The sequence below is a fragment of the Pinus tabuliformis genome, chromosome 5_1 (assembly GCF_031772625.1).
Source record: "Pinus tabuliformis cultivar Carrire ecotype Pingquan chromosome 5_1, CPIR1, whole genome shotgun sequence".
Taxonomy (NCBI): Eukaryota; Viridiplantae; Streptophyta; class Pinopsida; order Pinales; family Pinaceae; genus Pinus; species Pinus tabuliformis.
The window spans coordinates 628,835,479-628,903,181 of record NC_142305.1 but is presented as its reverse complement, the minus strand read 5'-3'; the positions used below and the strand labels follow the sequence as shown (position 1 = coordinate 628,903,181).

At 37.2% G+C, this 67,703-nt stretch overlaps 3 long non-coding RNA genes across 5 annotated transcripts; all 3 read right to left on the bottom strand.

Moving 5' to 3' along the window:
• Positions 1-24,405: 24,405 nt before the first annotated feature.
• On the bottom strand, positions 24,406-44,955 carry LOC149166518 (uncharacterized). Of its 2 annotated transcripts, XR_016260440.1 has the most exons (5): positions 44,812-44,955; positions 29,434-29,502; positions 25,260-25,366; positions 24,892-24,974; positions 24,406-24,571 (listed from the first exon to the last, which is right to left on the bottom strand). It is a non-coding gene; the product is annotated as an uncharacterized LOC149166518 (long non-coding RNA). The 2 variants fall into 2 exon arrangements; XR_016260441.1 differs by lacking the exon at positions 29,434-29,502 and having other exon boundaries at positions 24,410-24,571; positions 24,797-24,974.
• On the bottom strand, positions 26,038-27,724 carry LOC149166519 (uncharacterized). The gene is made up of 3 exons (XR_016260439.1): positions 27,652-27,724; positions 26,545-26,624; positions 26,038-26,362 (listed from the first exon to the last, which is right to left on the bottom strand). It is a non-coding gene; the product is annotated as an uncharacterized LOC149166519 (long non-coding RNA).
• Positions 44,956-46,951: 1,996 nt separating the features above from the next.
• LOC149166517 (uncharacterized) lies at positions 46,952-48,176 on the bottom strand. Of its 2 annotated transcripts, none has more exons than XR_016260438.1 (4): positions 47,855-48,176; positions 47,411-47,501; positions 47,233-47,326; positions 46,952-47,027 (listed from the first exon to the last, which is right to left on the bottom strand). It is a non-coding gene; the product is annotated as an uncharacterized LOC149166517 (long non-coding RNA). The 2 variants fall into 2 exon arrangements; XR_016260437.1 differs by having other exon boundaries at positions 47,415-47,501.
• Between the last annotated feature and the right edge of the window lie 19,527 nt (positions 48,177-67,703).

Below are 67,703 nucleotides of genomic sequence, written 5' to 3'. Positions count from 1 at the left end.
CCCACATATATTTTTGCAATAGAATGCAGGAAAATAGGACGTGGAAATGACTTAATATGTAATCATAATTTTATAATTGGAACAATTTTTTTGCAATAGAATGCAGTAAATAGGATGTGGAAATGACTTAATATGTAATCATAATTTTATAATTGGAGCAATGTGTTTATGAATTTATGAATTTTTAATTTGAATAATAATGTTGTATATATAACTATTATTGATTTTTTAGTTGGAGCAATGTGTTTATTCATTTTTAATTTGAATATTATTGTATATACAATTATTTTTTATTTTTATCTGAAGTTTTTAAATGGATGTTTTACTAGATTAATTTAGATTTGTGTAATTAAAATGATTTTTTAAGATTGAATGATGAGTTGGTAAACTAATGATTTTTTAATATGGTTGGTAGATAAATTAATTGATGCCACTTGTAAATTGTGATTCTCTTCTTTGGGATATTTAACATATTGTAAATTTTTATGATAAAGTTTATTTTGAAATGGTTTAGTTTTTGCCTTAAATTATCATATAATTGATTTATGCATGACATTATCTTTGGGTGATTGAAATTATTCATGACACTACCTTTGGGTGATTGAAATTTTGGATATTATGAATGAATGCATTTTAGTTCTCTTCTCTTTATGATTTATTATATCACAAATTCCACATGATAAAGTGAGATTTAATATATCACAAATTTTACATGATAAAATGAGATTTAATAAATCAAAAATTTCACATGATAAATTGTATTATGAGGTCAAGTTTTTACCCTAATTTCTGAGAATTGTGATAGAGATTTTGGCTATTATGAATGAATGTCTTTGCTTTGGATTTGAAAGTTCACATGTTAAACTGATTGATTTATGTAAACATTATTTTCTGGTTTTGCAATCTTATATTTTTTTGAGAATTGTGATCAAAATTTTCAATATTATGAATGAATGTTTTTGCTTTGGATTGGAAAGTCTACATGATTAAACTGTGTTTTGAAATGATTTTATTTGTCTCTCTAAAATTTATACAAAGTTGTACCCTGAAGTGCTAAAATCTTACATTTCTCCGACAAGTGCGATTAGAGTATTATGAATGAATATATTTGTTTTGAAGTGGAAAGTTATTGCATATTACAGTTGTATCAAATTGTACAAAAAAAAATTATATACATTATCTTGAATTGTAGATTACAATGTAGTTAAAATTGAAGTTCAAGAAAAAAACCCTTAAAAATATGAATATAAATTGTAGTTAAATCAATCTAGTACAAATTATCTACAAAATTTAAATTACAATGAAATGAATTTTTTTTCCACAATAGAGATCCATTTTTAAATTAGAATGAAATGTTTTTTTTTTTTTTTTAATTCACAATACTGATCAATATTTAAATTATAATGAAATGATTTTTTTTTAGCCATAATACGGATCCATCTTTAGAAATTTAAAGAGATGAAATGGAAGCAAAAGTTTAATATTCTTTTGATGGAAAATAAAACTTATTTTGTGTCATTTTTGTCTCAGCTAGTTTAAGGTTTGTTCTAACCAACAATAAATCCATCTTAAGCTACTCGTTTATTCTACCTAATAATAAATCCATCCTAAGTTGTTCCAATTTAAAGTACAATAAATCCATAATCCATCTTAACCTGACAAAGAGCAAAGTATAAAAAGTAAAAGTTTCAAATTTCAACACTTCATTCTTTAAATGGTTGAACATTTATTAAAATGACAAAAAGTGTAAACAAAGTTGAGATATAATCTACCATAGGGCTGAAACCAATAATGCATTAAAAAACAAGCAAACAAGCTTTCCATTAAAAAAGCATATACATTAATATTTTAAGAATGAAAATTTGTTTTAATTATTTTTGAAAGGATCCTTTCACCCTAAATAGGTGGTCGAACTAATTTTTTAGTCATTTAAAAATATTGATGTGTGCACCTCTTCGAGTTGCCAAGATAATACGATAAACAAACACACACACATTTCTCTTCTCTCATTACTGCATTAAGCCTTACCACTTTTATCTTCTATAAATTCTTGCAACATAAGCTTTAGAAATATACACATTCCCTTAGAAAGGAAAGGTGTGAAGTTGTAGGAAGGAAGCAGGGCAATCGAAATGGATTCACACTAGAGAGTCACAAGCACCATACATGTACTATAAAAAGCGTTGCGCTATGCAATGCTAGGATTAGGACTGGAAAAAATCGCAAGCGCTATGCCCACTAGAGCCCTAGATTGCCCAATCTTATGTCACATGGCAGGCCCAGATGTCCCAAATCTGATAGGTAGAATTGCTTAGATTTGATGGAAAAAATCACCTAGATCGGACGATCAAGATCTACCAAATCTCACAACCACGATTTCTCAGATTGTACGATTAGAAAGATCTAGATCTTACGGCCAAAATTTTCTAGATTGGATGGCCAACATCTCCCAGATTTGATGGTTGTGATCGCTCAAATTGGACAACCAAGATCTACTAGATCCGACGACCACGATTTCCCAGATTGGATGGCCATAATGTCCCGAATCCGATGGTTACAATGTCTCAAGTTGGACGACCAAGATTGCACAGGTCGGACAACCAAGATTTGCTAGATTTAATGGTTGTGATCGCTTAAATTGTACAACCAAGGTCTACTACATCTAATGGCCACGATTGCCCATATCAAATGTCCAAAATGGCCATGATATCACGGCTATAATTTTTCAAATCAAAAGGCCAAGATCTACTAGATCTGATGACTGCGATTACTCAAATTGGACAACCAAGATCTACCAAATCTGATAGCCACGATTGCCCATATCAGACGACCATAATGGCCTAGATCTGACGGCGATAATTTCTCAAATCGGACAACCAAGATCTACTAGATATGATGCTTGTGATTGCTTAAATTGGACGACTAAGATCTACTAGATTTGAAGACCACGATTGCCTAGATCATATGGCCAGAATGGCCTAGATATGACATCTACAATTTCTCAAATCTGACAGCCAAGATCGCCTAGATCTATGGGCACGATCTACTAGATCAGGCAACCAAGATCTACCATACATGATGGCTATGATCGCTCATATTTGACTGCCAAGATCTACTAGATTTTATGGCCATGATTGCGCAAACCAGACAACTAGAATGACCCAAATCTAATGGCTCCAATTCCTCAAATTGGACAGCCAAGATTTAACGACCATGATTTGTCATATTTGATAGTTATGATCGCTCAATTTGGACGGCCAAGATCTACTAGATCTTACGACTAGCATGACCCAGATATGATAGCTGCAATTTCTCAAATCGTACGACCAAGATCACCCAAATCTAACGACCACGCTTTACCATATTGAACGTCCATGATTTTTCAGATTTGGCAGTCCAGATTGCTTTGATCGAACGACCGAGATTGTCCATACCAGACGACCAACATCGCCTAGATATGACGACCACAATTTCTCAGATTTGATGGTCAAGATTTCTTTGATCGAACATCCAAGATTGTCTTGATTAGAGGGACAAGATCGCCCAAATTTAACGATCGTGATTTCTCAGATCTGATGATCAATATTGCTATGATCAAATGGATGAGGTTTTCTAGATTAGAGGGCTAAGATTGTCCAGATCTAAGGGCCACGATTTACTAGATCGGATGGCTTCGATTTCTCAGATTTGACGGTCACGATCGCTTTGATTGAATAGCTGAGATTGCCATTATCGAAGGTTCAAGATCTCAGATTTGACGATCAAGATTGTTTTGATCAAATGACAAATTTTCCATATCGGAGGACCAAGATCAAACTGGATGGCTATGATTTCTCATAATTTATGGGCAAGGTCACTTTAATAGAACAACCGAGATTGTCTAAAGCCAAATTTTCACGGAGCTAGAGACCTTGATTTGGGTAGTGGATCTTGCACCACTTGGGAGCAAGTTGATAGTTGATGTGTATAATTTGGTTGGCACATGGCATTCCTAGAGTTGTTGATCGGTCAGTGACTCGATATGTGATTTGTCGCAACGTGGGAACTTTACCAAATGGAGGTGTTGTCTAGTAATTTTGTAGGAATGGGCATTTGTGAGGTTTACAAAGGCTTGGTGTGATTTAATTTTAATATGTGTGGGAGGAATTCAATGTGGTCATCAGAGCAGAGGCGCAACCTGCAAAACCTCAGCAATGCAGTCTGCCATTTAAATCACCTCACGAGGCATATAACTACAATGTTCTCCATAAAGAGCGGGAATTTAGAGATGGTGGACTTGTCTCGCAACAAATTTAGGGGCTCAATACCTTTGAAAGTGGGCGATCAACACAGTATAGAACAATTGGTTGTGTCACACAATTCACTAAGCAGAGTGATACCCTCTTCAGTGATCATGATCTCAACTTCAATACCTCTTTTGTTGGGGAATTTGATGTGATTGAAGACTCTGGAGCTCAATGAAATTCGCTTTAATGGAGGAATACCCAATACATTCCTAAATCTCACGTCTTCGTTGGAACTAAACATGTCCAATAGATTTCCCGTCATAACAGTTTAGGACTCAACCATCAACAAAATTCACCACAAATATGATCACTCTACCATAAATCAGTTTTGGTTTATTATCTTTTAATTTTCTTAAATTAATAAACTAGCCATTTTTTTGGTAATAAATTAATCTTTCTGTAAAATCATGAGAAAAAGCATAGCTTAATATCACATATGGTATTTAAGCCACTCACCTTAGGGTGCAACAGGTATTGTGTTTAAATTTAAAAATTGAAAATTATATATTAAAATTTTCTTTGAAGTTGAAAGTCTTGAAAACCATATCATAGTCACATCACAATCAATTTATGTTAGTAAAAAGAAACACTACCTTATGGTTATTCCCATGCCTATTCTCAGTGTAGAAATACCATGGTATATATTAATTTTTTTTATCGTTGATGTGATATCTCTCAACCAATGTGGTATTAATTTTTTACATAAAAGCATTTACGTGGTATTAATTTTTCACATAAAAAACATTTACACAGTAGAAACAAAGTCATTGTGTAGGTGTATGTTCTGTGTTCTCATATCGAATAATTGTACCATTTATGTTTACTTTATCGTGTAGGTTTGGTAAGATTATTTGTTGATTTTTTGGTGTAGTTTTGGTAAGATTATATGGTAGTTTGTACCACTAAATTCATCCTCTATTGTGCATGCCATGAATGACAGGCATGTCACCTCCACGGAGTTTGCAGTGCAATACTTGCTAAGGGTTAATGAGGCTTGACTCACTTGACCCCATAAATAACAAGTACAAAATAGATTTGGATTTCCATGGGCTTAAAATGAGGTATTCTAAGTAACTATGGTCTAATAATAGGTTTGCACCCATAATTAGATCCATAAATGTAGGAATTACCCAAGAAAATTTCCAAAATGAGTCAAACTTGGTGAACAAGGGATAAAAAAAATCTAAGAACCCCGCCAAAGTGTTAGACATCCTAGTAAGGCCCCAAATTTATGATAATAATGTGAAGGGTATTACAAGGAAATGTTCATCACATTAAAGTAGTAATTGAGAGGTATTATTTTGTCATTGGGCAAGTTACACATGAATCTAGTATGGGGTTGAAACACATAATGCACTCCCTATTCTAGATAGGCACATATTAGTAATCAAGGATGAAGGAGTTGAATATGATAGGTTAGATGTATAAAGGGCAAGTTAAGGGAGGTGGAAAAACTAGGGTGACCTTATTGAGTGGAGGAAAGAGGTGACTATTCTAGGCTAGATTAGTGAGGACAAAATAGTAGAGAGAGTAATAGGTGTTATTAGTATGATCACGAAAGTGACCATGTAGTTACAATTGACCACTTAACGCTCATGTATTGTAGGAGAAACATGGTTGTTGCATAAGATTCCATCTTCTTAATTTGGCCCTACTCAAGATAATGATCCATGAGGAGACCAACCAAATGAACAAAGTAGAAAAACAACCAAGAGCTTTAAGAGATGGAAGGAAAAGAGACTACCTTGAGTACGCTTGAGTTCTCAAGGAGAGTAACAAATGAAGCATAGGAGAAGTACAATTCCATCAACCCTTAATATAGCCATTAATATTAGATAATAGAGGGTCAAGTTGGTCCTATAAAGGGATTATTCAAGTCTAGTTTTAGTTTGACTTATTATATCCTTATTGAAAATACTTACAGATAAGAAAAATTGTGTTAGAGCACTATTGAAATATGAATGATAGAGGAGAGAGCTACATCAATTGTTTGGATGGTAAGGGAATAAGGGATAGGAGAGGGAGAGTTAGAGCTCCTCTAAGCTAGTTGAGAACAACAGAGACATGACAAAGTGGGAAGCCCATGTGGAGTTCCATTGAGGATGATCATGTATTAAAATAAAAATAAAAGTAAGTTTTGATAAGTCTTACCTAGTCACACAAACTTTTAAGTAATAAGGAGAGGAAGCAAACTTTGAAGAAGATATGATACTAGACTAAAGAGACAAGGGATAAGCCTTGGAAGTGTTATTTGGAAGGTGAGAAAAGGGAACGAGATAATAAAAACAAAATAAGTCATCCCCTCATGAAAAAACAAGAGCTCTTCCTCAAAGGTATATAGAATCATCATCATTGCATCGAAACAAGGGTGGGCATGGAGGATGTTATACTTCAAGTCTCATGAGAGAAATTAAAATTGGAACAAACTTGGTGAACAAGGGATAAAAAGAATCTAAGAACCCCGCCAAAGTGTTAGACATCCTAGTAAGGCCCCAAATTTATGATAATGTGAAGGGTATTACAAGGAAATGTTCATCACATTAAATTAGTAATTGAGAGGTATTATTTTTTCATTGGGCAAGTTACACATGAATGTAGTATGGGGTTGAAACACATAATGCGCTCCCTATTCTAGATAGGCACATATTATTAATCATGGATGAAGGAGTTGAATATGATAGGTTAGATGTATAAAGGGCAAGTTAAGGGAGGTGAAAAAACTAGGGTGACCTTTGAGTGAAGAGGAAAGAGGTGACTATTCTAGGCTAGATTAGTGAGGACAAAATAGTAGAGAGAGTAATAGGTGTTATTAGTATGATCACGAAAGTGACCATGTAGCTACAATTGACCACTTAACACTCATGTCTTGCAGGAGAAACATGGTTGTTGCACAATATTCCATCTTCTTAATTTGGCCCTACTCAAGATAATGATCCATGAGGAGACCAACCAAATGAACAAAGTAGAAAAATGACCAAGAGCTTGAAGAGATGGAAGGAAAAGAGACTACCTTGAGTATGCTTGAGTTATCAAGGAGAGTAAAATGAAGTAGAGGAGAAGTACAATTCCATCAACCCTTAATATAGCCATTAATATTAGATAATAGAGGGCCGAGTTGGCCCTATAAAGGGCTTATTCAAGTCTAGTTTTAATTTGACTTGTTATATCCTTATTGAAAATACTTACAGATAAGAAAAATTGTGTTAGAGCACTACTGAAATATGAATGATAGAGGAGAGACCTACATCAATTGTTTGGATGATAAGGGAATGAGGGATAGGAGAGGGAGAGTTAGAGCTCCTCTAAGCTAGTTGAGAACAACAAAGACATGACAAAGTGGGAAGCCCATTTGGAGTTCCATTGAGGATAATCATGTATTAAAATTAAAATTAAAATAAGTTTTGATAAGTCTTACCTAGTCACACAAACTTTTGAGTAATAAGGAGAGGAAGCAAACTTTGAAGAAGATATGATACTATACTAAAGAGACAAGGGATAGGCCTTGGAAGTGCCATTTGGAAGGTGAGAAAAGGGAACGAGATAATAAAAACAAAATAAGCCATCCCCTCATAAAAAACAAGAGCTCTTCCTAAAAGGTATATAGAATCATCAACATTGCATCCAAACAAGGGTGGCCATGGAGGATGTTATACTTCAAGTCTCATGAGAGAAATGAAAATTGGAAGGGTGGCCATGGAGGGTGTTCTACTTCAAGTCTCATGGGAGAAATGAGAAATGTGTATTCATTATCTCGGTGCCAAGGGATTAGGGAATTTCAATGACTTTGAGAGGTCTTGTCTTATATTTTTAAAACTTTAAATGGTCAAAGGAGTGCTTGAAAAGTGCATAGTGTTGAGGGCATGCCATACATGAGTTGTTATGATGTTACAATCACTCATTTGACCATGAAGTCATTGTAGAAAATCTCAATAAAGAAAAAGTTCATTACATTAACCTTTCATTTACTGAAAAAGGGTATGTTGGGAAGGTTAAAGGAAAGGAATTGGGCATGTTTCCAGGAAATCTTAGGGGAGAACTTAAAGAGGGATTCAATTATGAGGTCATTTTGATTAGGGCTTTCCTTAAGGATATCTATAAATTACCTTTGGGAGGAGTGAGAAGAGAGGACTTAGACAAAGGGAGAAGGAGGGAGTTGAGGAAGCCATGGTGTGAACCATTGTAGAATGAGAGAGGATAGGAGGATCAAATGTTTTTTGTCAACTTTTCATTAGAGAAATTTTGAGGTAAAAAATGGGTCTAAAAAAATGTACAACAAAAAATAACTTTATAAGAACCAGTAGGATTCAATATGATGCTATCAACCATGGGGGATGATTCACCATTTTTGGAGTAAAAAGGTAAAAATATTTTAAAAAATAAATAAATAACTACTTTTTCAACTTATCTCCCTATTATTTTACTCAAATTTCGAGCAGGAGCACTCGTTAGATGCAAAATTTAATTTGCAGTCATGTTTTTCATGTGTTTCACATTTTTCTTGGAGTAGGGTCCATCTAAAGTATTCAACATGGGTACTCCTTGGATGCGAAATTAAATTCCACATCCAACGAGTGCTCTTGCTCGAAATCTGAGTAAAATCATAGGGAAATAAGTTGAAAATACAAGTTGAAAAAATAGTTTTTCTTTTTTCCCTCCAATACTTGAGGTGATCTAATCTTATTTTAATATTTCCATTATTATTTATAATTTTCCTTAGGAGGCCCATTTTAGACCTCAAAATTTCTCTAATGAAAATTTGCTTCAGTCCAATGAGAGGGAAAGGTGCATTCAACATCAATCAAGATAAAAGGGCAATCATGCATGGGTTTGTTTGGAGAGATACTTACCTGATCAATTAGGAGATTGGTGTCAAGGTCAACGAGGTTAGGGAGGAATCCTATGAAGGGAATTCCTTCTTAGGATATGAAACAATCATAAATTTGATGTAATAAGTAGTGGATATTGGTTTTCTTAGGAACTTCTACATCACATGGATTCTTTCTGCGATATTAAGAGGTTAGATAAGAGAGGGATCGACATGAAAAGTCTCCTTTTCCTCAAGGGAAGGAGCTTAAGCCTCTTCTTACTCAGAGGAAAACTATTTTTCATAAAATATTTGGAAGAAAAACCATGGCTTGGGTACCTTGTGTATCTCAAGTATAACATTAAATTTTTCTACAACCATTGTTTTGGGTTTGGCAGCGTGATTGGTCTAGTGATTCTCTTAATTTATTTACTTGAATATTCACCAATATTCAGTATTGTTTGTGTCCCAATTTCCATATTTTCTCCACATACTAGTGGTTGAGGTGGAAAGGTTGGATTTCTCCTCTTTAATGTGGAATATGGTTAGAGAGTCGATTTTAGTTGTTGGTAAGTTTTGTCACTCCATCACATGTTGCATTTTTATTGGAGTTTTGGTTTTTAGTTTATTTGGATTTTATTTCTCCCACAAAAACCTCAATGTAGGTGCTCTTGATGCATTTTAGATGTTCAACTGTATATTTCGTTGATTTGGGGTCTTCAAGAAACAATTTGACTCTATTTACCTGGTCGAGGGTCCATTTAAAAATTCTAGAAATGGTTTCCTTAAGTATCTCTAAAGTGAAATGATTTAGATCCTTATGCCATCAATGTATGAAAGTTGAAGGAGATATAGGCCAACGAGAGTAAACATACCATAGTTATCTGATCTAGGCATGTCAACATGTTGGATGAACTATTCTACTAATAGGTATAGGTTTTGTATCAATGCCTCATAGAGGTGATGGAACCAACAAGGGAGTTAGTTATTATATACTATAGAAAAGCTTTAGTTGAGATGTCGTTATTATTGATGAACTTGGAGCAAGCCATGGTTAAAGTATCCAAGTGATGTCAAGGATTTTCTCCAATGTCCCCCCAAGTTTGGGTAATTTTGTTAGGTATGGAGGAAGCCATATTTGTACAATATATGGCATGAAAGGTTGTTTAGATATCCAAGCAAAAGAATAATGTGTTTTCATACACCTCCTACCACCAAGATTTAGCTTTTAACTGGGGTATTCTCCAAAGGAGGATGTATTATTGTTAGAAAGGGATACCTTATCCAAACTTTATATAATTGATTGAGAGAAGGGCTTGAACTGAAGAATGGAATATTATTTTTGAAACTCATGGTTAGGTTCCACCTCCATTGATATTTGTCAACTAGAATTTATAACATAGTTGGCATGTATACTTATTCAAATAATTATGGAAAAGAGGCTTAACAGGGTGTTTTCATTGAGGTGAACGCTTGGATATTATGAAATTGTTGATATATAATATTTTACCGATAATTGGGTGTGTGTTGGGATGTTAAATTGTCACTGAAAAATTGCTAGAATGTGTATTTGTTATAAAGGATATGTTGGGATGTGCACTCACCTTAGAGGTTATGTGGTAGTTGTCATGGGAGCTTGGCTCATGTTTGAAGGTATTGTTGCATGCACACTTGTACGAGGAAGGGCTATTATTGAATATTATGAAGGAAGTTGGTATTTCATTTTTAAAGTTTAATGAGTGTTGACTTGGTAGTGATATAGTTGTATGTGTACTTGTCTAGTTTCATGTATAGAGTAAGTATGCATGGTTTTTGTAACAATGTTAATGCTTAGGGAAACCAAGGACAAGGAGGTGGCTAGGTGAGGCATCCACCATTGCTTTGGACCCTTGCTACTAGGTGAAGACATCTCTTAGCATAAAGTATTAAATGGGGCTTGCTTGCAAGAGAGAAGGAGGCTCAATTATCATCAAAAGGATTTCTAAAGGGGGGAGCATAACTACAATTGAGGAAAAAAATTCCTTAGATGGAGAGTGAGATATCTCCTCCTTTGAATTTTTGGGGAATCCTTCCCTTCTTGCTCAATAGGAAGGCGATAATGACTTTTGTAAATGGTTCTAGGTAGCCATGCACGATAATCGCAAGAGTAGTTGAGGTATGGAGGAAAATATGATTCAATGTTAGTATTGTCAAATTGTAATGCTAGGAAGGGGGATCATATGCATTAACATAATCAACCATGTTAATGGTGCTTGCCTAAACAAACTTCCATTGTGGAGAGATAGAATCCTCTGGTGCGGGTTGGGGGGTGAGTGGTACTTAGAGAAGTATTCATGCAAAGAACGTGAGGAAGGGAGTATAAGAACATTCCCCCTCAGTGAGATCAAGTAGATCTAACGGTCAATATCTAGCAGATCCAACGGCTAAGATTAGGCCGATTTGACGGTTAAAATTCGACAGATCTGACGGCTGAAATTACCTAGATCTGACGGTTGAGATTACACAAATCTGACGGTCCTGATCACCCAGATCCGACGGCTAATATTAGAAAGATCTGATGGCTAAGATTAAGAAGATCTGACGGTCCCGATCGCACAGATCCGAGGGCTGAGATTCAGTAGATCTGACGGTTGAAATTGGCCAGATCTGACAGTCCAGATACAATAGTTTGCTTTTCTGGGAGAAACGATAAGTGCATAAGTGCAGGACCTTTTCGGATGAGAGCTTATTGGCATATACCTTATGGGCTAAAAACTTATCTACCGATAACTTATTGGCTAATAGGTACTTGGCACAGAACTTATAAGATACTCACGGACACAATAATAACTTATTCGATAAGTTATCCAATGAGTTATTGGAATATAAGCTATTAGAATGTAGTTATCAGAGTATAAATTATCATCCGAAAGATAAGTTCTTAGAGTATATGCTGTCAAAGGATAAGCTATAAGCAGATAACCTATGGGAAATTATAACTTATATGATGATAACTTATTCAATAAGTTATTCGATAAGTTATTGGAAAATAAGCTATCAGAATGTAGTTATCAGAGTATAAATTATCATCGGGAAGATAAGTTATCAGAGGATAAGCTAGAAGCAGATAATCTATCGGAAGATAATCCTTCGGCGAATAAGTGCTCTGAAGATAACCTCTCTGGGAATAAGCTATTGGCAGATAACATATCAGGATATAAGCTATCTATAGATAAGCCGTTATCAGAGAAGTTATCAGATTATAATCTATCAGTGGATAAGCTATAGCAGAGAACCTATCAGATTGTAATCTATCAGTGGATACGCTATTTAAGATTACACCCCTGCCGGAAATGATAAATGCAGGTTCGATTCCTAGGGAGAATTTCTGGAATTTGTACGCTATGTCAATCCTCGGAGGAGCCATGAAATATAAACACGGCGTTTGCTACTTTCAAACCATTCCTGCCTTCCACCATTTCAATGCATTCATCACAGGGATTGTCGGAACTCAGCAAAATTGGAGGATTAGGGGATTGCTTGGGGGTCGGCCTGCTCAGAGGATTTAGGACCAACAATTCTCGTTCCTGCAGTGGTCGCCCATTGTTGTCCCTTTCGGTGGCTGATACCATTTTGGGATTCAAGGGCCAGATTTTGGAGATGGGAAAGGATAATGCTGGCAGGCATTGATTTCATTTAACGTTATTGGGTGTAGAGGAACACACATTCTGCATTTTGGAGTTTTCCTTCTGCGTTTTTGGAGATCTCCTGAGTATATTTTTCAGTTGAATTTGGCGAAGGATTTCACTCAAATCTTACGGAAATGAGCGATTTCCATCCACTGCCCTTTGCCCGCTCCTACCATTTTCGGAATCGCCATCACCAACCCTTTCTGGAGAAAACGATCTCGAAATCAGGAACACCTATCTTAGCAGAGAATGTCCATGTACCATCGGACAACTTAAATTTTAGCAGATCTGACGGTCCACATCGCATGAAACTGACGGCTGAGATTAAGTTGATCTGACGGTCCAGATCACGTACATCCGACGGCTGAGATCAAGTAGATTGCACGGTCAAGATTGCGCAGATCCGACGGCTGAGATCTAGCACATCGGATGGACCAGATCGTGCAGATCTGACGGCTAAGATTATGCAGATCTGACGATCTAGATCGTGCAGATCTAACAGTTGAGATCGAGTAGATCTAACGACCAATACTTCGCAGATCCAACGGCTAAGATTAGGCGGATCTAAAGGCTGAGATTCGAAAAATCTGACGGTCCTTATCATCTAGATCTGACGGCTGATATTACAAAGATCTGACGGTGCCAATCCCAGAAACTGACAGCTGAGATTATGTAGATCTGACTCCTGGCTATGCTCAATTATGATCTCCTATGATAAGCTATGCCTCATGATCGGCTGACAATGGCTGGCTATCAACCTTCTGGAATGATCTTAAAAAAGAAATAGAAAAAGAAAGCTCAATTTTCATTGGGTGTAGGGAGGCTGAGCTCTAGCTAAGAAGCTAGAAAGGGGGATTACTATTTCCTATTCCATTCTTCTTATTGTAAAGAAAGAGAACCTACTTATAGAGCTCAACTAAGTGTGAAGCTTTGTCCCCTGAGCTATTACAAAGATCTGACGGTGCCAATCACACAGATCTGACGGTTAAAATTATGGAGATCTGACAGCTGAGATTATGTAGATCTGACGGCTGAGATTATGAAGATCCGACAGTCGAGATCTTCTAGATCTGACGGCTGAGACTATGCAGATCGGACGGTCTAGATCTAAAATATTTGACAGCTGAGATTAAGAAGATCTGACGGTCTAGAGAGTGCAGATCGGATGGCTAAGATTCAATGGATCGGACGGCTGAGATTCGACAAATCTGACAGTTAATATTACGTAGATCAGACGGTTGAGATTATGCAGATCAGACGGGCTGATCAAGAATATTCGACGGCTAAGATTGTGCAGATCGAACGGTCTAGATCTAATGCTTTTTCTTCACCCTCTAGACTGATAGACAAATATTTACCAAAACTTTGATCACATTACAGCTAAACTTTCCACCAAATTCTACAGTTAAACTCTCCAACTATTTCATTTCTTAGCTTTATTAAGCACTGCATGTGTTAGCAAATGAGATGAAGGTAATGTATTCTATTTGAAAACAAAAATAGCTTTGGGACCGAGTTTAAATTTACATTAATATAATAATATCATGGTAAGGCATTTTTGTTATATTCTTAATGTTACATAAAGAAGTGCGTGCATTCTAAACTTATAACATCCGTGTTTAAATATGATTTGATGGTGGGCTATTTTATATACTAATTAAAATAAATTCTATCATAAATAAAATTTAAAAATAACAAAATACAAAATTTAGAGAGCGTTAATTTATTTTTAATAAAAAGAAAATCCAAAAAAAACATATATTTAGGATCAGGGTAAGGTAAATTTGTTTCACTTTTCTTTTTTTCACGTTTGTTTTGTATGAAATATGAAATAACAGTGAAACATGGTATTGGATAAACTATTCTACTAATAAGCTTGGGTTCTATATTAATGTCTAAAAGAGTTGATAGAACCAACTAAGAGACTTCCCTCGGCATGTCAAAGTGTTGGATGAACTATTCTACTAATAAGCATAGGTTCTATATCAAAGCCTAATAGAGTTGGTGCAACCAACATAGCGAGTTCCCTATTATAGATAATAGAAAAGACTTTAAATGAGATGTTGTTCTTGTTAATGAACTTAGAAGATGGCATGGTGAAAATGTCCCAAGTATTGCTAAGGATTTTCTCAAATGTTCCCTTCAAATTTGGGTAAGTAATTTTGATAGATTTCGATGAAACCATGTTTGTAAGGGGTGAAAATTTGTTTAAATATCTAATCAAAAGAAGTCCTTATTGACATATGCCTCCTTCTACCACCATGGTTTAGGTTTTAACTAGCCTTATTATCCAAAGGAGGAAGTATTGTTCTTAGAAGGGGCTAACTTATCCCGACTTTCTATAGTTGGTTGATATAAGGGCTTGAACTAAAGGAGGAAAGGTTATTTTTGAAACTTAAGGATAGGTTCCACCTCCCTTTATATGTGTCAAATAGTACCTGTAACGTTGTTGGCATCTATTCTTATTAGAAACAATGGGGCAAAGAGGCTTGAGAATGTTCCTCGAAATTTGATTTGGGGGAAGTTGTGTTTGTACAATATGAGGAGTGAAAGGAAGTTTAAATATCTAATCAATGGAAGTATTGTTGTCATACACCTCCTTCTACCACCATGATTTAGGTTTAGGGATATTCTCCAAAGGGGGAAGCATTATTCTTAAGAGGGGCTACCTTATCCCTAGTTTATTTATTGGTTGGGAGAAGGGCTTGAACTAAAGGGCAAGTTGTGTTCCACTTGCCTTGATGTGTGTCAACTAGGATTTGTAACATTGTTGACATGTATACTTATTAAAATCATTGGGGCGAAGAGGCTTAAGAGGGTGTTGTGGTTGAGATAAATATTTGGATATTGTGCAATTGTTGATCTATATGATTGTGCCCATTGTTGGGAGTGTGTTGAGATGTAAAATTTTCACTACAAAATCATTGGAATATAATATGTATTTGTTGCAATGGGTATGTTGAGATGTGTACTCACCTCACATGTTATGTGGCAGTGATGCTAGGAGCTTGGCTTGTGTCTAAAGGTATATCATTTTGAATGGTAGATACATTGTATTTTAGGTATAAGTTTACTTCTTGTATTAAGGTTAAGCATCGATTAGTTAAACATTTGTTAGTAATTTTTCATGTAAGCATTAATTACTGCCTCTTGTACAACATTTTTAGATAATATATTCTTGTCTTGTACTCTAAATTAACTATAATTTAGGTAAAATGTTTCATTACACTCGCTTCTTTTTTATGATTCTATGAAGGAATTACAGTGGAAGAGTCATTAGTCAACTAGAAATAATCTTGAGTGATGTTCAATGCACCTTTCCTTCTCCCTGGACTGAAGCAATTTTTCATTAAAGAAACTTTGAGATCAAAAAAGGGCCTCCTAAAATAATAGTGGAAATATTAAAATAAGATTAGATCACCTCATCAAGTTTTGGAGGTAATAGTGGAAATATTAAAATAAGATTAGATCACCTCATCAAGTTTTGGAGGTTAAAAAAAAAAAAAAAAAACTATTTTTTCAAGTTATGTCCCTATGATTTTACTCAAATTTTGAGCGGGAACACTCGTTGGATGCGAAATTTAATTTTACATCCAAGGAGTACCCATGTTGCATACTTTCAATGGACCCTAAAATGTGAAACACATGAAAAAATGTGATTGCAATCACATTTTTTCATGTGTTTCACATTTTTCGTGAGTAGGATCCATCAAAAGTATGCAACATGGGTACTTCTTGGATGTAAAATTAAATTCCGCATCCAACGAGTACTCCTGCTTGAAATTTGAGTAAAATCATAGGGAGATAGGTTGAAAATATGAGTTGAAAATGTAGTTTATTTTACTCCAAAAATGGTGAATCATCCCCCATGGTTGATAGCATCATATTGAATCCCACTGGTTCTTATAAAGTTAATTTTTGTTGTACAATTTTTTTAGGCCCATTTTTTACCTCAAAATTTCTCTAATGAAAAGATGACAAAAAACATTTGACCCTCCTATCTTCTCTCATCCTACAATGGTTCAAACCATGGCTTCCTCAACTCCCTCATGCTCCCTTTGTCTAAGTCCTCTCTTCTCACTCCTCCTAAAGGTAATTTATGGATATCATTAGGGAAATCCCTAATAAAAATTACCTCATAATTGAATCTCTCTTTGAGTTCTCCCCTAAGATTTCCTAGAAACATGCCCAATTCCTTTCCTTTAACCTTCCCAACATACCCTTTTTCAGTAAATGAAAGGTTAATGTAGTGAATTTGTTCTTTATTGAGATTTGCTACAATGAATTCATGATCAAATGAGTGATTGTAACATCATAACAACTTATGTATGGCATGCCCTCATCACTATGCACTTTTCAACCACTCCTTGGACCATTTAAAGTTTTAAAAATATAAGACAAGACCTCTCAAAGTCATTGAAATTACCTAATCCCTTGGCACCAAGATAATGAATACACATTTCTCATTTCTCCCATGAGACTTGAAGTAAAACGTCCTCCATGGCCACCCTTCCAATTTTCATTTCTCCCATGAGACTTGAAGTATAACATCCTCCATGGCCACCCTTGTTTTGATGCAATGATGATGATTCTATATACCTTTTAGGAAGAGCTCTTGTTTTTTCACAAGGGGATGACTTATTTTGTTTTTACTATCGTGTTCCCTTTTCTCACCTTCCAAATATCACTTCCAAGGCTTATCCCTTGTCTCTTTAGTCTAGTATCCTATCTTCTTCAAAGTTTGCTTCCTCTCCTTATTACTCAAAAGTTTGTGTGACTAGGTAAGACTTAATAGAGTTTAGGCTTCTGTGATCCATATGAAGTTAGAGAAAGATTTCGGCGAAAATCACATTGAATCTCATTTGTCGACGCGTTTCGAACCAACTAGTGTGGTTCATCGTCGACTTATCAAGACTTACTTTTATTTTTATTTTAATACATGACTATCCTAAAGGGAAATCCACATGGGCTTCCCACTTCGTCACATCTTCGTTGTTCTCAACTAGCTTAGAGGAGCTCTAACTCTCCTTCTCTTATCCCTCATTCCCTTATCATCCAAACACTTGATGTAGGTCTCTCCTCTATCATCCATATTTCACCAATGCCCTAATACAATTTTTCTTATTTGTAAGTGTTTTCAACAGTCAAATTAAAACTCTACTTGAATAAGACCTTTATAGGGCCAACTTGGCCCTCTGTTATCTAAAATTAATGGCTATATTAAAGACTTATGGCATTGTACTTCTCCTATGCTTCATTTTTTACTCTCATTGACAACTCAAGCCTACTCAAGGTAGTCTATTTTACTTCCATCTCTCCAAGCTCTTGGTCATTTTTCTACTTTGTTCATTTGATTGGTTTCCTCATGGATCATTATCTTGAGTAGGGCCAAATCAAGACGATGGAATCTTAGTCAACAACCATGCTTCTCCTGCAAGACATTTAGTGTTAAGTGGTCAATTGTAGCTACATGGTCACTTTCGTGATCATACTAATAATACCTAGTACTCTCCCTACTCTTTTGTCCTCACTTTAGCTTAGAATAGTCACCACTCTCCTCTTCACTCAATAAGGTCACCCTAGTATTTCCACCTTACTTCTCTTGCCCTTTATACATCTAACCTAGCATCTTCACCTCCTTCATCCTCGGTTACTAATATGCGCCTATCTAGAATAGGGAGTGCATTATGTGGTTCAAACCTACACTAGATTCATGTGTAACTTGCCCAATGACAAAATAATACCTCTCAATTATTACTTTAATGTGATCAACATTTCCTTGTAACACCCTTCACATTATCATATATTTGGGGCCTTATTAGGATGTCTAACACTTAGGTGGGGTCCTTGGATTCTTTTTATCCCTTGTTCACCAAGTTTGACTCATTTTGGAAATATTCTTGGGTAATTCCTACATTTATGGATCTAATTATGGGTTCAAACCTACTATTAGACCATAGTTACTTAGAATACCTCATTTTGGGCCCATGGAAATCCAAATCTATTTTGTACTTGTTATTTATGGAGTCAAGTGAGTCAAACCTCATTAACCCTTATTGATCTTAAGCAAGTAGTGTACCATAAACTCCTTGGAGGCGACATGCTTGTAATTCATGGCATGCACAATAGAGGATGAATTTAGTGGTACAAACTACCATATAATCTTACCAAAACTACACCATCAAGTCAACAAATAATCTTACCAAACCTATACCATCAAGTCAACATAGATGGTACAATCATTCGATATGAGATCGCCCAACATACACCTACAAAATGACTTTGTTTCTACTATGTAAATGCTTTTTATGTGAGAAATTAATACCACATTGGTTGAGAGATATCACATAAACAATAAAAACTTTAATATATACCATGATATTTCTATATTGAGAATAGGCATGGGAATAACCATAAGGCAATGTTGCGCCCTTCTACTAACATAAATTGATTGTGATGTAACTATGATATGCTTTTCAAGGCTTTAAACTTCAAAGAAAATTTTAATATATAATTTTCAATTTTTAAATTTGAACACAATAATATACCCGTTTCACCCAAAGGCAAGTGGCTTATATACCATATGTGATCTTAGGCTATGCATTTTTCTCATGATTTTACTGCAAGACTAATTTATTACTAAAAACGTGGCTAGTTTATTAGTTTAAGAAGATTATAAGATATAATAAACCAAATCCGATTTATGAGAGATCGATCGTATTTGTGGTGAATTTTGTTGATGGTCGAGTCCAAAATTGTTACAACGGGAAAGCTATGGGACAGGTTTAGTTCCAACGAAGACATGAGATTTAGAAATGTATTGAGTATTCCTCCGTTAAAGTGATTTTCATTGTGAGCTCCAGAGTCTTCAATCATGACAAATTTCCCAAAAAAGATGTATTGAAGCTAAGATCACGATGATTGAAGCGGGTATCAATTTTCTCAATGAATTGTGCGACACAACCAACTATTGCATATTGTGTTGATTGACCGCTTTCAAAGGTATTGAGCCCCTAAATTTGTTGCGGGACAAGTCTACCATTTTTAAATTCCCGCTTTTTAAGGAGAATACTGCAGCTATAGGCCCATGAGCTTATTTAAATGGCAGTCTACATTGTTGAGGTTTTGCAGGTTGCGCGTCTCCTCTGGCGACCGCATTGAATTCCTCCCACACATTAAAATTAAATCATACCAAGCCTTTATAAACCTCACAAATGCCCATTCCTACAAAATTACCAGAGAACACCTCTAGTTGGCAAAGTTCCCACGTTGCGACAAATCACATATTGATTCATCGATCGATCTATGACTCCAGGGATGCCATGTGTTGACCAACTTATACGCATCAATTATCAACCTGCTTTCAAGTGGTGCAAGATCCACTACCCAGATCAAGGGCTCTAGCTCCGGGAAAATTTGGCCATCGGATCTAGACAATCTCGGTCATTCGATTAAAGCAATCTTGACTGTCAAATATGAGAAAACATGGCCATCCAATTTGATCTTGGTCCTCTAATATGGAAAATATCAGTCATTCAATCAAAACGATCTTGATCGTCAAATCTGAGATCTTGGCCCTTCGATATGGACAATCTTAGCCATTCAGTCAAAGCAATCGTGACTGTCAAATCTAAAAAATCAAAGCCATCTGATCTGGTAAATAATGGCAATTTTGGCCCTCTGATCTAGAAAAACTCAACCATTTGATGAGAGCAATATCGATTGTCTGATCTCATAAATCACGATCGTCAAGTTTGGGCAATCTTGGCCGTTTAATCAAGACAATCTTAGTAGTTCAATCAAAGAAATCTCAACCATCAGATCTGAGAAATTGTGGCAATCATATATAGGTGATGTTGGTCATCCGATATGGAAAATCTCAATTGTTCGATCAAAGTAATATGGACCATCAAATATGACAAATCTTGGCCGTCCAATATGGTAAAGCATGGTCGTTACATCTGGGCGATCTTGGGCATATGACTTGAGAAATTGCAACCGTCATATCTAGGCCATTCTAACTGTGATATCTGGTAGATATTGGCAGTCCAATTTGAGTGATCACAACTATCAAGTATGACAAATTGTGGCTATTATATCTAAGAGACCCTGGCTATCCAATTTAAGAAATTGCAGCCATCAAATCTGAGCCATTTTAGCTATCTGATTTGCGCAATCATGGCCGTAAAATCTAGCAGATCTTGGTCGTCAAATATGAGCGATCATAGTCGTCAGATATGTTAGATCTTAGTCGTCTAAACTGGTAAATCATGGTCGTAGATCGAGTCGATCTTGGCCGCCTGAGTTGAGAAATTGTAGTTATCAGATCTAGGCCATTTTGGCAATATAATCTAAGCAATCGTGGCCGTCAGCTCTAGTAAATCTTGGTCGTCCAATTTAAGCAATCACAACCATCATATCTAGTAAATCTTGGCCGTCCGATTTGAGAAATTATAACCGTCAGATCTGGGCCATTATGGTCGTTCGATCTGGGAAATCTTGGCCATTAGATCTAGTAGATTTTGGTCATCCAATTTGAGCAATCACAATCGTCATATCTAGTAGATTTTGGTCGTCTTATTTGAAAAATTATAGCTGTCGGATCATGGCCATCCAATCCAGGCAATCGTGGCCATCAGATCTGATAGACCTTGGTTGTACAATTTAAGCGATCACAACCGTCAAATCTAGCAAATCTTGGTCGTCTAACTTGAGAAATTGTAACCATTAGATCTGGGCCATTTTGGCCATCCTATCTAGGCAATCATGGCCGTCATATCTGATAGATCTTGGTCGTCCAATTTGAGTAATCATAGCCATCAAATATGGTAGATCTTGGTCGTCCAATCTGGAAAATTTTCGCTGTAAGATATGGATCTTTCTAACTGTACAATCTAAGAAATCGTGGCCGTGAGATTTGGTAGATCTTATTCATCCGATCTAAGTGATCTTGGCCATTAGATCTAGGAATTTCTAGCAACTAGATTTGGGACATTTGGGCCTGCCAAGTGGCGTAAGATTGAGGGTGCCCAATCTAAAGCTCCAGTGGACATAACGCTTGCAATTTTTTTCATTCGTAATCCTAACGTAGTGTAACACAATGCTTTTGACAATACAATTATGGTGTTTGCGACTCTATAGTGTGAATCCATTTCGGTTGCCTAGCTTCCTTCCTACAACAACTTCAAACCTTTCCTTTCTTCTAAAGGAATGTGTATATTTACAAAGCTTGCGCTGCAACAAATTTATAGATATAAAAGCGACAAGACTTAACGCGGTAATGAGAGGAGCAGTGTGTGTATTTGTTTATCGTATTATCTCAACAACTCAAAGAGGCACACATAACAATATTTTTAAATGAATAAAAAAAGTGTGACAATCTTTTTGGGATGAAAAGGTCCTTTCAAAATTAATTAAAACAAATTTTTATTCTCAAAATATTAATTTATACACTTATTAATGGAAAGCTTGTTCTCTTGTTTCATCAATGCACTATTGGTTTCAGCCCTATGTCAGATTATAGCTCAACTCTGTTTACATTTTGTCATTTTAATAAATGTTTAACCATTTATAGATAAAGAATGTTGAAATTTGAAACTTTACTTTTTAGACTTTGCTCTTTGTAAGGTTAAGATGGATTATGGGTTTATTGTACATTAAATTGGAACAGCTTAGGATGTATTTATTATTAGGTAGAACAAACAAATAGCTTAAGATAAATTTATTGTTGGTTAGAACAAACCTTAAACTAGCTGAAACAAAAATGATAGAATAACTTTTATTTTCCATCAAAAGATTATTAAATTTTTGCTTCACATTTCATCTCCTTAAATTTCTAAAGATGGATTTGTATTATGGGAAAAAAATTGTTTCATTGTAATTTAAATATGGATCAATATTGTGGAAAAAAGTTTTCATTTCATTAATTTAAAGATGGATCTCTATAATGGGCAAAAAAAAAAAATCATTTCGTCATAATTTAAATTTTGTAGATAATTTGTACTAGATTTGATTTAACTACAATTTATATTCATACTTTTAAGGTTTTTTTATCTTGAACTGAACCTCAATTTTAACTACATTGTAATCTATAATTTAGGATAATGTTTGTAGTTTTTTTTGTACAGTTTGATACAATTGTAACATGCAATCACTTTCCACTTCAAAATAAATATATTCATTCATATTACTCTATTGAAAGTTCTCAGGGAAATGTAAGATTTTAGCACTTGAGGCTACAACTATGTATAAATTTTAGAGAGACATATAAAATCATTTCAAAACACAGTTTATCATGTGGACTTTCCAATCCAAAGAAAAATCGTTCATTGATAATATCTAAAATTTTGATCACAATTCTAAAAAAAAAAATATAAGATTACAAAACCAGAGGATAGTGTTATGTATAAATCAATCAGTTTAACATGTGAACTTTCCAATCCAAAGCAAAGGCATTCATTCATAATAGCCAAAATCTCCATCACAATTCTCAAAAATTAAAATTAAGGTAAAAACTAGACCTCAAAATACAATTTATCATGTGAAATTTGTGATATATTAAATCTCATTTTATCATGTGGAATTTGTGATATATTAAATCATAAAAAGAAGAGAACTACAATGCATTCAATTCATGACACAAAATTTCAATCACCTAAAAGTAGTGCCATAAATAAATCAATTATATGATAATTTAATGCAAAAACTAAACCATTTCAAAATAAAATTTATCATAAACAATTTACAATATGTTTTATCCAAAAAGAAAAAATCACAATTTACAAGTCACATCAATTAATTTATTTACTAACCATGTTAAAAATCATTAATTTACCAATCCATCAATCAATCTTAACATCTTAAAATTGAAAAATCATTTTAATTACACAAATCTGAATTTATCTACTAACTCATCCATTTAAAAAAAAATCGCAAAAACCTTGCATATACTATATACAATAATATTCAAAAAAAAATCGCAAAAACCTTGCATATATTATATACAATAATATTCAAATTAAAAATGCATAAACATGTTGGTCCTACTAAAAAATCAATTCAGTTGTATCTACAATGTTAATATTAAAATTAAAAATACTTAAACACATTGGTCCTACAAAAAAATCAGTTGTATGTACAATGTTAATATTCAAATTAAAAATACTTAAACACGTTGCTCCCATTATGAAATTATGATTACATATTCAGTCATTTCCACGTCCTATTTTCGTGCATCCTATATTAAAAATACTTAAACACGTTGCTCCCATTATGAAATTATGATTACATATTCAGTCATTTCCGCATCCTATTTTCGTGCATCCTATTGCAGGAATGTATATGGGCATAATGTTTTATTGCAAGAATATATGGGCATAGTGTTTTCCATATGTGAAAATATTTTCCTATGCTAGACCAACATATAATCAAAAAAACCACCTTTGTTTGCCAAAATAAAAATTGACATCCCTGTGTGTTTTTCCGTAGGTAATTTTGTTCTTTTTCAACTTAATCACATTCCATACTTATATCTTTTGCACTCCATATTATCCATTGCTTAAGGGGATTCCAGTTCATCCCCAGATCAAAAATTTGACACCCAGAATTTATTGGGAAGCTAATTGTTGATAAAGCTTCCCTCTGTGCCGCTAGTTGATCTTGCAATAATTGGACTCTCTGTGCTGCTAGTCTTTTAGCGGCCGAATTATCTCTGGTCACACATAGGAAATGACATGTGACCTTGCATTTACACATATCATGTGACAACTAAGATGGCTTCTTACGGTTCTACTTCTTCACAAGTAGCCTTTATCCTGCCAACCAATATAATAACTAACTTATTATAAAAAAGAATGTTGGTGCATATTGCAAATAATAAACTATAAGCATTATTCCTTGGTTTACAAGGAATTTCAAGTGGACTTTCAAACTTGTAGTCCCAGTCCGTTGCATTTTCTTCAACATCAATTTACACTTAATTTACAATTTATATTTTTCTTTTATCCTTGACTTCCTCTATAAAGGAAGCATAAACCTACCTGATGGCTTGTGAGAAACGCTGGCACTATTATACACATCAATTAACACTAGTTTGCCGAGATAGCATTAAAATGTCCACAAGGGCAAAACTCACGTTATTACAACCTTCGTTTCCGACCTTCATCGACTGCTGATCAGGTGGTGTCCTGAAAGTTCGCTCAGCATGTCCGTTTGGAGCTGGAAAGTCATAAAAACAAAGCACAAATTATTTGAGATAACTCGAAGAGGTCACTGAGAGCTCTATAGTTGACTCCGATTTCCTTTTCAGAAAGAACCTGTTAGACCACTCTGAATTTTAAGTGTTGAATGTCAAGCCAGGTTACCTTGAGAAAGATCTAAAAATTAATCTATTTGTTGAGAACCAGAAGCTGCTTTCTCATCTAAGCCATTTTAATTTTAAACATATATCTTTAGGAAATCACCAATTTTTTTGAACAAAATCCTTAGAAGAAAGATACTAACCATGGTGTGGGTCTTTCCAGATCCTGTTTGACCATACGCAACAATGCAGACATTGTAACCATCCATTACAGATCGGATCAATGGCTGTGTATCCATGTAAATTTCCTCTGCCATCTCATGGACAAAAACAAGTCAGTGATTTTATGCAAATTTTGCCAGAAGACGTGGTCAAAAGACTCTTTAATCAGTACCTTGTGTAGCAGATGGCCCAAAAACCTTATTAAAATTGGATGTTCTCTGTACATCTTTGCCCATTTTGGGTTACAGATCGGATCAATGGCTGTGTATCCATGTAAATTTCCTCTGCCATTTCATGGACAAAAACAAGTTAGTAATTGTATGCAAATTATGTCATAAGACGAGGTCAACATACTCTTTAATCAGTACCTTGTGTAGCAGATGGCCCAAACACCTTATTAAAATTGGTACATCTTTTCCCATTTTGGATGTATTGACAAGGAGGGATCTATCTTCCCCAATAAATTCCACTGCACTCTGGGCGTCAGATTAACCCCCAAAATGGGGTCTGATTCTGAAGTATACCCTTATGATTCCTGAACCCCAAGAAAACAGTAAATATAATTAGAGATTACTGTAATTGCCATAATATAACGATGGCATCCATTCTGACAATAATTGCAGGGAGATGTCGGTGGCAGTATTTTGACGACACAACATTAAGATTTCGATCCCCTCGTCATATCTGATTATCACAGTCATAATAATCAAGCAGACACCCAGGGAGTGAAGGCCCCCCAATTTGGTGTTTATTCCCCCGCAGGAAGCCATAAGATTTACTTGCTTACAAGATAGGAGATTCTTTTCTGATGCCTTACTTTTCCTTCATCAGAGCCAGGACGGAGGCGGCAGAGTCTATGGTTGTGGTTCCAGATTCAGATTCCTATCCAGTGCCTGTTTATCCTTTTACCCACCTTCCAACTGAGACCTTTATTGCTTCGCTTGAATAAGACGACCTTTTCCACCCTGATAAACACCCTTAAATTGTAGGACAAACACCTTTGAGGTCTTGAAGGCTATTATAAAGAATCTTGTTTTCTTCCAGAACTCTGATATCCCCTAGCAGCATTAGAAATTCCTGTGACCTGGTTATCTCGAAAAATAATGTTTTAGAGAGAAAGAAGTCAGTGTCATTCCTGCTAATAGCTTACTCGGATAGCAATACATAACAACAAAACAAATGTCTAGCTTACAAAGTTCGAACATTAAAGAAAATAATAATCCCCCATTCAACGTCGAGGCGTAGAAGTCTCTGGCTTTAACTTACCGAGCAATTCAAAATCCCTTCGCCACTCTGGCTGTAACACTTTTACATCTTCCCTTGCTCTAAGCAATGTCTCTTATGCCCTGAAAATCATATCCATTGTTTGATAAAATCACATCCATTGTTTAATAAAATGACCATTGTGAAATTTCTAAAAGATGGTAATCAATAATGAGACAGTAATGGATCACAAAATGATTAACATGTTTGCTTTAGTACAGCAAAAGCAGTATTCATTTGATTTAGTTTCATTATTCCAAACAGAATCTGAAAAATTGTGATTTCTGACTGCATTTGCAAAAAAATTGTTGCTCCCTGATTGCATACTCTGTGACTGCACATGTAAGATATAACTCTTTAAAATGTTTCCTACTAGCCTACTCTAGGACAGCAGGGGCATGTTGGGATGAGGCTCACAAAGGATACTAGTAATCAGGCTTGAAGCTACGTTGGTTATCTCATCATCATGGAAATAGAGGCAATGCAAACATGGTAGGATAATCTTCCTAGATTATTAAAAAAATGCTCTACATATCACATATGCAATTCTTCATCAAACAATAGTCCTTCATTATACTGAATCAAATGGCGACTGAAATTATTTCGTGCTGCAGTACATTTTGTTTACATTTCTGATTTGCCTCCACAGCATCAAAATTTTATTATTTTTAGTGGAGTTTAAAATATTGCTCACGTTGACTTCTTTTCTTTGTGCTTCCAAAGGCATTTGATGTTCCTGACTGGTATGCAAAGGTTTTGGATCTTGACTTTGACAGTCACCACTTTTCTCTTAGGAAATAATTGTCTTGATCCTAGCTTTTCTGAATCTTCAAAGCAAATTAGAGTTAACATAGGATGAAAATTGCCATCAAACTGGAGAACAGAACTTCTCACTCTGATCTTAAACACAAACAAAGAGAGGACTGAGTGAAAATCACCACATCCCGATGGAATCTCTGTAGCATATGTATTTATGGTTGATTATTTTTTACTTCAGCCAATGTTTAAAGTCATTTGTTAACAGATATTACTCATGAAACCTACGGTTATTGAGCAATGAGATAATTTGTATTTCATTTTGCATCAAGGACAAGGACAATTGATGCTCACCAGGGAAAATTTGTCTTGTCTATTCTCTGCAAAAATTCCAATGATAAGATTCATAAATGCTTGCATCGAGCCCTGCTGCACAGCAACAAAGAGTTAAAAGCATGAACTCTTGAGGAACTAGTGTTCAATATGCTTACAGAAATATTTAATATCTAATATGTATGACTGAACAAGACTAGGGTTTTGAAGCATATGTTGCATTTGGAATGTTTTGTGCTTAATCGAGTAGGATTAGTGCAAAATAATAGGTATGATATTTGCATACCAGTGCAGCAGTTTGTATGGCTTCAACAAGGTTCTGATCAACATTTTCCTTGTCGTTTGTCATTTTTTCAGCAAACCGCTTTAATAATGCTCGCATTACATCTTTCAACCAAAGCATGTGGTTAAGGATGTGTAAGGCAAAGAATTTTTAATTTTCAAGCATCAATAGTTTCTAGAACTTCGAAGCATGAAATCAACTCAATAACCACACATTAATTGAACCTTTAGATTGAAAGATGTCATCAAGTCGTTTTTCTCCCTTGTCCATGTTTCTAACTGAAGGGTTTGGCTCAGTTTCAGGGTCCCTAACAGGGACACAAGGAGTTGAATGTTGAAGGAAATTTCCTGTGTTTCGCGGAATCATGGGGGACCTCAAAGGGCTTGCATATTTCCAAGAACCATTTCCTCCACGCTGTTTCCATTTATAATAAGCCTTCAGCGCCAATATACAGTCAACAATCTTTGTTGTAGAACCCAACTGCAAGCTTTCCTGAAGAAACAATAAGATTCACAAGACGTTAAAATTAAAGATTCAAATGTAAGCATCCATACGAATAACAACGTGATTGGCATATTCACCTGCTCTTAATACTATCAGTTCACCTGCTTCCTCTGCTTTCAGTGAAGCCAAACGAGCATCACAGATGCTCTTAGCTTGCGATCTACTACCTTCTTCTATGCTAGAAACCTGTAAATCCATGGCAGTCATGAGCATATTGTCTGCAAATGCCAAGTGCCTTCTCTGACTAAATGAATTTCTGGGAGGAGGATATGTAGAAGTGCTTGGAACCAGTGGGGGAGGGACCTGCTTACGCCTCCACTAAATCCATTGAGGGTCAGCTGAAGGTGTGTCTCTTTATCATCTGAAATTTCACGCACTGCCTCAATGGCCTGCTCCCACCTTACTGCTGGAACTTAAGAGATCGATTTTGGTTGATTTCGATAGTCTTGACAGAGAAAATCAATAATGAACTGGAAAGAACCAATCGTGCCAAGTCTGAACTCCAAGCACTAATTTGCAGCAGTAGTGTGCACAATGCTGCAGCTGCTTGTTTGCACATATTGTAAGCGGTAGTGGGCACGACGCTGCACCTGCTTGTGTGCATAAGGCGGCCCTTAATGGAGGCGACCTGTTCTTGGCAGTGATGCCCTCCAACATGGGCTGAAACTCCGCTATTGCAAACCGCCAACTATTATCTGTGCTGGTACAGATGTCAAATTGTCATTGGAAGGAGAGTGACGAAATAGGCATCTCTGATTGGTTGGATCTGCCCAACCAAAGCCCGCAGAGAAATGTGTTCTAGGCAGTGATTGCCTCCAACATGGGCCGAAACTCCACTATGCCCAACCACCAACTTTTATGTGCGCTGGTACAGATGTCAGATTGTCATTGGAAGGAGGGCAACAAAAATAGGCGTCTCTGATTGGCTAGATCTGCCCAGCCAAAGCCCGCATAGAAACACCTATTGGCATAATAGGCACAATAAAAATAAACAAGTAGGATAGCATAGCACAAACCTTGGTATCATGGATAAATATTTGAAATGTACAAAGCTTAGCAACCAAAATAAGAGTCACAAATGCTTGCTGCCACACAAAATTGAAGAAAACATCAATAATTCATTTCTATTTTCAAAAACAATTGCAACAAATGACAATATTCATTTATATTTTTGAAGTCTTTAGAGTTTAGACAACTAGAGAGCACATATATTGTTCCAAAAGCTTAAATGTCGACCTGAATTTCTAATAGTTTTAGAGAAGCTTCAGATCTTTATTCTCATGTTTCTGTAGCCCCACAACTTCCAAAAGTCTAACTTGTGAGCCTTTGAAACCTAATGGAAAAATATATAACATAGTGAATAAAGTCTTTACAGTTCCATAGTTTACCCACCAGTGTGCCTTATTTTCATCCTCATATTTCTCTTCACATGATTTCTTCTCTTCTATGTTCAATGCTTTCCATTTAGTTTTCAAAATGGCTCCCATATCCTTGAAAATGGTATTTGGATTCTCATATTTCACCTATTGGCATAATAACAAAATGAATTGGAGCATATAATTAAAATGAGCATTCGTAAAAGAACATGTAAAGAATTCATATAATAGAACATAATGAATTGGAGCAAATAATTAAAATAAGCTTTTTAAGAAAAACATGTGAAGCATTCATATAATAAAAGTCAAAGTCTTTCTTATATGACAATAATCCCATATGCAAAAGCAAATCAGAAGGGCATCAAATATTTTGTTTGGTTTACAATAGACTAAAGTAGTGTATGACATTGTGGAAATGTGCATTTTTTTCTATGTGCATGTGAAGATAACATGGAGCACTGAAGTTCATAAGGAATCTAGAAAACCTTCAGGGCACCACTCACAAAACTTTTGGGTTAATCCCCTGAATAATAAAAACAATTAGCATTTGGTTTCCTTCAAGATCAACCTTTGTTTGCTCCAAAGAGCCACCCAAGTCAATTGTCCTTGGGGAAAAAACATATGTTGAAGTAGGTTTCTTTGGCCTGTTTGAAGCCTTCTTTATAGGAGTCTATAAAGCATTTATCCTGATGGAAAGGAAATTGTTTCAAGTAAACTTTTGGGTTAATTCCCATTACAATAAAATCAATTAGCATTTGGTTTCCTTCAAGATTGACCTTTGTTTGCTCGTAAGACCCACATGTATCCATTACCCTTAGGGGAACGCAATAAATGTTGAAGGTGGTTTATTTTGCCTGTTTGGAGCCTTCTTTATAGGAGTCTATAAAGCATTTACCCTGATGGAAATGAAATTGTTTCAATAAGATACAACATCAAGCATCATCAATAGCAAGATGGTTCTCCTTATCGCTTCGCCTTAATCTTGTTGAAAAACAAATTATCAAGTGTAAGGGATTGCTATGTGGAAATTATGCTTCAACAACAAAATAGGAAATTAGAGGCAATGAGCGGACTTGAAATTATCAACAAAACAAGGGATTGAATTGCTCACTTCCGGGATTGTTGTGGTAGCATGGGCCTTATTCCTCTCTTCCAGGATTGGTGTGGTAGTAGGATTTCCCTAAATAGTGCACAACATTATAAGAAGTTTACAAGAAGTTGAGGGTGGGGGTGCGAAGAATATTAGAGAAAAGAAAAAAAAAAATTGAGCCAAGGATGTTGGGTGTTGGGGGGAATATTAGTGAAAACAAAAAATTGTGGGCCAAGGATGTTGATGGGCTCTGATGTTTTTTGGATTGGTATGTTAAATGGATCAATGCACTTGTGACAATGGTTTTCCTCTCTATGCATGGTTTCCCTATTTAATTGGAATCATATTATAATTATATCATAGTTTTAAAACTCCGACTCCGACTCCGACTCGGTCGAGGATCGACTCTGACTCCGACTCCGAAACGGTAATGACTCGGCGGCTCGATTTCAATGACTCGGTCGTTGTAAAAAATACATTAAATATTTATTTTTTTTATAAAAAAACATAATTTTAAAGATTTTAAACATAATTTTAAAGATTTTAAACATAATTTTAAAGATTTTCATTCATGTTTCCAAACACACAGCATTATAATATAGATGGAAGACAACATATGATCAAAGTAGGCTCATGAACCAATCCATTATATCAAAATGGTACCCAAAGGCAATACATAGTCAACTGTCATACATGATCAAAGACTCAAAACAAAAAACACATATCCAAGGAGGCTAGAAATGGCCTCTACAACAAAAGTAAACTGTGACCAGACTCCAGTACTAGTACTACAGCTACTGGCTAGTAGCTACTGCCAGAGGAGCCAAGATCATGTCGATCAATCTCTGGATCATCATCAAAGTCAGATAGGGGGCCCCATGGCTCCTCCTCATCATCATCATCTCCAACTGCAGCTGTAGAAGTGGTACCACTAGCAGGTTGTGCAACTGCAGCAGATGCAAGCTGAGATAGAGTAGATATGTGGCTGCGCTTATGTGGTGGCTGAGCAGAGGAAACACCTACAATTGGAGTCCTTGTTGGTTATGAGACTGAGGCTGGTGGATTGGGATCTGCATTCAACTGAACATCATGTTCAAATTCAACTGATGTCTCAATATCTAAATCTAAATCAAGATCCTCATCAGGATCAAACTCTGTTGGACGACTCTCCACTACCCAATCTGATGTTGGATCAATGTCTTCCAACACAATGGGATCTGACTCAGGTCTTTTGTTCAGCAAATGGTTTCGTCTGAGCTGGAGGTTGTATTGGACATAAATTATATCATTTAACCGTTTTTTATCCAAACGGTTTCTCTTCTTTGTGTTACTTGGGAGCAGGAGCGAAAACGGGAGCGGGAGCGACATTTTCAGAAGCTCCTAGTTTGGGAGCAAATCCCAGAGGAGTTCGACAACCAATGTCACTAACATCAAGGTACATAGAGGGATTGGTGCTCTTGATTAAATACGAGTTCCATACCCTAATACATGACAAAATTCAATGGAAACATTGCAACCCTCCAATCCTAAAATCTTGAAAAACTGATAAGTCTGCTGGATTTTGAATGAAATCTAAAATTCTACTTTCTCCATATGAAATCCAATGAGGCCGAAACAACTCTCAAACATCCTGAGTCATTTCATGGTAATGTTAAAAATTTAAGTAAAAGGATGAAAATGAAGATTAAGGAGAATGTCACTTTTACTTTAAGAATTTAACATTACCATGAAATTTGAATAGCATATCAATAGTAGAGAGCATTTGAGTGTGTTAAATAGGGTTTGGGAGGGGGAATGGACCCCAAATAACATTTAACTAATTCATAAAACACATTGGAGTTCAAACCAATCAGCAAACACTTCAAAATGTCATTAAAAAAATGTCAAATCGTTGTTTTTATGGGGTTACAGGCCACTGGTTATGACTCGGCCGAGCCATTGAATGACTCGGCCGAGTCATAGCTGACTCGGCCTGCTGAACCGTTTCCTCCACCGAGTCACATTTTTGGGCAATGAAACGGATCAACTCGGCCGTTTCCGTTTTGAATCGGCCGAATTTTAAAACTATGAATTATATGTGAAGGGATACCAAGTTCAAACATAGTTCAGGTGCTAGCTAGGAAAATAGAAGAATATGCAAGTAGGGTGTGCCTAGCAGTACAACTTGATAACATCATACATGGGAATTGGTAAATCAAGTTCACAAGAACTAGAAGAAAACTTTTCCATAGCTATTTCTCCAAGGGATTAAGACATGAGTTGCAATTTTTTATATCATCCAAAAGATATGAATGTGGTAAAATAAGCACAGGAAGCAAACCTAGCAAAAGGCAAAAGGTATGATGTGGATCCACATCATTACATGTATGACTAGTTGTGGCAAGTAGTATCCATAGCCGCCCTATCCATCTACCAATAGCCTCTAGTCCTCCCCCTTTTTGCCTTTTTGCCTAGGTTACTGATAAATGGATCCATGTCATTACATGCATGACTAGTTGTGGCAAGTAGTATCCATAGTTGCCCTATCCATCTACCAGTAACCTCTAGTCCTCCCCCTTGGATTCCTCTTGTTCTGAAATCTCCTTCCTCTCTTCACATCCTGCCCCTTCCCTCCCTTTTGTCTATCGTTAACATTTGTCTCAGTCTAGGGTTTGGGAATCTCTATTAAGCTAAGTCACAGGACACATCCCTCAGGGTCTCGTGTCTCGTATTTCACGTGTCGGACACAACGTGCCCTAAAACGTGTCAAAAACGATTTTCTTCGTGTCCTCCAAACGAGACGTGTTTGGATGTGGCGAAAACGTGCCCTAACGTTTTTTGCTCTTAGGCCACGTGTCCCATGAAAAATGACATTTAAAAACTGCAACATGGTTTATTTTTGGGTTTTTTTGTCATTGTTCGTCGTTGAAGTCAATTTTGCTCGTTGTTGAAATCAAATTTGTTGTGCAGTGTGAGGAATTCCATCAAATTCGAGCGCAATGCTTACAACTTCACATTGAGAGCACAATTCACAACTTCACATCAACCTGGACTTGGAAATGCAGGAGACGAGCGTTCATGTGCTTCGCTGAGAGTTTGGAGCACTTAAATTTCCTGTAAGTTGTGTTATAGCCTATGGAAATTAACTTAATTATACACTAGTGACCACATTTTATGGCCAATGACCATGTATAGATCGTGTGTTGAAATAAAAATCCTAGCTCCCCGTCATGTGTTCATTGCTCACTACACCTTCGAGGTCTAAAGGGAGGGAAAGCTCGATTAACACTTTGGTCAATAGTGAAGTTTGAACACATAAAAAATTATAATTCATAAACTACCTTATGTGAACTTTGAACATGAACGAACACGTTTGAAGTTAATAACATAAGTTATAACATGAACATTGAACTGTGATAAACTAACTAGTAAATAGTATATACTAAATACTTAATAGATATCATCATGATTCATATCTATATGGATCAAGCACTATATTTCAATATTTATATATATATATATAGATATAATGTGTCCCTCGTGTCGAATACTCGAATTTAAGTGTCCTTGTGTCATGTGACTTAGCTATTAAGTGATATAACTTTTTTGACTCTCTTTCAGGCAATGGCTTTGGTAAACGCAATTGCAGTTGCAAAGAAAAAAGCTTAACTCAATTGTTGCTTCAACAATAACCACCACCTTAAAAATAGCACTCTTGTTTGTTTTTTTCGATTGAATCTTCAATTATGCTTCTTCTCGTAGTAGCTAGATGTTGTTCCCTCACCCTAAGCATGTGTAGTCACCAGAGCTACTGTTGTAGATGTGCATGTCTCAGTGGAAGCTAGAGCATACCTAGGTTGAACCGGATGTTGGGAAATTAGGGAATTGTAATGAATGCTTCCACTAGGATAGTGTTAGCTTTTGGTAGCATCGGAAGTGCTCTAGCCTTGAAAATTGGTGAAGAGGCTAAGGCAGATGAGTTCTAAAGAACCCATAAACCGTTTGGTGAAATTCCACCCGAATTGTATTTTATCAAAATAATTAACATTTTTAATGGGGTTCCTAAGTCTAAACTTAAGAAAATTAAAATATTAATGGGTATATATCAAAATATGGGTGAGAATGATCTAGAAGGCGAATTAAGTCATGTTTTAATCTTAGCCATTGATTAGAGACTTAATATCGGCCATTGAAGTCTCAACGAGAAAAGTATAAAGAGACTTGGGGTTCATTTGGAAATACACACATAGAGATTGAGGAAATCGATTTTCTGAGGTGAGAAGTTCTCAAGAGGGAAATCGATTGGGGAGATCTTGCAGCTGAGGGGCAGAGAGAATCCGGGTGAAGGACTTTCCGGAAAATACAGAACAGAGAGGCAAGGAGAGCTTGCAGAGAGGCAGCGCAGTAGGCGGGAGAGCTGACGCGGAATCGAAAACTGTCGGAACAGCCGAAACTATCAAGAGCTGCCGGGACAGCTGAGAGAGCTGATGCAGAGGCAACGCAGTAGCCGGGAGCGCTGACGCAAAGGCAGCAAAGTAGCCGGGAGAGCTAACGCAGAGGTAGCGGAGTAGCCAAGAGAGATGACACAAAAAAGCTGCCTGTCACGTAGAATCGAGAATTGCCAGAACTACCAGAATTATCGGAATTGTCGAGAACTGCCGGAAGAGCCAGGAGAGCTGACGCAGAGGGCAGAGAAGGTGATGCAGGGCTGATGCAGAGCCAACGCAAAAATAGTTGGGGTTTAGCCAGTCTTGTGCCAAATCAATCGGAATTCTACCAAGTGAAGTGAGGTAAAACTCACTCAAATTTTCCGCCAATATTTTCTCTGTAAAGGATTGCTAGATGAGCATCCTAGAGTTGTATTCAGATATTTCTCCTGCATAATAATAAAACCCTCAGAGCTGTTTCATCGGTTTTCCCGCATTGGGTTTTCCCGGGGACTATTCTGTCCAAAAATAAGTGTGTCCTATCTATCTTGTTCTTTGCTCTGTTTTCTGTTTCATGAGATCAAATATTTAATTAGTGTAGGCTGCAGAAGTAATTTGTTTCAGTATTCAGAAGAATAACTTGATGAATGTAATTTAAAAATCAAGTAGGTGAAGTAGATTCAGATTTGTTGCAGCAAGGGTTCCTTCAGAGTGTAAGAATTTTCACAAATAGTAGGTGGAACGAGAAGGAATGTTAAGTCTAGTGCCTTTTCCTCCGCTAATGGCTTATGATATGCCTTAGACGCCTAGGATGACACTAGAACTTACTCACAGTTCAGTTGATAGTCTATTTGTGAGGTGGTGGAGGAATGTCATCTGAGTGTGCTACCAAGTATAATAAATTGTTAGAGAATTGACACACCTACAATTGTTAGATAATTGTATTGTGGAGTTTCGGTTGTAGCAAACTCTGCAATTTGAACAAGAGTGCAATGTCTCACCTACAACATGGAATACAATGAATTGCAAAGCATTGATTGCAGGGAGCTCTGCAATCTCATAATTATTTAATATAAAAAGCCTACATAGTGACCAATACAAAAAACAAATTTTTAAATGATTAATTATTCTTGACAATTAAGTAAAATAAATCCCAATCTTATAATTATTTAATATAAAAAGCTTACATAGTGACCAATACAAAAATTAGTTTTTTAAATGGTTAATTATTCTTGACAAGTAAAATAAAAATAAAGCCATACTCAAGATTGAAGTCAAATCATGTAAGAATGAAACTCATGAAAAAGGATATTTTAAATTTCAAAAATATAAAAATGAATTCGTTTTTTCTAAATAAATAAAATAAATATTAAAATTTGATAAAACTCATAATAAATCTGATGAAACTGAGCAAACTAATATAAGTTCAAAGGATTTTGACTGCTACGCAAAAACTATAATCCCTGGCTAGAGGGAGGGGCTAAAAATGTCTATAATTAATGTAACACCCCTAGTTCCAACACCAAATGAGTAATGTAATAACCATGCATAAAATGCATTCGTTGGTGAGCCTGAGACTCGTGAGGCTGGTATGCCTCTATGTTTATGTACATGTTAGGTCAATGGACCAAGTTACGAATATGATTAAGGCTGGTGTGCCTATGTAATGGGTCTGAGGACCGTGATTATTACGTTGGTGAGCCGAAAGTTGCTTTTGGGGCGGTACACCCATGTGTATGTGTGTCTATGTGTTGGGACTAGTTTGCCCGCGTGATTACGGTTTTATATGCTATGAGGCTAAGAGGCCTAGTGTGGTAAATATGTTTAATTTATGAATATTAATAAACACATAATGGTTGTAGGCGAACCTAGATAAAGGAGTATTGGGGGCCCATGACTCCACAACATGAAAAAGGTCTAGATGAAAAGGTAATATTTTAGTATCATAATAAAATATTATAATATTTTATAAAGGAGAAATATGTTTATAAAAGGGGGGAAATGGTTACCTAGTCATCCATTCAGGAGGATTATTCAATAATTCAGGGCTATGTACCAGTCGATGAAACTGGTGTGGGTTTTGGAACTGACTAGGGATTTTTTGTTGGTGAATCATGTGCTTGGACTCAAGGACCGACTGGAGTTCGGGTGATCAAGTGTTGATCCTTGGAAAGCGAGCACCACAAAGGGACTAACGGGTTTTGGAGAAGGGTGTGCCACTTGGGTTCTGGAACTAACTGGAAGCCAAATCATTTATGGCCTGGAAGGGTGCCTGGAAGGCCTAGAAGCAAGACGAGCTCTTGGAGCCCTGTGCTGAACAATTCATGACTCGCCATGAGGCGCCCTAGAAGGTAGGCATCATAGAGGGACTAGCAGGTCCCAGAGAAGGGTGTGCCACTTGGGGGCAGATTCGGGGAAGCAAAGCGCAGTGGTTGGAGTCGTGATTGCTGCATTGGTGCCTTGGCCATGGATATGCTATTATTATTGGTATTGTTTCCTATGGAGTTGGAGCCCCAACTCGGGGTGACCTGCAGTTGAGAGTTTATGAACCATAAGGTCTTTGGTTGGGAGGAACATCACAGGTCTGCAACCAGCAGCAACATTCACAGATAAGTATTTGAGAACTGGTTTTATGTTTATTCCGCTGCATTTACATATGGTTCTATAATCTTTTGGTTAATTGTGCTCAATTTGTGTATTGTGGTTAAATTATGCTTATATTTTTTGTTATGCTTGGGAACAATGAAATATGTTAAATGTATTTGGTCAAAATAGATATATATATATATATACATATTTCTGATTTAATTTTTTCCTAGGGTTTTGAGTGAAAAGGTAAAATTTCGAGGTGTGTTTGAGTGGCATCGCCCAAGGGTGGCTGGAGACATTACAATTAAACATCATAAACTAATATTCTCCAAATTGTACAAATAGGAACTTAATTTGTTTTATTTAATATCAAAATTTATTTACAGCCAAGTTCATTATGAACAATTGATTTCCCTGCTTGAAAATTTTGAAAATTTTCACGCGTGCAAGCAGGCAAATAAATGTGGTCACTCTGCCTCAAACCAACACAATCACGTGAGGGGGCATCTTAACGACAATAAATATGGCCACTCTTCCTCAAGCCAACACAATCATGCAAGGGGGAGGACCATGCACCCTCATGATACGTGGGTTATGGATCTTAGCCCCAAAGAGAAGGATCAAAAATAGGTTATTTCCCTCCACCAATATTAATGGCTAGAAGTCACATTACTAAGTGAAGTGGCAAAATAGAAGAATCATAGCAAGTGCATGTGGATAAGGTGTTGAGAATGGAGATAAAGAAATGGATTCAATATTCTTATGTATTTGTTGTTTTTGTTGCATGCTTTTATCTCCCTTTTGTCCGGTAAAAGATCATGTTCCTTTTAGTTGTTGTATTCTTAGGTTATTTTGAGGGTATTGCTTAGATATACCAATGTTAATGCCTAGGGTAATGACAACATTATAAAGCAGCAAAGCTAGGACAAGTGGCCACCAGAAGTGGTCACACCTATCATGAGTATAGGAGAGCAAACATGTGTGGGACCTCCACCTCAAACCAACATGACAAAGTAGGGTGAAGAACCATGCAACTTCATGGTCTGAAAATGATGGATCTTAACCCCAAGAGAAGGCTTAGAAATTGTTTCACCCTATACAAAAGTCACATTATCGTGTGAATTGGCAAGATGGAAGAATCATAGGAAGTGTCAGGTAAATAAGGTGTTGATAATGAAGAGAGAGCCATGGCTTCGATCTTCTAATGCATTTGTTTCTTTTAAGGCTCGCTTTCATCACCCTTTTGTCTAGTTAGAGACCCTATTTGGTTTTAGCTAATCTATGTTCCTAGGTTTTCTAAGGCTTGGTCTCAAGACAAGTTAGTGTGTGGCCTTAAGGCCCAACGAAAGTTGATTTAGGAATGGAAAAAACATATGTAAGATGAAGTAGGTGTAGAAAAACCACGAAAATTCTAATCTACTTGAATGAAAAAATTTAAAACTAACTTGTAACCCAAGACACGGAATTTTCTCTACTTAATTTGCAACGGAATAGGAATAGAAATAACACAGTGACAATATCAAAAACACAATTTTTCTAGAGAATTGAACTGGGAAAACCCTCTACTTGTTTGAGAATTTTATCGATAGAAGAATGAACAATATAACTCTTACAATACAATATTGTCTCCGCAGAAAACACGATCGTTCTCCCTACCTAAATAGGCTTGAAACACCTGCAAGTAGCCTGATCATGCCCCCCTATTTCTATGTGCATAGGCTACTCCTATTATTTAGGGAATTCTCCCTAAATATTCGTGCAAATCCCAAGGGATATTCCTCCTCAAATCTGCGCACAAGCTTCTCTTGCACGCTCTTCCTCTCACAAGCTCACATACACAAACCTATGCTCTATATTTCTTTGTCTCACCAACTTGTGCTCACAAAACAATGATCACAATTGTGCCTTTCTATCTACTTATGAATAATAAGAATTAGTTAATTCTGGCAACTTCTATTTTTGGAACTCAAATTAGTGATTGATGAGTTAACTAACTCATGCAACTCATCCTATCTCAATTTAGAACTAGAGGCTCATTTGTCTTTTCCCAATAATAACTCGCACTAGAAGACAAGTTGAGCCTTCCACTCCTGCATATCAATCAAACTGCTTCATGAATTGTCCTAATTTATAGGAACTCGCCTAATTTTTAGGAACTCATCCTAACTTTTAGGAACTCGTGCATGTTAAGGAGATATGCTTCTTGGTCTCTTTGACTAAGACACAAGTCAAAGAAGGACCTTTCTCGCTACTATTTTCAACACTCCCTCTTGGCGAGGAAGGTGTTTCTGGAAAAACCTCGTCCACCTGGATCTTTGGCCAATTCTTCCACATTCTCCGCTGCTGCAGTTGCTCCCTCTAAACTAGAAAACTTCCCTGCATTCTTCTACGGAACCTGATTTGAAGACATATTCTTTCTCACCAAGTTCTGCAAGTCCATCACTTTAGTCATAAGTGACATGTACCCTGTGTACCTATGTGGTTGCTTCCTCTGGCTAGAAGTGATACTAGAAGATTCAACTTATTTTGATCTCTCTTAGCTAAATCCTCTGTCCACTTGACTCGAACTCTCCCTATATTGGCAGTCTTTGACTGAGTGGTTGCATCCACTTGCCCCAGGTTATGCTTCTCGTCATCCTGCTGGTCAACGCAACAACCAACTGGCTTAGACTCAAACTGAGATATTGATTGAGGCTCAATCTTGAGAGCTTTATCCTTCTCTCACTCAACCACCACTTCTCTACTTTGAGCTCTCTTTGCCTTGTTGCTCAAGGTTGCATCTGTCTCTACCTACAACTTGTTGAGATTCTTCACCCTAAAACCTATTTGTTTCTTACATCCAAAAGCTAAGTGTTGGAGGTACGCCTTATCTCTGTTGAAGATGATATCATTTCCCTTGTTTTCAAGGGTAGCTACCGAAACAAGATTTTGCCTCAATCCTGGAACATAGAGAGCATCTTCGAGATGAAGAGGATTACTTGACTCCTTGTGAAAATTGACAGTACCAACTCCTCTAGTTGCATACTGACCATCATCTCCTAACTCAATTTGAAATTGTATGTCCTTCTCCTTCAAGTGGCTAAAACTCTTCTTATTCCTGGCCATGTGTAAGGAGGCTCCTAAATCAATATACCATATGTTGCTATCCGCTGAGCTTGCCCTGCAAGTAATCAATGAAAAATCCTTCTTGAACTGGGCAGAAAATGCATCTACCTCTGCTAATGTAGCGACATGATCCTTACTGGACTCCTCCTTCCGCTTAGGACACTTAGTGGCATAGTGTCAAAACATGGCAATGGAAGCACTTGACCTTGCTTAGGTCCTTCTTCTTGCCCTTCTGACTAGACTTGACCTCTCCTTGGCCCTTCTTGCCCTTGGCCTTGCCCGTCAAGGCAAGGTTCTCCTCGTCCACTATCATAATCGATCTCTCTTCTATGGTTCCTCTTCAAATCTCTTTTGGTATGCAGTCACTCCAAAACCTTTCCCAATTTGGAAAGTTCTCTCTCCCACTAACAACATCCTGGAACCCTTTCCAAGACTTGTGAAGTCCAAGTAAGGAAAAACTCGCAAGGTTATGATCAGATACAACCACTGCCACACCACCCAATTCATCTTGTACCTTAGTGAACCTTGACAAATATGTGATGATGGGCTCATCCTTGCTCATCCGGATACTCAACTTCTCCTTATGAGCAAGCTTCCTAGTATCACTAGTACTTTGATACAATTTTAGGATGCAATCAAACATCTCATATGTTGTCTTCTTCTCATGGATATGAGGTACTATATGATCTCTGACCCCTTCTAGAATAATCCTCCTTGCCTTGATATCATTCTTATCATGTTGGACCAACTGCTGGGGATCTTGAGGTGGCGCTATTGCCTGCTTGATGAAATCTCCCACCCCATTATCTTCCAGAACTATCACGATCCTCCCTTTCCATGGAATGAAGTTCGATGCTCCCTCTAAACAGTGATCTGCTCACAATCCTTAGTACACCATTTTGCATACTTAGAGATCTCTCCAACACATGCCCACTAACAATCTTGTAGTCCTTCACATGAGGTTGTACTTAGGGCACAAACGACAACTTCTAACAGTCCTCCAATATTGTAGTTAAGTTGTCAACCAACTGTTGCTCAAACAAACTGTAGAACATCCCTACACAACCTAGCAAAGAATCAATCACTAAAGAACACAAAACATACCTCAACTAGCAGACTTCTGCTCTTCTTAGGTCATGGTTCTAGGTGTTCCTTTGAGATTCCTCGGCCTCTAATTAGTGCACCTAAACACAGTGCACCAGTCCTCCACAACTCGGCCTCTAAACCTCCACAAAAACTTGTGTAACCCTCCCTTTACAAGTCTCCTTCATACATTGTCCTAAAGGAATGTTTCAGCCACCTATTAGGCCTTCCAACCCTCCAATACTAAGACTACAAGGGCTCAGCTCTCTTTCCAATGCACATAGAAAATCTCAGCCTCATACAAAGAGAATTACACACAAAAAACACATCACTGCCCTCGAGCTCATCCACAAACTGCCCTCAAACTCAACCTATACCAAATCACAGAAAGGCACAATAAAACTCGACTCCTTCTAACTTGATAAGGCTCCTAGAGGTTGTGACTGCTTCAAAAGTTCTTCTCCTATGATGCTTGCCTCAACTTGTGTTGGTCTTGATTCTGTTCACTACTCTGATACCATGTAGAAAAACCACAAAAATTTTGATCTGCTTGAATGAACAAATCTGAAACTATACTTGTAACCCAAGACACAAAATTTTCTCTACTTAATTTGGAGTGGAATAGGAACAGAAATAACGTAGCCACACAATATCAAAAACACAATTTTTGTAAGGAACCCAACTGGGAAAACACTCTGCTTGTTTGAGAATTTTATTGATAGAAGAATGAGCAATAGATCTCTTACAATATAATATTATCTCAACAGAAAACACAATGGTTCACCCTGCTTGAACTAGGTTTGAAACACTTGCAAGTAGCCTGATCTTGCCTCCCTATATCTATGCGCATAGGCTGCTCTTATTATTTAGGGAATTCTCCCTAAATCCTTCTGCAAATCCCAAGGGAAATTCCTCCTCAAATATGCGCACAAGCTTCTCTTGCACACTCTTCCTCTCACAAGCTCACACACACAAACCTATGCTCTATATTTCTTTGTCTCACTGACTTGTGCTCACAAAACAATGATCACAATTGTGCCTTTCGATCTCCTATAAGCAATTCAAATTAGCTAATTCTGGCAAGTTCTATTTTTGGAACTCAAACTAGTGATTGAAGAGTTAACTAACTCATGCAACTCGTCTTGCCTCAATTTAGAACTTGAGGCTCATTGGTTTGTCCTTTCTTGCACTCCTGCATATCATTCAAATTGCTTCATGAACTGTCCTAACTTATAGGAACTCTCCCTGATTTTTAAGAACTCGTGCATGCTAAGGAGAACTGCTTCTTGGTCTCATTCACTGAGGCACAAGTCAAAGGAGGACCTTTCTCGCTATTATTTTCAACAATATGAGGCTTCGTCCCAAGACAAGTTAGTATGTGAATTAAGGCCCAACTAAAGCTGATTGAAGAATGGTAGAAAAATGTATGTAGGATAAGGGCTACAGGGAATTGTTGGAGTGAGGTCAAAGTTGGATGCAATCTTTTCTAGCCTTCTAGGAAGCCAAATTTTTTATGTTCTTTATATTGACTAACTGTGATAAGTTCTTATCAAAGATGCATTCCTCTATGATAGAATGATGGAAGAAGTCCATGATGCTTTTGGCTCCTTCATAAAAACATGAAGCCACCATATAGAAAGTTGTAGATATTATGGGGCTAAAAGGACAAATGCATCATGCTTTAATGATAATGTTGAGATTGAAATGCACACGTAAGAATCCCACACTCTCCAATGGCACAAAGTGCTTAGTACCCCTCCCAATTGTAGATGAAAACTAGTATGGTCATAACTTGGATTGAAAAAATTGCTTTGTTTCATCCATATCTACAAACACTCTACTCAATTAGAAGCAAGTTTTCATGAAGCAACAATATAGAAAGTTGTAGATATTATGGGGCTAAAAGGACAAATGTCTCATGTTTTAATGAAAATGTTGAGATTAAGAAATCTACAATCTCCACTGTCACAAAGTGCTTAGTACCCCCTCCCAAATGTACTTGAAAACTAGTATGTCATAACTTAGATTGCACAAAGTGCTTAGTACCCCTCCCAAATTTAGATGAAAACTAGTATGCTTAGTACCCATCCCAAATGTAGATGAAAACAAGTATGTCATAACTTGGATTGCACAAAGTGCTTAGTACCCCTCCCAAATGCAAATGAAAACTAGTATGTCATAACTTGGATTGAAAATTTTGTTTTGTTTCATCAATATCTACAAACTCTACTCAATTAGAAGAAAGTTTTGCTTATGCTTGAAGATTCCAATTACCTTCCTTTACCCATATTGCCTATGTCCCATGTTTTAATGAAAATGTTGAGATTGAAATACACACGTAAAAAACCTACACTCAAGTGGCACAAAGTGCTTAGTACCCCTCCCAAATGTAGATGAAAACTAGTATGCTTAGTACCCCTCCCAAGTGTAGATGAAAACTAGTATGTCATAACTTGGATTGCACAAAGTGCTTAGTACCCCTCGCAAATGTAGATAAAAACTAGTATGTCATAACCTGGATTGAAAATTTTGTTTTGTTTCATCCATATCCACAAATTCTACTCAATTAGAAGAAAATTTTGCTTATGCCTGAAGATTCCAATTACATTCCTTTACCCATATTTCCTATGATAAATTTACCCATATTGCCTATAATAAATTTGCATGAGCACACATGATATAACAAGCAACAAAAGAGTTCAATTAAAACAAATGGAACCATTAAATTACGTAGCTCATACATACCTCTTTCATCTTTGACTAGTGAATTCCCTCATACACCTCTTTCATCTTTTCCCATTACATTTGTTGAATTTTCATTAGCCTTAAATCCACAATTTTCATTAGCCTTATTTTCCACACTCATAAAACCCAAAACAAAAACCATGAACAAAGGTATATAGAGAAAAAATAAATAAATAAATAAACAAAAAAACAAAAACAAAAACAAAAAGAAGAACATGAAAAACAAAATACCAAACCACAATTTAGCATGGCCATGCTCACAAGTGTAAAAAAATAACAGTAGTTGTACAAAAACAAAGGAATAGCAAAACTATAGGAACAACAATAGCAAAAATAAAATGAAAATAACAAAAGCAAAACATACAAAGAGAAATAGTAGACAAACTCCTCTTTACAATCCCAAAAAGCGTCTACGGCGAATCAAGGACATCCTGCACATTAAGAAATAGAAGAGTATTAAATAGAGACCATAAAATCTTATGACAATTATTAAATATATACCAAATATCTTTGGAGAAATATAAAACAAAAAGCAACATGAGGATTTCATAACATAGCATGGATTTTGCACCAAAAGAGAACTCACCTTTACTACTAGCTCTTCACTATAATATAGTATTGCTACATAGATATTTCAATAGCTTCATCAATCAAATTCATAACATAATCAAAAAATAACTCACCATCAAAAAATAAATCCAAAAAGAACTCACCATCCACCTTTGCCTCTACACTCTCCTTCATTGCCACCATCTTCTTCTTTATATGCATTGCATTGCATTCGTAAATAAATAAATCACAAATGATATGTGATGCCTCTATATTAAATAAACACACATGGAATCATACATACCTCTACATCTTGAGTAATGTTCTTCATTGAAAGCACAAGTAGAATCTACAACAACCTTCAAACTCGTCTTTATTTTCCCATTGCCTAAAACCAACAAAAACCAAACTAGATGATATCAAATAGAGAGCAAAAACTATTTTGAGATATTAAATAGAAACCAAAACAAAGTATGAGAAATCTTAAACAAACAACAAAACCCTTATGAATAACCATATGCAAAAGTACATCAGATGTAGAGGCCAAAAATCGTAAACCCTAAATTGATAAGTAAGGAGGAGAATCATAAACATACATCGGTCTTGCACCATAACTTAACTCCTCTACCTCTACTTCCGCCTCATCTATAGTGCATCCCATGTCTCACAAAAAGATATTCAATAGTTTCATTAGCGTTCAATCTCACTTCAGATGCATTTCATCATATACATAAATAAATAAATACAAATGATATGTGATGCCTTTAAATTAATCAAACACACGTGGAACCATACATACCTCCTCATCTTGATTGTGTTCTTTATTGAAAGCACAAGTAGAATCTACAATAGCCTTGAGACTTGTCTTTATTTTTCCATCGCCTAAAACCAACAAAAATCAAACTAAAAAATATTGAATAGAGAGTAAAAAATCTTATGAGAGATATTCAATGGAAACTAAAATAGAGTATAAGAAATCTTAAACAAACAACAACACTCTTATGAATAATCATAAGCAAAAGTAAGTACATCTTATGTAAGGCCAAAAATCATAAACCTTAAATTAATAAGTGAGGAGAACCATCTACGCAAAACATACATGGGTCTTGGTCCATAACTCCTTTGCCTCTACTTTTCTCTCATCTATAGCATATCCCACGTATCTTTCACAAAAAGATATTCAATAGTTTCATTAGCATCCAGCCTTACTTTACATGCATTGCCTCTAAATATAAATAAACACACGTGATATAATTTTGAAGCAGCAACTGAGTTAATTTAAAACATCATGGAATTATAAAATTATGTAGACAAAATCAAGCGACACATACCTCTCCCTTACCCTTTTCCTCTACATGTGTGGAATTTGCATCAACTCTAATCCCACAATATGAGCTACTAGATCTTATTAACAACATATATATGTATGAGGAAACAAAATGCCAAACCACAAATTAGCATGGCCATGCTCATCAAATGCAAAAAAACATCAAACATAACAATTGCAAAAAATAATAATTATAAATTATTATATAAATAAATAATAATAAAATAACAAAACAAAAAAATCAATTGATAAAAACAAAAAACCACATATAACAAAAAGAAGCAATAGACACAAACACAACTCCCCAACTCTAAAAAGCTCCAAGCCAACCAAGGACACCCTGCACAACAAAAATTAGATAAGTATTAATAAGAGACCAAAAAATTCCATAAGAGATATCAACCACACAAAACATTTTGTGAGAAATATCAATCAAAACTTGAAATATCAAATACACAAAATATCTTGTGAGAAATGTGAAGCAGTGTGGGAACCATTATATTGAAACGAGAAAATATCCATGTTGGAACTAAAAGAGAACTCACCTTGTACATTTGCACTCTTCAACACTTTTCCAAGTCTCTTTCACACAAAAAGATTCAGTAGTTTCATCAGCGCTCCTCCACCTTCCTTTATTACCTAGATTTGCATTACACTCACCATATAAATAAATCTCAAATAATATAGAATGCATTTAATTTAATCAGACACCTGAAACCATACCCACGTCTTCCTCCTACTTAGTCTTCCCCTTCACCAAATGCACCTATGCAATCTGCACCATTTCTAGGGCCTGCCGCTATATCTCCACTTCCTAAATCCAACAAAAACCAAACCATAAAATATTAAATGAAAACCAAAAAGTTTCAAGACAAACAACAAAAATCTTATAAAAAAATTAAATAAACATTGAAAAATATTATAATAAATATTAATCATAAGCCAAGACAAAAAAATTATCCATAATACTATGCAAAAGTACATTTTATTCAATGACCAAAAATCATAAACCATGAATAAGGAATGAGCGAGAAGAACCATTATATTGAAAATGAAAAGATAAGCATATCAGAACCAAAAGATAATTCACCCTCTACGTTAGCACTCTCCTACACTACTCTCTCTCTTACACAAAATATTTCAGAAGTTTCAACATTGTTGCTCCACCTTTATTCGACCACCTTTATTTTCTTGCATTTGCACTACATCCAATAAATAAGAGAATTCAGCATTGTTGCTCTAGCTTTGCTCGGCCACCTTTCTTTACCTGCATGTGCACTATATCCAATAAATAAGAGAATTCCAAATAATAGAAGATGCATATAATTTAAACAAAAGTACATCTTATGCTAAGAAAAATTTAAAACCCCAAATTGGTAAAAAGGGTGGAGAACCAAAAGGTAACTTACCGTCTACCTTTGCTTCTACTTTTGCTATAATTCTCCATGTCTCTCTCAAACAAAGATATTCATTATTATCATTAGTGCTTATTCAACTTTTTTACTCGGCATTTCATTTAAATTTCAACAAACACATGATATAAAGATGACACAACAAATCAGTGAAATGAAAGTAAATTCCCCTTATACATAGCTTTTTTGCCTTTGCTCCTAAACAAGTAAATTCCACAAATACATACCTCTTCACCTTTGCCCACTACAATTGTGGACTCCACATCAACCCTACACCCACATTATGGGTTGTTAAGGTATTTCTTGATTTCTTCACCCATTGAATTAAAAAAAAAAAAGTAAATCAAAATACACAAGAAAAACAAAATACTAAACCACAAATTAGCATGGCCATGCTCATAAATTCAAGGATATAAGAGCCACAACAATTAAAAAAAACCAACAATAGCAAAAAATATGACCAACAATTAAAACAAAATTAACAAGAAAAAAAACATTAAAAAAAAACAAACAAGAGTATGCCCTACAACCCCAAAAAGTGTCTGTGGCCAACCAAGGAAACCCTGCACATCAAAAAATAGAGCAGTATTAAATAGAGTCAAGAAAATATTATGAAAAAAATACTAAATACACATAAAATATTGTGAGAAATATGAAATAGAAAAAAAAATACCTTATCAAAAATCTTAAATAGAGACCAAATATCTTATGAATAATCTTATGCACCAAAAGGTATATCTTATTCAAACACCAAAAATCATAAACCCTAAATAAGTAAAGAGGGAAAAGAACTATAGTGTTTGTAGTAGGAAGATTTTGTAGCAGATTATGAATGGATTTTGCACCAAAAGAAAACTTACCTCCATGTTTGTATCTGCACTCCACTATAATGTCTCTCTTAATGAAGACATTTCAGTAGAGTTTCATTAGTGATCCTCCGCATTCTTTTACCTATATTGTATTGCACTCATAATTAATCAAATGACCAATAACGTAAAATGCTTCTAATTTAAGCAAACACATGTATGTGACCATAGATACACCACAACATTCACCTTTACCCAATACATCTATGAAATCCTTGACCATTAGGACCTACATTAATCTACCACCCACTAAACTAAACAAAAATCAAACCATAAAATATTAAATAAAGATCAAAATATCTTACAAGAAATCTATAAAAGACACAAAAATAGAGCAAAAATATTATGCAAAATTAATTACATTTTATTCAAAAACAAAAATCACAAACCCTAAATAGCCGAGGGAGGAGAACTTTTTATTTGAAATGAGAACAATTTCATACCATAGCATACATGGGCTTTCCACCAAATAACAACTCACCATCTACCTCCACCTCTGTTGCAGTGGCCCACATCTCTCTCACAAAGATATTTCGTGAGTCTCATCAATAATCTTCCATCTTCCTATACCTACACTACATCACATCTAAACTTAAACAGATTAGTCATGCTCACAATGGTTAGATTAAATAAATAAAAACAATAACAGCAATAGCGAAAGATACAAATAACAAGAGAAAAAACAAAAAGGAACAAATAGAAAGAAACGTTATTGACAAACTCTATTTTGCAACCCCAAAAAGCATCCACGTGCGAACAAAGAACACCCTGCATAGCACAAATTGAAGTAAAAGAGACCAAAAAATCTCATGAGAAATATTAAATACACACAGAGTATCTTAAAATAATAATGAAAAAAAAGACTAGATTATCCTACGAGAAATTTTAAATAGACCAAAAATCCCATAAGTAATATTATGCATAAGTAAATAATCTTATAGAAACATCAAAAACCCTAACTACATAAAAAGGGAGGGGAGCCATTGTATTTGAAATAAGGAGGTTGTCACAATTGATCATAACATGGAATTGGCACAAAAAGAACTCACCTCTTCCTCTACCTCTACACTTTACTAGGATCTCTCTCACACCAACATTTTAGTAGATTCATCCCTAATCCTCCACATTTCCTTGCAGGCTCTAGGACCCAACCTTGATTCCTCCAACCATTGAATCTAACGAAAAAACAAAATAAAAAAATCCTCATGAGAAATCTTTAGAACATGCTAAAATTCTTAAGAGAAATATTAAATAGACTATAATATAGTATAAGAAATGTTTAATGGCAAACAAAATTCTTATGCAAAAGTAAGGAGGGAGTAGCACCATTGTATTTGAAATGGGGAGGATTACATGCGTTGTGCAACAAAAGAGAACTCACCCTTTGGCCCTTTTACACAAAGATATCAAGAGTGCTCCACTTTCCATTACCTACATTGCCTCTAAATTTTAAAAAAACACTACTTTCCATTGCCTAAATTGCTTCTAAATTTAAAAAAAAAACACACATTATGTAATTATGTAGCATAGAATGAGATAAATTAACCATACATGCCTTATCTTTAACCTTCACTTACGAAATTTGCATCGACTAAGTTGTTTGAGTCTGCACTAATTTCCTCACCCACTAAACAAAAACAAAACCAGAAAATCTTATGAGAAATCTTTGAAATACACCAAAAATCTCATGAAAAATATTAACATAGAGTGCATTATATTATTAAAAAAGGGTACTATTTAGAGGAGGGGAAAATGTCTTCTCAAGTCCATCTTCAACACTCGGGATGAACCTTTAGAAAGTTAGAAAGGATATATGGCCTATATCAAGGAGGTAAGAGAATGTGAAGGAGAGATTTAAGACAAATCCAAAACCTTAAAGAAAATATCTTTGAGTATCTTGCAGATGTGTTCATTAATTGCCAATGAAGGGGAGAAAATATATCAAAAGATATCAAATGAGGGAAAACAAATACTTTAAGTCTACAGAAGTATGAGGACAACATATTAGGGCAAACATCAATTCTACTAGGTTTAAGTAATGAAGCTCATTACTAACATTATTACAAGGGGAAAGAGTGTTGAATTTTCCTTAGGCCCTAGATCTGGTCTGAGGCTAATCATGCACACAAACACACTAGAAACCCACAACTTTCTAGCACTTTGCATAGCGAAAATCCTCAACAATGAAATCAATTTAGTACATATAGATTTGAGCCCAAAGCATGATTATTTTATTAATCCATCAATAAAAGAATCATAGGGTTCCAATACCAGGGATCATGGCCCTCGATCACAAGTACCACTAGTATACATAGTATACAAAAACATAGGGCTTGTGATCTATTGCTTCAAATCTTCATTCTTCCCACAAAACATACAAGGATAAACAATCTAACTTGCTAGAGAATCCCTTCTCCTTCAGCCCTTTCAATCCACATTACCCTCTGTCACTAACAGTTTCTCATAGTGGCTTGATCCATTAAATGCACTACATATCATCCCATAATATCTCTACTACTTAGTGGACCTACCCTTCAAATCATTGTATGGTATCCCTCCAACAATCAGCTTATTCACCATAGATATTGTCCATCAACTCATTGCATACTAGCCCTCGAAATGCACTCTATTCACAACTTTGTTTGTGAACAGACTTTAGGACAAGCTTAGCATCCTTCTAAACTTCTACTGGTAGCATTCTTAGACCTGGGCTAAACCCTTTTGTCCATAGATCTCTTGCTACCCATTAATGTCTTCCACAGCTACCATTGATCATACTTTTAAAAGACCTCATAAGCTAGCAATCTCGCATGTCTTTTTTGGCAGGCTCCTCAACAAGACTCTAGAACATAACAGATCTTAACAAACTCTGTCCTTGCCATTGTTCTCATTGTAGTCCACCTTTACCACTCTTGGATTGCACCCACTTTGTTCGGCCTTCAAGTCTAGGCCTCGATCTTTATAGATCTACCATTGTTTAGGCTACCAGTAGACTTTTCTTGGATTGTTCAAGCCTCTGCTTTACTTTTGGGCTCCACTGCATTCTTGAACAAGCCCTTTACTACCCTTCACACCTCAGCCCTATTCTTACCAGTTGCGGCTCCTCAGATTTGTCCTTCAAACCCTTCGTTCCAACCCTTAGCAGACCTCCCACACACTCGGCCTTCTCCCTGTAGTCCATTAGGTCCTCGACTTAACCAACAGACCCCTCTTTCAAGCCCTCAACACCTAATCTAGGTCTCAACCTATAGATATGCATCTCATAGGTCTTGGCCTTTCATTTACTGCTTCAAATCAAGGCTCTTGTCATCTCCAGCTAGGTCCTTTTTGCCCCTTTCTACTACAAGACAGACACTTTGTAGATTGTGACTAGGATCTTGATCTCTGTTGTGGCCTACCTCTGCTTTCAGCGACAGATCCACCTTCCCTTGCACAAAAAATACACGGTCCCTACAACAGAAACCTTAGGCCTCTTTCATGGACAAAGCTCGACGTTGAGTGATAAAAGGTGTCTTTTTAACTCCTAATTATCTTCACATTAATTATCAATCCAGGTATGATTTTCTATTTCAAGAGTGTACTCAGTTTGAGGTGGCTATTTACTCAAGAGTAATGTTTCTAAATTGCAGTACAGTGCTCTCAAATACAAGAATAAATGGATGCAGCTGGTGAACTCAAATTGCAGTTAAAAGAAACTCAATGCTCTGAAACTAAATCATTCACTCAGGAAATTACAACAATTATCAGTCAAGGATGCAGTAGCAATAACTCTTTCCTCTGTCAACTGATGTAAATGAAATCAATCATGAACAAGATCCTCAATCTGAGAACTTAGACAGTGATAGTCAATGTCCTTTACAGTTGTTGATCTTACACTCCACACCAAAACAATTAACTGGAAATGACAATTCAATCAATAATGCTGCTAGTAGAAATGGAACAAACACACTTGCTGCAATAACATTTAAAAGGCGAAACCAAATCCTTACATGAAAGAGATAACAGCAAAGCCTATTTGAATAACAAAGCTAATTTACCGGAAATGAACAGCAACACTAAATTAATGGAAATGAACAGCAAAGCTAAATTAATGGAAATGAACAGCAAAGCTAAATTAATGGAAATGAATAGCAAAACTAAATGAACAGCAATCTGTAATGAACGACAGAGTCCAAAGTGAACAGCGAAGCTTTATAACTAGAATGAACAGCATAACAATTTAAGCTACAAAGGATAATAATCTTGTTATGATGGAAGAAAATGGCAACGCGATTCAATTACAATTTTATGCCATAAAAAGATTTCAGGGAAATGTAAAGAAATAGGAAATTGTAAAGCAATGCAATTCAAAGAAATGAAAAGTAAATCAAACCATCACACGACTGGAATTGTAAAGTAATGGTACAAATAGCAAGTGGATCCACCAGGGCTGGGCCCTTAGCCGCCAATGAACACCGCCGGATTACTTCAGGAGATGTGAAGGAACTGCAACTGTTTTTATATATTCATCATTGCATAATCGTTACAGCAAGTTCGTGCTCTGCTTCAACAGCGAGAGTCAATGATCAAAGTTACAATTTCAACAGTAAGTCTCCCATTCCTCCTATCCTATCCTATCTATCTCTAATCTAATGATCCATCTAATTCTCTCTCTAATCATCCATCATGAATCCCCTTCTTTGATCTCTGTTCTCATTTAAATACACAGAGAGAAAAGAGAAGTTACAACCGTGATGATTACAAAATGATTTCTATTACAAAATTGGATTGTTCACAACAAATTGATAAACAAGATCATATTTGAAATATCTTCTCTTCAATCATTCAAGAGGAACAGGTCGAATTTGACATTGTAACTGGGATAATTTGGAAAACGGCCACAACAACGAATCTGAGAAAAACGTCTTCAGAGAACCGTCTGTTTCTCCTAGTACGGACTGAATTTGGGAAAATTGCTCATTACAAAACTAATTTGGTCCGTTCTGAACAAAACCCATGTTTCGGATTTTCCAGATTCTTCTCCATTTGCCCAAACCATTCAATACAAAATTGTCACTTCTTATTCCAACGAATTTCTGAGTTGGCACATTTAATGATAAGTTGGAGATCAAATGGAAAATATCTTGGAGGTTAAAATGGTGAGTGATGTTACAACCAATTTATTAATAAACCATCATTGGTAAAAACATGCATAATAATCAATTTATTAAAAATAAAGAAGAAGAAATCATATTTATCCATAAGAGCATAAATAATTATAAAATGGAATTATATGATAAATGACATGGTAAAGAAGAGTAGAAATAGATGAAATAGGTGTTAAAAAGTGATAATAATAATAATGACATATTAACGGCCCAACACTCGACTTCTTTTACAGCCCTACTCGACCTCGAGACTTGGCTCTTCTAGGGCTACATCCTTCTCACCATCACGCACAATGAAGTCCTTCTCATTAATATGTCTCATGAGCCTCTCCTTAGGCTCCTTATATACTTTTCTTTAAGGTAATTTAGGAAACCAATAAAACTTAGGGTTTTAACTTCTTCACCCATAGAATAAATAATTACAATTTGGGCCCAAAACCCCACTTTTGGGTAAATTGTCCAACAAACTACTTTTTGGTGGGTTGTCCTCTCTTGGAAATACCTTCCAAGCTAACCAAAATCTAAATCTCCCTCTTAGTGAGGAAGGTATTTCCTTCACGCTTCCAGCTCCATGACTTTCCTTGCATGCTCATGACCATCATCGCATGAGTCATGACTTTCCTTGAGTAGCCATATCCGACTTGTATATGCTACAACTTCTTTGTACTTGGCCCAGATTTATCTTGCATGGTGCATGAATGTTCTCGCATGCAACATGACTTTTCCAATGTGATCCATGCTTCTCCTTGCATGACCTACGACTTTCCTTGCACCACCATGAATGTCATCTCATGATGATTGTCCTTGCATGGGCTAAAAACACCTTTATCTCGATAGAACCTGAAGATTCAAACTTTCATATGACAGCTGACAATCCTTTGCAATCTCCCTCTAAAGCTAGACTCCCTCTGAGTCTACACAACCTTCACTAGAATACTCTGCTTCCTACGCACACTCTGATTCAAGTGCTCTTCAAAGTGGCTTTGATACCATGTTGAATTTTCTTTAGGCCCTAGATCTGGTTTGAGGCTAAGCATACACACAAACAAACTAGGAACCCACAACTTTCGAGCACTTTTCACATGGAAATCTTCAGCAATAAATCAATTTAGTACACAAAGCTTTGAGCACAAAGATCGATTATTTTATTAATCCATCAATAAAAGAATCATAGGGCTCCCATACCAAGGATCATGGCCCTCGATCACTAGTACAACAAGAATACATAGTATACTAAAACATAGGTCTTGTGTTCTATTGCTTCAGATCTACAATCTGCCCACAAAACATATAAGGATAAACAATCTTACTTGTTGGTCAAGCCCTTCTCCTTCAGCCCTTTCACCCCACATTACCCTCTGTCACACACAACTACTCACAGTGGCTTGATCCATCAAATGCACTACATATCAGCACATAATATCTTTGCTACTCATAGTGGATCTGCACTTCAGACCATTGTATATTAGCGCTCCAGCAATCAACTAACTCATAGTAGATGTTGCCCATCAACCCACTGCATATTAGCCCTCAAAATGCACTAAGTTCAGAATTTTGTTTGTGAAGAGACTTTAAGACAAACTCAGCATCCTTCTAAACTTCTCCTAGCAACATTCTTAGACCTAGGCTAAACCCTTCTGCCCATAGATTTCTTGCTACAAATTAATCTCTTCCACAATTGGCACTGATCAGACTTTTGAGAGACCTCACAAGCTAGCAATCTCACAGGCGTTTTTGGCAGGCTCATCAACAAGACTCTAGCACATAACAAATCTCAACAAACTTTGTCCTTGCCCTTGTCCTCACTGTAGTCTGCCTTTACCACTCTTGGATTGCACCCACTTTGTTCAACCTTCAATTCTAGGCCTCGAACTTCGCATAACTACCACTGTTTGGGGTGCGAGTAGACCTTTCTTGGATTGTTCAAGCCTCAGCTTTACTTTTAGGCTCCACTGCATTCCTAAACAAGCCCTTTACTACCCTTTACACCTCGACCTTGTTCTTACAAGTTGCAACTCCTCAGATTTGTCCTCCAAAGCCTACGCTCCAACCCTTAGCAGACCTGCCACACACTCGGTGTTCATTTGTGTAGCTTGGGAGGTACTCCCACAACCCTAAGGCAATAGGTTTGGGAGGAAATGGACCACAAATTTTGTGGGTGAAATACCCAAGCAGTGGGGTTTTGAACCCAGAAAGGGGTCTAAAATCTAAAAAGAAATATTATTATTTCCTAAGGTCTAGAGGACTAAAACCCTAAGTCTAGAGGGTTCCTAAGAGAATAAAGGAGAGACTATTTGAAGAGGCCTAAGGATCAAGGCTAAATAAATCAAGTGCAGAGATCATTTGATCGTGGAGGCTAGTAGAGATGTAGCCCTAAAGAAGGCCAAGCTAGAAGGTCGAGTAGAGCTACAAGGAAAGATCATGAGCTAATAGAATGTGGCATTCTTCTCAAGTGAAGTCTGATCCAAAGAGGTCGCATACCTCAAGAAGCCGAGTTGGACAAAGTGCAAGAAGAAGGGTTTTGTGTTTGTCTTTTTGTCTCATGTTCTGGTCCAGGTTCAAGGAGGATGTTGGCCGAGTTTGATGAGGGTTTCAGTGGGCAAGCCTGTGCATCCAAGTATTGGAAAAGACCTGTGGAAAAGGGTTGGAAGTTTTGGGCTAATTGCAGTGGTACTCCAGTGATCTGGCCGCAGACTCTTGTACCTTATTGGAGGGTTGAAACACCTTAAATGGGATTGTTTTGGTATGCCATGAGGGATGGAGGGATGTTGGAGTAAGGTCACATGCCTCAAAGGGCTAGCGCAGCAAGTATAGGGCTAGAAGGAGGATACTGCAGGTCTGAGGTAGCCCTACATTTGGGGTTGCAGAGATTTGTAGCAGGCCTAGAAAATCAGTCATGAAAATGCCCAGAACCGTGATTGTTTAGAGGCTAAGTGGCAGCGCCCTCAAGGAGTTAGATTGCAAAGGTTGGAGGGTTGTCCATGAGGTCTTGGGCAACGGTTTTGATATGCCATAGTTAGGGTTTCTTCCTATGCAGAGAGGCATCCTATGATCTGTCCAAATCTCAGTGAAAGAATAGCCCATATCTTTGATGAATGAAGAGGGTCGAGACGCTAGAAAAGGAGGCAAACTGACTCTTTGTTGTGGGCAGAAGTTTGAGAAGGAAGGACAGCAAGAAGGGTGACTTAGTAAAGGAAGAGAAGGTTTGTTCAAGTGTTTGAATAGCCAGTTGTAATTAGCTCTAAGAACAGGGATATAGAAAGCATCTTATCACTGTTAGTGGGCTGCTTGGAAGTGCCCTAGATCTGGGCAATTTGAGGAGACAACTTGCAGAAGAAAGAGCGACCTTGGAAGCCCTAGATCAATCATGACGCTGATTATGTATGGGCAGCTATGGTGTCCCCAAGAAGAGTGACAGAAGCCACTGATAAGTCAGTGTGAAGGCAGATCTATTGGGCCCTGGATCAGAAAATGTGTATGGGCAGCTATGGTGGCCCCAAGAAGAGTGACAGAAGCCACTGATAAGTCAGTGTGAAGGCAGATCTATTGGGCCCTAGATCAGAAAATGCAGGAGGCGTTTCAGAGATCTGAAAGGGCAGATTTATAGGCCCTAGGATCAGCATTCTGATGTGACCAGAAGGTTGACAAGTGGGTAGATCTAAAAGGCCTTAGTACAGTGATCTTGGAGCAGCTAAGACACAGTGTGAAGGCAGTTATGTAGTGTTCACAAACGAAGTTGTGAACAATGTTTCTTGTGCGCGAGTATGTAGTGGGTAGAAGGACTTATCTACTATAAGAAGCCAGCCTTAGAAGTCCTCATGTACAGTGATCATTGAAGGACTAAAGAGCTGTTAGGAGGGAGAGTGATGGAGCCCTAGTTCAGGAGTTGCAGATGGGCAAACTTCAGTGATATGTGGGCAGCTCCAGAAGACCCAATGAGCAGACTTCTCAATGGAGCTAGAAATTTGCTAGTGTACAGCAGATTCCTCGGAACAATCAGATTTTTCCCTGTCCACATTCAGGTATCTGCAACTGGACTCGAGACTACAGCATTTCAGTGCCCGCCAATTGGAACACACATGCAAAGACCTGGCTGTGAAGCTTTTAATATTGACAGCAATCAAATCAAAGTAAGTCCGAACAAACATGTATAATGATACAAAAAGGTAATGTGACTATCTTACAAATATTTAAATAGGATGTTAGTTGATATCAATTCAAAAAGTCAGCTCATGAAAATAAATTGCTATAATAAACATCATCCATGGTGTCAACCTATGAATATCACTGATTCCTGTGTAAACGAAGCTACACCAAAACCTTCAGAATTTTTGTGTAAATACTAAATTCAATGGACTAGTTGATATAGAAGTGGCCCCAGAAAGACCTGAAAGACTGATGCTTAGTTATATGAAATTGATGTTTGTTCATCTAATCTGCAAGTTCCAAAATGACTAAAGATAATTTACAAAGATGGCACAGCTAGAATAAATTGGGAGAAAGAAATTTCAAAATCCATGTAAGAGAAACTTCCCCCACTTTGTCTTTGTTTTTCCACTTAACCAGTTTATTTGTAATTTATTTTTACTTTGTTGGGTTTGACTTTTCTTTCAAAGACTTTGATATTTTATACGTAAATAGGTTTCATGCCTACGATTTTATTATTTATTTGCAACATTATTCTCTACTCTTCTACTGTTAACACTGATGATGACTGAGGTGGTTTCAGCTCAAAAATATTTCACGCTGTAAAAAACAGAAATTAAATCACAATCTGTGTAGAAGTTAAGACAACAAATAGAAGTATACAATAGCTTCTAGCTAACGGGTGCAACACAAGAGCTTTGATCAATTGACAGATTTCATTCTTCATGAACTGCTAGTCTACTTTCCTTCGGTAAAAGGTGAATTCTAACCACACCCCCTGGTTTCCACAACTTTCACATATTACAATGACTTTTAATACCTAGGTGTCCACCTCTTGCATATTTGGCTCATAAAAGTCAATGTTCGATGAACAGTTTCCCATAAGCTGCTTAGAGCATATATCTTCAACTTTTGCCTAGCCTTTCCATGTAACATCACTTCTTGTGTTTGATTAGTCACTGAAAGCAGATCAAAAATATTGATCATCATTTTTTGTTCACCTCTAAGTGGAAATTCTTTTTGCATGGGAATCTTTGTTATTTTCCAAAAGCTAGTTCCAAGGCTCATTATCATCAGGAAAACTGATATATATTTATTATTACTTCAAAAACAGCACCCATCACACAAAATAAAATGAGTACCACAAGATGAATATTATTGGGCAACAACTGCTCATAGAAGATTTAAAATCTTTCCAGCAAGTTTAAAATGCAATCTGCAACATTCCACCTGATTTGCAGGGCCATTGCATCCGACATTCAGCCTAGATATAACTCAGGTATCACCACATATTAATAACTGTGTAAATCAAAGCTAAAAGCCATTAACGAAATTACCTCTAAACACTATTTAATGAGGCACCAGTATTCCCATTTGGGAATATAACATCACCTCTAAGACTCCCAATGATGCTCCATCTGTAAAAATTTCTGTTTTCCCACCCCGGTTTTCAGTTTCTCCTTATTTCTCCCATGTAGTTAAATGCCCATTCCCATAACCATACATTTAACAGACTGAAAAAAATAAATATTGCTGAAAACACAAATTCTGGAAATTTTTCAGAATGCTGGAAATTGCAGAATTAAAAATCAGCGATTAAAAACAGCCATTAAAACACATTAAAACACTGATATTTTTGGTCAACTTGACCCTGGAAAAACCCCCTACAACTCTTGGGGAAAACCAGTTTGAGAGCTCTTCTTTATTTCTGAAAATTGTCTTTTTACAATGAGAATTATTCAGCAAAAAATCAGCAAGCAAATTTACAACTTATCTCCTTTCCCATGCCTCACAGCAATCTGGAAATTACAGCAAACAGGACAGCAATAAATGTTGTACGACCTCCGTTTTGTGTGCAGAAAAATCAGCAAACTGCTCCTCGATTTTTGTGCAAAAATCTGCCTTTCACTATGTACTGAATCAGCTGTACAAATCTGCTCAACTGCTGCCTTGGAATGCGTGCCAAGCTGCTGTCTCCTTCTTCTTCCTGCTCAGAAATCTCTCTTGCTCTCTTGCTCTCCTTCTCCCAATCTGCTCATGAAAGAATGAATGACCTTTTCCTCCTTTAATATAACTCCAAGTGACTTTTGGGTGATCCAAGTGACTTTTGAGTGATCTCTAAATCCAATGGCTGAAATAGATTTAGATCAATGGTTGAGATTAAATGCTCATTTAAATCTCACTTTCTATTTTTTAATTCACCCCACTTTAATAAAGACCCACTTAGTCATTTATTTCCAAAGTCACTTTTCCTTTCTAATTTTTCATTGACTTTATAAAAGTCACTTTAAAATTAGACTTAATAACTTTATCACTTAAAGTCACTTTTAAATTAGATTTAACTTTATAAAATTATAAAGTCACTTTAGGAGAAAAATTAAATTCTTTTGGACACTTTTCCCTAGGCCAAAGATCAAAGCCTAAGGGAACCACCTGTCCTCCGGTACCAAATTTCAACACTCCCTCTTACCGAGGAAGGTGTTCCTCACCACACCCATCTTGTCTCTGAAGTAGACATGCTTGCCCCGTGGTAAGGCTTTGGTAAGGATATCTGCAACCTGCTCATCAGTGGAAATATACTCAAGCTTCACAGCTCCCTTCTGAACATAGTCTCTGATGAAATGATATCTGATCCCGATATGCTTTGACCTGTCATGAAATACTGGATTCTCCGTGAGTTTAATGCAACTCTGATTATCACAGTAAATCACTGAAGGTCTCAACGGCTGACCAAATAAGCCAAACAACATCTTGCAAAGCCAGATGGCCTCACAACTAGCTAGACTGGCTGCCATATACTCTGCTTCCGCTGAACTCAGTGCTACTGACTGCTGCTTCCGGCTGAACCATGACACTACTGCTAAACCCAACCCAAAACAACACCCTGAAGTGCTCTTCCTATCAGAAGCACAACCTGCCCAATCAGAATCAGTGTATCCTGCCAATCTCACTCCATCTCCCTGCCTGTAGTCCAGACCATAATCCACTGTCCCCTGCAAGTACCGCAAAATGTGTTTTGCAGCCACCCAGTGAACCTTCCTAGGCTCACACATAAACTGACTCATCGTGTTGACTGCAAAACAGACATCTGGTCTAGTGTTGACCAAATACATCAAGGAACCAATCAGCTGCCTGTACAATGTGGGATCCACCAACTCGGAATCCGAAGCATGAAGCTTCTTCCAGTTGGTGATCATCGGTGTCGACATGGGTCTACAATCCTCCATGTGGAATCTGTTAAGGATGTCCACAATATACTTCCCCTGCCCCAGGAAGAAATGCCCCTCCTCCTGCCACACCTCCAAACCCAAAAAGTAATGCATCAAGCCGATGTCCTTCATCTCAAACTCCGCCGCAAGATCTCTCTTGCAGTGCTCTATGAGTCTCTCTGCACCTGTAATGATCAAGTCATCCACATACAGCACCAGAATGAGAGGCTCCTCACCAATCACAATAAAGTAAAGGTTCGGATCTGCCTCACTCTTTGTGAAACCCATCCCCTACAAGTGTGCATCTATCCTGGAGTACCAAGCTCTGGGAGCTTGCTTCAGGCCATAAAGGGCCTTCTTCAATCTGCACACATGGGACTCTTTCCCATGCACCTCAAAGCCCTGTGGCTGCTCAATGTACACCTCCTCCTGTATAAAGCCATTGAGAAATGCGGTCTTCACATCCATCTGGTGGATCTTCCAACCCATCTCTGCTGCTATCGATATAATGGAGCAGATCGAAGTATATCGAGCCACGGGAGCGAAGGTCTCCTCATAATCAACTCCCTCTACCTGGGAGAACCCTCTAGCCACAAACCTCGCTTTGAATTTCTCAATGCTGCCATCTGCAGCATGCTTTACCTTGTAAAGCCATCTGGAAGTAACCACGGATTTGCCCTCAGGCCTCGGCACCACCTCCCAAACATCATTCTTCATGATAGAAGAATACTCCTCCTGCATGGCCTCTCTCCAGACCTGCTGGCTAGCTGCCTCCTCATAGCTAGAAGGCTCAGAGTCAAGGATGCTGGTAACCATCGCCATATAACTACAAAACCTCTCAGGTGGTCTACTCTCTCTGACCGGCCTCTTCGGCTCAGCAACAGATGTGGCATCTCTCAAGGTGTCCTGAAGCCACTTGGGCTTCCTCTTCCCTGAGCGCACTTCTTCCACCGGAGAATGAAACTCCTCCTCATCATCATCATCAGTAGCCTGAACTCCTGACTGTCTGTCTGCTGTCCTCCTGCCTGCACCTGAACCTGTAGAAGCTGAGGTACCGTGTGAACTGTCCATCAGTGGACTCCCTAGTGAACTACTCTGTGAACTGCTCTGCACGCTGCCCGGAGCACCACCCCTTTGGCTCGATGAGCCACTGCTCACTGACGGACCTGACATCCTCATAGATGTACCTCCGGATCCTCCTGATCCCTGCCCACTGGATCCCTGCGACTGACTCAACTGCTGCTGAGGGTCTGGCTGATCCAGATACTCTAACTCCCGTGACCTCCTAAAGGCCCTGTCCTCCTCGAACTTCACATCCCGTCTGACAACAACTCTCCTCTGTGCAGGAATGTAAATCCGAAAGGCCTTTGAGGTCTCACTGTAGCCCACAAAGATACCCTTCTCTGCGGTGGGCTCTAGTTTGGTCCTCTTCTCCTTGGGTATATAGGAGTATGTAATGCATCCAAAGATATGAAGATGACCAAGATCAGGCTTCTTCCAAGAGAAAGCCTCCTCCGGAGTCATGTGCCCCAAGGCACGATGCGGACTCCTGTTCTGCAAGTAAACAGCTGTGTTGCAGGCCTCTGCCCACAAGAACAATGGCAACCCCTGATCATGTAACATAGCTTTGGCAGCCTCTATGATGGATCTGTTCTTCCTCTCTGCAACCCCGTTCTGCTAGGGGTTGTAAGGAACAGTGAACTCCCTCCTAATGCCTGCCTCCGCACAATAGTCAACAAACTCTCCAAGGGTGTACTCTCCTCCATTGTCCGACCTCAAGGACTTGATCTTTCGGCCTGTCTGAGTCTCCACAAGAGCTCTGAACTCCTGAAACCGCTTGAAGACCTCACTCTTGGTCTTCAAGAAATAAATCCAGGTCCTCCTGGAGTGATCATCAATGAATAAAACATAGTACTCATACCCACTCAAGGAAACATGAGACATCCGACCGCTCACATCGGAATGAATCAAATCAAGTATCCCCGTCGCTCTGCTGTCACTGCTGGGAAAAGGGGATTTGGCAAATTTGCCCATCGCACAACCTCTGCAAGTATCAAAGTGATCAGTGCTGAAATCTGGCACACCTGTAGTGATCTCCCGCAATGTCCTCAAGGCTCCATGATACATATGTCCCATCCTGCGGTGCCAAATCTCACACAGCTCAGAACTGCTAGCTCTGCTGTCGGTACTACTGCTCAATGCCAAAAGGGGCTGAAATGCAAACTTGTACACCTTTGCTTGGCGTACACCTATCACTCTAGTTGAATCAGCTGGAGTGTCCCTGGGATACATCAACACCTGTCCTCCCCTGAACAGTACGTCATATCCTCTGTCCTCCAAAGCTGAGACGGATATGAGGTTCTTCCTCATCCCTGGCACATAAAGAACCTCTGACACCTTCAAGGGAGGTTTGGACTCCCTCTGAAATGTCACTGTCCCCACCCCGACTGCTCTAACAACTCTGTCATCACCGAGTACTACCTCAATATCAGTGCCACTCTCTGAAAGCTCTGAGAAGTACTCCGGACTCCTGTCATGTGACGTGAAGCCCCACTGTCCACATACCAAATACCTGTAGATGCTCCGCTAATCGAGGGAAAAGCATGCTCCCTCTGAACCTGTGTGGCAGGTGATCCTGCACTAGAGGACTCACATGTAGTGAACGCAAACTCCCGGTCAAAACGACCTGCAAAGTCCTCAATCTCAGCTGAAGCTGCCACGTCCTGGTTCTTTCCCTTCTTCTTCTTCTTCTCCGGACACACAACTGCATAGTGTCCCATCTTTTGACAATTCCAACACTTCACCTTGGAATAGTCCTTCTGTGTGTTCCCCAGTTTACCTTTACCTTTGCCTTTGCCCCCACCACTGCTTGTGGAAGCCTGCTTCTTCCCTTTGCCTTTCTTGCCTCCTGCCACCAGTGCTACATCCTCATCCTGCTCAACTGGCTTGGCTGCCCCAAGCTGTCCTTTCCTGATCTCTGTCTGAATGCAATCATCCCAAAACCTCTCCCATGTGGGAAGGGTCTCACGTGCACAAACCCCATCAGCAAAGTTCAACCATGAACGGGGGAGGCCATTCACTGCAATACGCACCAACTCAGTGGATGGAATGGCCTCTCCAATCGCTGCCAACTCATCTCTCACATTGGTAATCTTTGTGAGATATCCAGCTGCACTATCATTACCCATCTTAATGTTCTTCAGCTTCTCCTTCAAGACCATCTTCCGGTTCTCATTGGTACTCTGGTAGAGATTGGACAATGCTGTCCACATCTCATGGGCATTGCTCTTTCCTCTCACATGAGGAATGCAATGGTCTTTGATTCCGTCTAGAATTAGCCTCTTACCCTTATTGTTCTTCTTTTTATACTCAGCCAACTGAGTAACATCAGTGGGCACAACAACAGGGTTCTGTGCGGTATGCGCCATGATATCCCAGACTTCTGCCTCCTCAAAGATACTCTGCATTTTCTCCTTCCAAACGCTGTAATTTATATGCCCATCCAGCCTATCCTCCACCCTCAATCCCAATGACATCCTGCTGTCCTAAAACTGAAAAATAGCACTGCTGTAGTAAAGATAAAACTGTTGTTTATGAAAAAATCAGCTTGCTGGAATTTTCTGAGTGAAAAATCAGCAACTGTAATTTTTCCTTTTGCTGTTCCAAACTGCCCTTCAGCACTCAAGCTCTGATACCATGTAAAAATTTCTGTTTTCCCACCCCGGTTTTCAGTTTCTCCTTATTTCTCCCATGTAGTTAAATGCCCATTCCCATAACCATACATTTAACAGACTGAAAAAAATAAATATTGCTGAAAACACAAATTCTAGAAATTTTTCAGAATGCTGGAAATTGCAGAATTAAAAATCAGCAATTAAAAACAGCCATTAAAACACATTAAAACACTGATATTTTTGGTCAACTTGACCCTGGAAAAACCCCCTACAACTCTTGGGGAAAACCAGTTTGAGAGCTCTTCTTTATTTCTGAAAATTGTCTTTTTACAGTGAGAATTATTCAGCAAAAAATCAGCAAGCAAATTTACAACTTATCTCCTTTCCCGTGCCTCACAGCAATCTGGAAATTACAGCAAACAGGACAGCAATAAATGTTGTACGACCTCCGTTTTGTGTGCAGAAAAATCAGCAAACTGCTCCTCGATTTTTGTGCAAAAATCTGCCTTTCACTATGTGCTGAATCAGTTGTACAAATCTGCTCAACTGCTCCCTTGGAATGTGTGCCAAGCTGCTGTCTCCTTCTCCTTCCTGCTCAGAAATCTCTCTTGCTCTCTTGCTCTCCTTCTCCCAATCTGCTCATGAAAGAATGAATGACCTTTTCCTCCTTTTCCTCCTTTAATATAACTCCAAGTGACTTTTGGGTGATCCAAGTGACTTTTGGGTGATCTCTAAATCCAATGGCTGAAATAGATTTAGATCAATGGTTGAGATTAAATGCTCATTTAAATCTCACTTTCTATTTTTTAATTCACCCCACTTTAATAAAGACCCACTTAGTCATTTATTTCCAAAGTCACTTTTCATTTCTAATTTTTCATTGACTTTATAAAAGTCACTTTAAAATTAGACTTAATAACTTTATCACTTAAAGTCACTTTTAAATTAGATTTAACTTTATAAAATTATAAAGTCACTTTAGGAGAAAAATTAAATTCTTTTGGACACTTTTCCCTAAGCCAAAGATTAAAGCCTAAGGGAACCACCTGTCCTCCGGTACCAAATTTCAACACCATCCAAAATCTTCTCCAAATATTACTTGATATTTATCAAGAAGACTATTTTTAAATGCCAGCTAAAACATGTTCTGATTGATTAATCCAGGCTATCTGTCAATAGGTTTTCTATTTATCAAAATCTAGCATTTAATAAAATTGTGGAAAGAGGAGATGGTTCTCACATACCAAAGCTAAAGATAGTGGCAAGTTGAAGTGATCAGCAGATTGGGAGGCAAGAGGACCCACCAGATGTGTTCAAGGTGCATGGATTAAAAGAGTTGTGGGGCACCACAGCAGCAAGTAGGTCAAGTGTACTTTGTTCAGGGTAGATTGGTGATCATAGGAGTTGACACCAAGCCCTAGTTGTGCCCTTGTATCAAGGTTGTCTATAAGGGCCATGATCATTGGTACAGGAGCCCTAAGATTGTTGTATTCTAGATTGTAATATAACAAGTAGTGGGTTTAAAAGGTTAAAAAAAATTGTCATGTGCAATAGTTGATTCACTGATGGTTGTTATACCATTGTGCAAAGTAGGAATTGTTGTGGCATTTGAGTGTGTTTATGTTTGAGATTTTAAGACCCAAACCAAATTCTTGAGTGTCATGGAAATTCAACATAGTATCATAGCTACTTTGAAGGGCCAATGGATCAAAGTGTGTGCAATGGGAGCAATGTGAGCCAGTGGAGACCGTGTAGACTCAGAGGGAGTCTAGCTTCAAAGGGAGCAGCCCTGTGGAAGTTTGAGATCTTCAAGTTCTGACGAGATGGGGCAGAGACGCTACCGAGATAGTGTGGTTCATTCTACAAGGTATGTTGCAAAGGTGGATGCCAGATGGGCTAATGTCACCGGTGATGATGATGGATACTTCCTAGCAGTGGAAGTAGCTCCCTAACTAAGAGGGAGTGTTGAATTGTGTAGCTTCGGAGGTACTCCCACAACCCTAGGACACTGGGTTTGGGAGGAAATGGACCACAAATTTTTTGTGGGTGAAATAACCAAGCAGTGAGATTTTGGATCCAAGAAGGGGTTTAAAATCTATAAAGAAAATTGTTATTATTTCCTAGGGTGTAGAGTGTTGAAGAAAGTGTAACTAGGTTCAATCTTCATAAATGTAATTTTGATCTTTGTACTTGTAAAAGAAAAGAATTATTATTTTTATCATTAACAAGAATGGATTTCTTATCCATTTGATAGGTCAAGCACATGTTGAAGTGCTTCTAGGAAAGTCAAAGAGTCAATGTGATTATTGAAGACCCATGTGGGCATGTTACACTATGTAAACCTATGTATTAGAGTTAAAGAAATATGTTAAAGGTGATCCTCCAAAGCAAAGACAAGTCTCCTCTTTAAGTCGGCTCAAAGAAATGAATTTTTGGTGCACCTAAAGTCAAGTCGGCCCAATAGGAGGGACAGACTCCTGTATATAGGGCCATTCGACCTCACGACTAGTCCATCCATCATCTCTGAAATCAGCGAAAACAAAGGTTGAAAAAGAAGTGCGA